At 35.2% G+C, this 60,948-nt stretch overlaps 1 protein-coding gene across 1 annotated transcript; it reads left to right on the forward strand.

Moving 5' to 3' along the window:
• Nucleotides 1-22,897: 22,897 nt before the first annotated feature.
• Nucleotides 22,898-59,537, forward strand: LOC144440440 (heat shock factor 2-binding protein-like). The gene is made up of 10 exons (XM_078129810.1): nt 22,898-22,963; nt 24,123-24,224; nt 26,674-26,836; nt 27,208-27,311; nt 29,572-29,721; nt 36,478-36,610; nt 37,075-37,198; nt 51,899-52,002; nt 52,824-52,924; nt 59,430-59,537. Exons 1-10 carry the CDS (start codon nt 22,898-22,900, stop codon nt 59,535-59,537), a joined length of 1,155 nt encoding a protein of 384 aa, XP_077985936.1.
• Nucleotides 59,538-60,948: the final 1,411 nt, after the last annotated feature.

Here is a 60,948-nt window from a genome sequence, read left to right on the forward strand (position 1 = left end):
CTGACAAAAGACCCTTTAGTTAACTTGTACTTTACATTGGTGAAGGAAAAAAAATTTGGGGCAACAAAACCTAATGACTATTTTCAGTAATTTTACAATTCCAAAACCTTCTTCACTTACTTCTTCCGCTTCTTGATTGGCTGTCTGATCTTCATCTGCCATCTATGTTCGTGCCATCTTCCTTGGCCTTGGAGTTCCATCCTGAAAGGAATGAATCAAACAATACAGTATAAACTTATTGATGCAAAGAAATAAAAGTTTCTATATCCTAAAATTTACACTTAAAGTTGCCACTACTCAAATTAACCTCTTTGAAAAGATATTACTACTGATAATAAAATTATGCTAATCTCCAAAATATTACTTCATTCAGCGACAATCTACTTGTGACACAAGGTTGTCACTACTTGTCATGTGCTTAGTACTGACAAAAGACCCTTTAGTTAACTTGTACTTTCAATTGGTGAAGGAAAAATATTATTGGGCAACAAAACCTAATGACCATTTTCAATAAATTTACAATTCCAAACTATTCACTTACTTCTTCTGCTTCTTGATTGGCTGTCTGATCTTCATCTGCCATCTGTGTTCGTGCCATTTTCCTTGGCCTTGGGGTTCCATCCTGAAAGGAATGAATCAGATAATACAGGATAAACTTATTGATGGAATGAAATAAAAGTCATTTAGATTCTAATATTTTCACTTAAAGTTGCCACTACTCAAATTAACCATTTGAAAAGATATTACCACTGATAATAAAATTATGCTAATCTACAAAATATTACTTTTTTCAGCTACAATCTACTTGTGACATAAGGTTGTCACTACTTGTCATGTGCTTAGTACTGACAAAAGACCCATTACTTAACTTGTACTTTCAATTGGTGAAGGAAAAAAAATTTGGGGCAACAAAACCTAATGACTATTTTCAGTAATTTTACAATTCCAAAACCTTCTTCACTTACTTCTTCTACTTCTTGATTGGCTGTCTGATCATCATCTGCCATCTGTGTTCATGCCATCATCCTTGGCCTTGGAGTTCCATCCTGAAAGGAATGAATCAAATAATACAGTATAAACTTATTGATGGAATGAAATAAAAGTCATTTAGATTCTAATATTTACACTTAAAGTTGCCACTACTCAAATTAACCATTTGAAAAGATATTACCACTGATAATAAAATTTTGCTAATCTACAAAATATTACTTCATTCAGCTACAATCTACTTGTGACATAAGGTTGTCACTACTTGTCATGTGCTTAGTACTGACAAAAGACCCAATAGTTAACTTGTACTTTCCATTGGTGAAGGAAAAAAAATTTGGGGCAACAAAACCTAATGACCATTTTCAGTAATTTTACAATTCCAAAACCTTCTTCACTTACTTCTTCCGCTTCTTGATTGGCTGTCTGATCTTCATCTGCCATCTATGTTCGTGCCATCTTCCTTGGCCTTGGAGTTCCATCCTGAAAGGAATGAATCAAACAATGCAGTATAAACTTATTGATGCAATGTAATAAAAGTCATTTATATTCTAAAATTTACACTTAAAGTTGCCACTACTCAAATTAACCTCTTTGAAAAGATATTACTACTGATAATAAAATTATGCTAATCTCCAAAATATTACTTCATTCAGCTACAATCTACTTGTGACACAAGGTTGTCACTACTTGTCATGTGCTTAGTACTGACAAAAGACCCTTTAGTTAACTTGTACTTTCAATTGGTGAAGGAAAAATATTATTGGGCAACAAAACCTAATGACCATTTTTATTAACTTTACAATTCCAAAATATTCACTTAAGTCTTCTGCTTCTTGATTGGCTGTCTGATCTTCATCTGCCATCTGTGTTCGTGCCATTTTCCTTGGCCTTGGAGTTCCATCCTGAAAGGAATGAATCAAACAATACAGGATAAACTTATTGATGGAATGAAAAAACTCATTTAGATTCTAAAATTTACACTTAAAGTTGCCACTACTCAAAATAACCATTTTGAAAAGATATTACCACTGATAATAAAGTTATTCCAATCACCAAAACATTACTTCATTCAGTTACAATCTACTTGTAACACAAGGTTGTCACTACTTGTCATGTGCTTAGTACTGACAAAAGACCCTTTAGTTAACTTGTACTTTCCATTGGTGAAGGAAAACAATATTAGGCAACAAAACCTAATGACCATTTTAAGTAATTCTACTATTTCAAAATCTTCACTTACTTCTTCCGCTTCTTGATTGACTGTCTGATCTTCATCTGCCATCTGTGTTCATGCCATCTTCCTTGGCCTTGGAGTTCCATTCTGAAAGGAATGAATCTAACAATACAATATAAACATATTGATGGAATGAAATAAAAGCCAGTTAGATTATATTATTTACTCTTAAAGTTGCCACTACTCAATTTATCCTTTTTGAAAAGATATCACTACCGATAATAAAATTATTAATCTCCGAAATATTACTATATTCAGCTACAATCTATTTGTGACATACGGTTGTCACTACTTGTCTTGTGCTTAGTAGTGACAGAAGACCCTTTAGATAACTTTTACTTTCCATTGTTGAAGGAAAAAAATATTGGGGAACAAAACCTGACCGACTGACTGACTGGCTGACAGACTCCTTTTAATGTATATGTACTACTTGATGACTGACTGACTGACTGACTGACTGACTACTTCAGTTGTACTACAACATTTCTGGCTGAATGACTAGTGACTGACAGACTCCTTTTAATGTACATGTACTACTTGATGGCTGACTGACAGGTGACTGGCTGACTGCCTCAGTTGTACTACAACATTACTGACTTACTGACTGACTGACTGACTAGTGACTGACTGACTAGTGACTGACTGACTAGTGTCTGACAGACTCCTTGTAATGTACATGTACTTCTTGATGGCTGACTGACTGCTTCAGTTGTACAACATTTCTGACTGACTGACTAGTGACTGACAGACTCCTTGTAAGGGACCGGACAGAATTTACGGCAGGGGGGGGCCTGGGGAGAAATTGGGGGGGCCATGAAAAAAATGGGAGGCTTGAAGGGGGGGCCATGAAAATTCTTATGGTTTGAAAGGGGGGGGCCGCGAAATATTTTGTCATTGAAAAAAATTAATATGTTAGAAAATTTAGCATTGCATGAGATAGCACTTGATATCGCCTTTAATATTGAATGTCTACACTTTCATTTATGTATTGAAATGGAAGTGTGTACGTTTGTATGTACCTATTTAGTGAAGCATAAAAACACTACTCAAGATTAATTTGATACACCCTGAATTACTCTTATATACTCCAAGTTCACACACACACACACACACACACACACACACACACACACACACACACACACACACACACACACACACACACACATACATTTTAGCACTGTGGAAACAGGTTCAGTGTGTAATTACCATCAAGGATACATATGTATATATATATATATTATATATATACATATATATGGTAATATACTAGCATAGGACCTGTAATTTATGTGATTAAAAAGTGACCTTTTAGTGAAAAATGTAAATACTAAAACGTCTGGCCAGATTAATTTAGATAGGTGTTTTATTTCTTTCCTTGACACTATTCTTGAGTTTCACTCTCAGACTCACTAGAGTCTGAAGATGTGAGGCAAGACTTGTCTTTCTTTCTATCTAAAACCAGTGAAATTAAACTATTTCCCTCCTCAGCATCATCAAATGCATCTATCTGTACTAAATATTGTAAAGCATTTAGATGTCTGCGTGGTGTTAAGTGTTTTTTCATCAGTGACTTTGCACTAAAGCAATGGAGAGGTATATGACTACTCTAGTCAATATACATGGTTGGGACCAGAGATGGTAAGAATTCCACAACCTGTACCAGACCCGAACAGTCCAATGCACTATCTTCCAGTTCATAAGTGTCCAACTATTGACAGTGAAGGAAAGCAGAGAGAGGCAGATGACTGGCAACCCAGGTCAAATATCACAAGGAAATTCAGAAAGGGTGAATTGACAACCAAATAATAGGTGGAAGAATTTTCAAAATTATTTTATGTTGATTGCAAACATGTTGAAGCATATGTTCAACACCTGCAAAACCTAAAGAATGTTCAAGAAATGAGAATGCGTACAAGGTTAAGTCAGAAAAAGGAGAAGAAAATCAAGCCGTACCAGGAATTGGCTTGACTTAGTTGTGCAGGTTGCTGAATTAGACAAGTACTTGAAATATCAGCAACTAATGCATACATGGTATGAAGGATGACAAGTTGAAAGCTGTTACATGTGATGTGTTAAGAAGAACTTCAAGAGAGCAACAGAAGTCAGTGATTGAAAAGAACACAGGTGATGAAAGTGAAGAGGAACTGTGTGACAGTGAAGAAGGAGATATTGTTTTAGAAGAAATTCGTAGTGATAGTGACACCGATACATCAAGTACTAGTGACAGTGACAGTGAGAGTGACAGCGAATAAAATGAGTCTAGCCATCAAAAAGACCAGGATGGTTCCCTTATTGTTCAAACTAGATCAGGTAGACTGGCTGGATCATGGAAACTTGCCTTTATATAAATTCAAGATTATGAATAAAGGGATTGTATTGCAAAGGCTATTCATCATTGACACTGCACTTCAAGCTTAATGTGAATGGTTTAGAAAACTGTGAGTAATACTCTTCTGATCACTGTACAGTGTATTGAATACAATTCTGAATTTGCTGTCCCCATCATGAAGACACAAATGCCTGACACTATAGGTTTAAATATGTATGGTTTTGGAACTGAAAGCATATTGATTACATCTAAGTATTCCACAACATTCTGAATTTCTTTGCACTTTCATGAAGTCACAAATGTCTTACATTTACATGTGTATTGGTAATGCATTTGGTGTAGGAAAGTGAAAGCTATATTTGTCAGACCTCAGTGTGCATAAAATCCTTAGTTTGCTAGCACTTCATGACATCACAAATGTCTGACATTAGATAGTTATTGTGTTATGAGTATAAATAGATATTTGAATACACTATGTAGGTGATTTGATGTCCTTAGATACTCCCCACAAATGTCCCCACTACAGTTTTTCACAAATCACGCATGTGAATGTGTGTTTACTCTGTGTCTGTGTTTCTGTGTATGTATCAGTGAATGACAGTTAAAACCACCACATCAAATGCCTTGGTATTAAGTGATGACTACTTATGGTGTCTAGTTTGGAAATAAACAAGATTATACCACATGTGTATGATTACATGTATAGTCAAAATGTTTTATTTTTTTTGTTTTCTAAAAAACTTCCTCTACAACTACTAAGTTGTTTGGGCTGAAATAGTAACATAATAGTAGTACCAAAAGAAATAGTACAGTTGTGCTACAGTAACAAAAAAAAATTGTACTCTTTTTAGTTATTGTAGGGGGCAGGATATTGTGCACTTTTTTTCTCTCTTTTTTTTTTGGGGGGGGGCATGAAATTTTTATACTTTTGAAAGGGGGGGGCTGTGAAATTTTGGTCACAGTGGATGGGGGGGACCAGGAAAAAAAACAAGTCAGAGATAATTTCTCCCCAGGCCCACCCCATGCCGTAAATTCTGTCCGGTCCCTAATGTACATGTACCACTTTAATGGCTGACTAACAGGTGACTGACTGACTGCTTCAGTTGTACTACAACATTTCTGACTGACTGACTGACTGACTAGTGAATGACAGATTCCTTGTAATGTACATGTACTTCTTGATGGCTGACTGACAAGTGACTGACTGACTACTTCATGATCACGATCAGAAATCCTGTCATTTGTGCGATTTGTTATTCAAATTATACTTGTCAATTAAATGAAAATTCCTACACTCTGAATAGTGTTGCACCTCAACCTACCAAACTTAGTTCGACTACTCTTTGGAAAACCAAAATTTCCGAGGGTATTTACGAGATGTACTTTATGTTTCTTGGACGACGTCATTTTCAATGCCGATCTTCGGGTTTTCGGTAAGTTTCGGAAACAATCGGAAGCCAATGCCTCCGAGCTCCGTTCCATTTCTCACGTTCGGTAATGTTCGATTGACACTTGTGCTCGATTGAGTAGATCTCCCCACCCGAACGTCAACTCGGCAAAGCAAAAACCGATATTCCGAGTCCGATAACATATTGAGTATGATCGATTTAGATCATCTATATTTCGTTACTAACGAAAAGGGAGAGTTCATTTTTTAAGGTTTTTCTTAGAAATTTGAAATTATCAAAGTACAAATCCAATTTTGCATGTAATTTGTAAATTTTTAGCTGCTGAATAGCCGACCCAATTGACTGAAAAGCCGGGCAAACTGGTCGGTGGCCAGCTTAAAATGAACACGCTGAATCACAAGTCTCAAAACATAGCAGTCCAGGTTATTCTTTTAGTTGTATCTCTGCACATTCCAACCATTTCTTTAGTGGGCTTCAAATTCTTGATTTATTTAAATTACACAAACCTCAACTTTGAACTTCCATGTATGACTTATTATAATATTAAACAAGTAGTTACCTCGCTACCTTCCATATTATTGCACTCCACCATTTTTATGATTATAGTACTAGCTAGGTTAAATGTTAGGGGATGACATATCAAACAACAACAAAATGTGTTCCCTGATCCGAAACACATTTTAGAGGGGATCGTTAAATAGGGGGATCTGTAGCGATTGTAACGTAGTAAAACCGCTACAGATTCAGATATGAATCGGTTCTGTCTATTTGCGTTTGCGTTAGAATTATTATAGCTTTTGATTTGGGTTAAACGTCGAAACGAAAAAAAGCACGAAAACAGACGAAAAAGCCCTCAAAATCACACAAAAAATACAGCTATAATGAGAGCGACCTAAGACACCAATACCATTTCAAAATATATATATATATATATATATATATGTTGAGGGTAGAAGAAAATCAAGTCTGGTTTTTCGTCTCTACAAGCCTGTTTCGTGAGTAAATCACTCGTCAGGAGATGTTGATGATATATATATATATATATATATATATATATATATATATATATATATATTATATATAAGACAATTATTGACTCACTTCTGCCTTGAGATTGAAAATCACATCCATCTATCTCGGGATGTTCCATCTGAAAGTGAATTCATCAAACAATAGTTTTTTTTTAAAAAATACTTTTTCAATATACATGTATAGCATTCATTGATATTGTAATATCTTATTCTGTTACATACCACAGACATGAAAGTCTCTAACTTCTAATGTTCCAATAACACTGGTAAAATCACTTTATAAGACAATTATTACTTACGTCTGCCTTGAGATTGATAATCACATCCAACTGTCTCTGGTCTTCTTGTCCAGCTCCATTATTGTGCCCACCTGGTTGGTTTTTAATTTTTCTTTGCGGAATTCTTTTTTTTTTCATCGTGAACATATATAATGAGAGACTGAGATCTATAATGAGAGACTGAGATCTATAATGAGAGACTGACGTCTATGATACAATACCATTTCAAAAATTCAATTTGACATGCATTAATGATGAGAAATTTAAATATTAGTGAATTAATTAAAGTTATTGGTGACTAAATGTGCAAAGTGCAAGATAGAAAGTGCCGGCCATTCAATTTATTTTAGCTTCTTTTTGAACTGGAAGTGACAAAACGTAACTATGAAGTCGTGTTATTTTTGTCCCAAATTTTTCCAACTTCTTTCAACTAATCGAGCCTATAATTTTTGCTTCTCCTAGACAATGGAATTGGCCAAACTGTTGTCCATTGCCCACATAACCCAACCCAACCCAACCCAACACAATCCGTACAAGAGAAAAGAAATAGCATAATGTCAAAAACGAAGCAAATAAAATCTATCCTAGCATGATGTCAGTTATCCCAACCAAACAGGTAGGCACAACTTTGGGCTTCCTCCGTCTTCGAAAGTCGCATCTTCCATCGAGCCTCAGCAATTCACAGACAGACATTACCGATAGATGTGTAGCCATTTTGAACTCTTTGAGCTGTCGTCGTAGTAAAACGGATTTACAAGTATTTGAAAGGGTATTGAGAACCAATCAAAATAAAGAGCAAAAATGAACCCATCACCTGTGATTTTACATTTTGGCGGGAAACTATTGTCTCTATGTGAGGTCAGTATTAACGAGCAAGTATTACACGTTATATTGCGTGACAGCCAATCAACGTCAGAATTTTACTCGGTGGGAATTTACAAGTGGTGTTAACAACATCCTTACATAACACATCCGTGGGTGCACACCATATCTTAATCAATTGTTTCTCGCGAAATGCAAATAGTCGGAAAACGGCGCATGATTTGTGAAAGCGCTCTGACCGCAAAAGTCGGGATGAATCGCCCCCGTTTGAATTACATACCTTAGTAATAAAATGGAATGTCAGAGCCCAACAAATAAAATGAAATAGGACGACTTCACCTACAATGTGGTGTAACGAACGTGTATCTATAGGAAGTTTGCGATTTTCCATCTCTTTATGTTAATATCACAGTTTGTACGACCCAGAAGTAAAAATGTAAAAGGCGGCGTCGTTAGCATAATTTCATCTATAACTTGAAGAACTTTCCCCCTGTTTAAAATCTTAGTATAAATTATAGTCTATGTTTTATGTTACTTCCAAATTGTTCATGTATATCTTCAGATGTCAAGCTTTGTACATTTGTAACAAAATTGTTATGTTAATTAAGATATGAAAACAAAATTTAGGGTGGGTGTCTCATCATTATATTTCCATAAAGTAAGTTTTTCTGCCTTGCACATATCCCAGTTAGAAAAAAATCACCATTGTTTTTTGGGTTTTTTTAATATTATATAATTATTTATGTTAATACGTAACAGTATATTCATTTAAGTATCCCCATTTCCATGGTAATCACTACTTCCATGGTATACTGTGACACCTCTGACGCGTGACGGCGGCAATTTGAACGATACACATGCATTCCCTTGTAAAAAAAATAATAAAAGTTGCACGACGTTGCAGACGTAGACAGAGACACCCAAGCCTAACTCGACCTTCAAAGTTTTCGTAGTGTTCGACAGGTGAGGCCAAACCATTTGAAGAGAATTACCTGTGAATGTCCTTGATGTTTGTTATTTGTAACTTTACATGTAACCTGCAATGGATCAATTCAACCAGAAGAGGGGTACTTTTCTACGTACGTACATATCGATCGTCTATATTGTCTATTTGCTCATTCGAATAACAATTGGGTGATAATACAAAGTACTGGTATATACAGTTCATAATAAATATAATTAAATGAAAATATGTACAATAATATATACTTCAGTAGGCACATAATCCCCCGTGCTTGTTGAAATACCAAGATATGATTCAGTACACTTCAAGGACAACTCATACAAATCAACGCCGGATTCTTGCAGACTGTACTCATTGCTCGTCCCGTCTCAGACAACACTAGACAAGTGCAAGTGTGTCGTACGCGTGTCTGAGGTCCAATAATTTGATCGTGTACATTGCTTGAAATTTACTTTCAGAAGAAAAACGTGTGGGTTTATCGAAATGCTTTGCCTATATTTCCACGTATACATAATGATTCACAACAGCGGCGCGATCGTCATCATGTATGATTTTCTCCCAACTCCTCGTACTTAGCCCCGTACTAGATAGGCTTCCTTTGACCGAGTGACACGTGAAAAAAGCTCACAAAATGTAAGTTTTGTTAAAAAGACGTTTCTTTTTATCGACGGTAATTACTATTTAGGTTTGGCAATTTTATTTCATCGCACTGTATTCGTACGCTCATACCTATGTGTTTACAGCACTTGAACTTTGACATACTTTTGATAATTGTTCCGTGTCGGTCCTTGCCATTGTTAATAAGAATTAAGTAAAGTATATTAAAAAATTATTTGACATTTGTAAATAAAATAAGATTGATAATACGAAAAGAATTATTCGATTTTCGTAAATGTTTTCGGTCAAATCCCATTGAATGTCTGACAAGTTCATACAATGAGCATGATATACTGGAGGAATCCGTGCTGCAAATGGTAACTATATAGCTTCTAGTCACACATCTACTAGACTAGTATTCATGCCAGCCCCGTGCATCGGGTCAAAAATAAAGAAATCTTAATACGATATTAAAACAAATTCTATGTATTCATCGAATGATATTTAATACGTCAAACAAACAAGGAAGGGGTAGGATGTAAATACACCTGACGCACACCTCGTTGATTGCCGTGGATGACAAACTACATGTACTATCAGACATGTCATTATGTACTCACGTGCACTCTCTACTACGTGAAGCACGACTCACCTAATTACTCACCGTTATCGTGGTTACTAGTGTGATGTTCGAAAATACACAGATGAATCTTTATCTAAATCGGATATAAACTCTATGGAAAAATAAATTTTACAATCATCTACCTGGGATATATGGCAAGTTTTTTATTGTTTTATTTTTTCAACTTTTTTTTCAACTTTTTTTCGAACTTTTCTATTTTTTAACTCTCTTTTTCCAACTTTTTTTTCAACTTTTTTTTTTGCCGACTCTGCTGACAGACGCCGGTCCCGAGAACGTCGTGCTCGTGACAGGTGTGACATTTGACATCCATTTCGACGTGTTTCGGCGTCAAATACACATTATTATTACCTTCAAAATTGATCGCTCAAACATTATACCAGTTCTCAAAACTATAAACTTACGTGTGATAGTATCTGTTTTTCCAACAACCGCGACTTCAGCCGCGTACATACATGTGTACACCGTCACGTTATGACCGATGTATGATGTATTACATGATGTAGCATGTATACACGTGGATAGCTGAACACCGACGCACCGACCAAGCGTCACTGCGACCTTGCACCACCGTTGTCCTGGTGAAGTCTGACTCCTACCTTCTACACTAACATAAGACGTTGTTCTCTCTAATTAGTTTATCATTGTCCCAACATTAATATACTCTCTCGACAATCAAAAGATCTAACGTCTCTCGAGTCATTATAATAATAGCGCATCCAGATGGACGTCTACACAGTTGTATGTTAATGAATTCAGAGTACAAAATAAACTACTTCAAATACATCAGTGCCAATACTCAAGCTCTACGTAACATCAGTTATTATGCTGGCACATTTTAGATGCTCTTCACGCCAAACAGGAAGACGACAAAGTGACTGAGTCGATACTTGTGTTCTTTGTGACTCAAATGAATTTGATAATGATTATAACTTCCTATTGAATTTATTTTTGCCAATGCTAGGTTCAAGTATATTATTTTATTATTATTGTCCACCTTCTTGTGAAAAATTCACTGGGCTGATATAATCTGACCAGGTAGTAGTCTGTAAGGTACGCCATGACGGGGCGCCCTCACACATCCGCCAACTCGGGTGAGAGGAGGCCAGTGAGGGTGGAACGTCACGATGTATCTTACAGTCTAACCAGAGTCTAACCAGGTATAGGTAGCTTGATTTACAAACTCTTGCAACCTTTCACAAACACGCTCAATTGGAACTGTATATTTTTTTTATCGTATTGTGTTTTTGTTCAAAGTGACTTGTATTTTGGACCTGTGGCCTTTGAATTAAAATGTAAAAACACCAGTGTAGTACAAGTGGGTCTTCTGTAGATACCGTTTAGAATGTACTATGCCCTTAGCGGAGTTAAGGGTTATTTTAGTCTGTTTACTGTGCTATCGACACACATCGTAATAACAACCTACTCAGGAGCTCATAAAATCTGCAGATAATTCAAAAGATACCCTAAAAACGATGTTGAAAGTCTCACAGGGGCTTGCAACAGATGATGATGACAGCATCTATGTATGCGACGTCGGGAGTAAGAGTAAGAAGTTTGACTCAAAAGGCACATGTTTATGCAGTATTGGAAAGGAAATGCTTTAATGATATCAAAATCCTGCAAAGAGTTGCAGTAAATTTTTACGAACTCAGGCCTAGTTAACTTTGTTTATGAAAACAAACACAAACAAACAAACAAACAAATAAATAAATAAATAAATAAATAAATAAATAAATAAATAAATAAATAAATAAATAAATAAATAAATAAATAAGTCGGTCGGTCGGTCGGTCGGTCGGTCGGTCGGTCGGTCGGTCAGTCAGTCAGTCAGTCAGTCAGTCAGTCAGTCAGTCAGTCAGTCAGTCAGTCAGTCAGTCAGTCAGTCAGTCAGTCAGTCAGTCAGTCAGTCAGTCAGTCAATCAATCAAATAAATCAAATAAATAAATAAATAAATAAATAAATAAATAAATAAATAGATAGATCGGTCAGTCAGTCAGTCAGTCAGTCAGTCAGTCAGTCAGTCAGTCAGTCAATCAATCAATCAATCAATCAATCAATCAATCAAGCAATCGAATAAATAAATAAATAAATAAATAAATAAATAAATAAATAAATAAATAAATAAATAAATAAATAAATAAATACTGACAAACATCAACAATAGAGTAAATTACAAATCTGTATCAACAATAATGAATTTCGCAGTATTAAGAATTAGTGAGTGTATGTTTTCCTTGTATACAAAAAATAGTCACAAATCCCAAAGGTGGCGTTGTTCAGTGCTTATCATTCCGAGGAATCGTGCGTGAGCTTGAAGTGCGTCCCCGGAATGATAGAATGCTCAGAACAAAAAATTAAGACTACAATTTATTGTAATGGATTATTGCAGCTACTTGTACAAGTTCTCGTGGTAGGAGTATTCGTCTGCCATGGCAGACAATCGGTCCCCCTTCGTGCATTGCCGCATAACTCGCGCCCCGGCCTGGGAAGTCGCTCGTCTTGCTGCTAGACGTTCGGGCTTTCTTTCGATACTATAGCGAACGAAGTTCGCAGTCAGGGCTGTCTACACAGGCATTTGTTTCCCGAGTTATGGCTCAGAATATTTCTATCAGAATACAATAAAATGACGATAATATCGTTAATATTGACGTATTAAACCAACACTATATGAAAGGGGTAAAATTACACATGTTTCTGTGACCGCGCAGTTTCACTAAATGCGAAGGAAGACACTTCGCATTTAGTGAAACTGCGCGATCATAAAAAACTTTAACAAAAATATATTTTGACATTCAATTATATGTATTATCTTTTTTTAAAAAATTCTGGTTTGACGAAAAATAAAACAAATATTCTCGAATAAATGAAAACTTATTTCAATTAAAATAATGTGAACATGGAATAAAAGTACATAAACGTTTGAAATAAGTCCTAACGCCAACATTAATTACGGAGCCTTCAAGACCAAAGAAGTGTTCAGCGGTACCCCAATGCCGTCAAAATCGGCAAATGTAGCAAGGCATGCAGCAGTTTGAAACGGGTAGTACGCTGACCCCTCGCTCACGTTTTCAATGTCTATTTGCATTTGCATTAGAGGAATTGTAGCGTTTGATTCGCCGGGGTTAAACGTCGGAACGAAAAAAGGCACAAAACAGACGAAAAAGTCCTCAAAATCACATCAAACGCTACAATTATTGCAGCTAGACCGCATGTATAATGTAGTACGTAGAACACGACCCATGTGCAACGGGTAAAGGTAGTTAATCTACAACAACTGACGTTTGGCGCCTCAATAACATACATTATTGTGAAACTGACCAGAATTGAAATTAGATGGTACACCATACTGTGAGCGTGAACAAAATAGCTTTAGGAACAAAAACGTAATGTGAGGAAAAGTGAACGCGTATTTCCAATGGGTCAGTCAGGTACTACTTCTAGTACGAGCGCACATGTTGACGTCGACCTATGTAGGCGTGTTGTTCTCAACTTTTCATGATACATGTGTGTACTCAGACCACTAAAAATGTATACTACAATGTACGATAAAGTATTTATCAGGATCAAATTATCACATACAACGCAATTATGTTATAAATTATACAGTTCAACATAATCTATCTTGTACTAGTGTTCTTTGGTCTCTACGCTGGTCTTCAACGGCGGATAAACAGATGGTTTATTTTGGAATGACGAAATGACGAGGGAGCGCCCAGATTTTATTTCCAGGGGGCCCGGGGGATTTTTGGGGAGGGGGAGCATCAATTTTTCTCAGGAAAAATTAGGGGGGGGGGGGCTAAACAAAAAAAATTTTCTAGGGGGTAATGGAAAAAAAATCATGATTATTCAATTCAACATAAATCAACTGCAATTCTGGTACATCTCAAAGTACCTTGTCCGTGAGGATGTGCAAGACTTGTTTCATCACAATCACTATCAGTGTTATCATCAGTACATGAATTTTCTGAGCTATCAGTATCACAATTGTCTCCATCACTGCCTAGATCATGCATTACAGAAGTATCACTTTCAGTCTCAGTCACTATCTGTTTCATTCATGTCCATGATATTAATTTTAATTTCATTAATTTTTCCAGCCAGTTTTCTAAATCTAAATTCTGATGTTCCTACTATGTGAGTGGATACTATGTCTAATTTTTCTCTTTTTTAATTTTCACTCTTTTAGTAATTTATGCTCATTATGGGGGGGGGCATGAAAAAAATACACAAGGAAAAGGGGAAATCCTCCTGGGCCCCACTGGAAGTAAGATATGGACACTCCCTTACGAATGTTAAAGTTCGCTATTCTCAAATTGCACTGTTTTTCACACACAAGCATTTATCTTTGATGGCTACACATCCAACATGGAAACTTGTCGTCGCCAGTAGGTATACGTAGTAGTTATCTCACACTTACTTCAAAGGTGGATGTGGACATTTTATACAGGTGAACAACACACACTGAGTTCCGACGAAGAGTATGTATACACGTGGAAAGCTGAACACCGACGCACCATTCCACGTCGACCAAGCGTCACTGCTACCTTGCCTTGCACCACCGTCGTCTGGCGAAGTCTGACTCCCACCTTCTACACTAACATAATACGTTGTTCTCTCTAATTAGTTTATCATTGTCCCAACATTAATATACTCTCTCGACCAATAAAAAAATCTAACGTCTCTCGTGTCATTATAATAATAGCACATCCAGGTGGACGTCTACACAGTTGTATGTTAATGAATTCTGAGTACAAAATAAACTACTTCAAATACATCAGTGCCAATACTCAGCTCTACGTAACATCAGTTATTATCATTATTATTAGTCATAGAAGAATGTTGACACATTTTAGATGCTCTTCACGCCAGTATGGTTTAAAATTAAAACAGGAAGACGACAAAGTGACTGAGTCGATACTTGTGTTCTTTGTGACTCAAATGAATTTGGTAATGATTATAACTTCCTATTGAATTTTTTTTCCAATGCTAGGTTCAAGTATATTATTTTCAACAATATTTTTATGGTCCACCTTCTCATGAAAAATATATATGAAAAGTAAATCATCAGATATCTAGGGTATATCAGATATGTACTGTAAATCCTATATGTGGAGAAAATCCTCTATTTAGGCACAATCTTTTTGATGACATCTTTGTTTTTACCACTCTGTCAAGCAGCCTGGTCGCCTGCCGCATTTCCACCCACTTCTTGTTTTGTCTTACTTTCTTTCGTTGTTCTTTCTTTCTCCTCCTTCTCTCCTTCTCTGCCATGTGTACTTGTTGGTGCATGAATCGTTTAGCAAGCACTTTTGCCGTATGGTTTACTTTATTTTCTATTGCCTCTTTTGTGGCTTTTAATGTAGACAACTTTGTCAGTTTATCATCAATAAACTGACATTCGTTTCCGGACCATTTTAATTATTAAGAGTTTTTTTCAGTGTTATTTAGACCAATTTGATTTCTTTTAGCACACATTTAGGAAACTGAACTGGAACAATACAGTATAAAACTCTCTTTAGATAACATGTGCATCACAATATTTGCAAATACAACTAAAATGACGAATGCTGATGATTTATCTCTAATAGCTTTGGAAAATTCTCTTATTGATAATTATTTTTGTATGCAATAATGTAGTTAGTGTTTAATATATATATACATATATATATATATATATCTAACATTTTTGTTTCCATTGTTTCTGTATGTTGTTTTTTACTTTAGATAATGTATGAGGCAAGTGGAAATCTCTATGGCTGGATAGCAGGGAGATTGATAGATAGAGATATATACACAGTCGATAGAAATTAAAAGCACAATTTTGCTGATGTTACCATCATCATTTCACACACACACACACACACAAAGAAAGAAAGAAAGGACGGAAGGACATATAGACACAGACAGACAGACAGACAGACAGACACATACATACATACATACATACATACATACATACATACATACATACATACATACATAAAACATAAACACGCAATTATGAAACTGGCTGATCATGTGATTTTTAGCTACAAGTATGGCCAAAATTCAGTCAAATTAAATATACTCAGGGATATATATATATATATATATATATATATATATATATAAAACGGCTGCATCAATTCAAACAAAATTTCATAGATATGTTCCGTAGGGTAATGGCCAGAACTGATTAGGTTTTGGTAATAATCCGATGAATATTAATGACCAATTTGAGTAATTAATTGATCGAACGAATATAAAGTTGGCGTCAGATTCAGATTCAGGTAGTGTTATCTTATGAACGTTATATTGAGCGTCAGATGGCCTCAGATCCGAAGACACCCGATGGACTCAAACCTGAAATAATACCGTTGAGACTACAGGGAAGGATTCTGCTTCTTTGCCGTCGAGTGTATTCGGATCCGAGGCTATCTGACACTCAATATAACGCTACCTGAATCTGAATCTGATGCCAACTTTATACTCATGCTCTACACTGAGAAAGACTCTGTTTTCAGGGGTTTCGTGCCAACCTTATTTTGTGTTTCCCTTGGATCTGCACTCTGCATCGGCTGGACGAACACGAGAAAAAATAAGACCGAGGCAGGGCATTTAACCTGATTCAAACTAACCAGAAAACATTTTTTTTTCTTGGCCTTAAAATAGGTTTACAATGAGCATTGAGTTCACAAACAGGTTCAGGTTCAGTTTGTCCCTTTAATATTCATCATAACATTAAAAATATTAAAGTATAGTTTGTTTTAATTATGACGAAATTTGACACCTGTGTATATTATTATATCATATTTTCCACTCTGTAATAGGCAATTTAGATTTTTTTTTTTAAATTTACAGTTGTCATCGTGATTATACATGCCAAAATCTGTCTAGACAAATTTTTGAAATTTTGATCCAAAATGCTTCAAATTAATTGTCAAAAAGGCAATTTTTGTTGTATGTGTACCCCATTTTCAACAAAGCAGTGCCGAGTGCCTGTTTCACTAACATATAAACCCTCTATGCAGTTTCTTGTCCTTCATCTCAATTACCAAATAAAACAAACCCGAATTCCCTAGCATGTATAATAAGCTAGAACGAGTAAAAAAATGAAGAAACGTTCAAAATGGTCAAAAAAGCAAAAAAATCCAATTTTTTGACAATTTCTCAACCAGTTCGCAGTACTTGTAAAGACAATACTTGTGAACGTGTTAAGGCCCGGTTACAAGATGCAACTCGACTAGCAACGCACCATGCAATTTGTCGCATTTGACGAATTGCATCGTGTACTCGCCCCGTCGCAGGGTCTTGCAAGAAAACCGACATGTCGGTTTTCTTGCGACTCGTCGCAAGAAGCTTCTCGAGTTGCTTCATGAGTTGCACCGTGTAACCACTTCGTCGCGTCGCAAGTAATAACCTTTGACATATACCTACATTGTACGTGTCAAGTGACGTTCAATGTTGTGGCCACCATGTTTTTAGTATAAATATTCTATTTCAGCAAGTATTTTTGATATAATTTCAATTTATCACCACGATTACCACTTATCAATAGTATACAATGTCTATGAATGCTTGATCTTCGCTGAATATCATTTTATTTCCAACTTGAATGCAAGTAGCGACATCGGAAAGATCAACATTGCCCTAAACGAACTTCGAATTGAATAGAGTTTTACTATCGATACCTCAACAAGTTTTCAGTCATTTTATTCATAAATATTAGCAATTTCATAGCATTTTTGCCAAATTCCTGCCGCTAGAAGACCTGACCTCGATGACCTGTAACTTGAATGGAGTCACTGTGATTTATACATCCGATGCCTATTGTGAAATTTATCAACAAATATGGCTGCCATTTGGCCATATTTGATCCAGTCATAAAACAAATAGACGTGCATATGTCTCGCATGGTATGTTACCTTTGTGCCAGGTATGGTTGAAATTGTGGGGGTTTTTTTGGTTTGTTTTTTGGTGCATGCCAGAGACATGAGGGTGAATATACACATGCACTCACAGACAGATGGACTGAACCCAATGTAAAATCCCCTACGGACGACTAATAACAAGTAAAATTGCATGTTTTATTGCGATGAGATGCACCTTTAAGTATCATTCTTCAAATTGGGCAGTGATGAGCAAAATACTCACTTCTACAACTTGAATCATTAGAAAATCTGTTGTGAGATATTAGTACTAGGGTATGGCCATGGACTACAAAGAATGTTTCATTAAAGTCCTGCGAAACCGTGACAACTTTCTGCAGGGAACTGGATGACTGAGTTGTGTGTGTGTGCAACTGTAATGACCATGAAAACATTGAACATCCATAGACAGTGGAGAAGCCTATGAAATATATAACAACATAATATACAATAACATGAAGTACATGTATCAGTAAAATAAACCTTGACCTCAAAAAAAAATTAGTCTAAATGAAATAGATACATTTTGGAGTGATTCAATTCAGTATAGTACACTATGATATCACATACCATAGAGTACCATACACTATGATATCACACACCATAGAGTACCATACACTATGATATCACACACCATAGAGTACCATACACAATGATATCACACACCATAGTGTACCATACACTATGATATCACACACCATAGAGTACTTAGATGCAGTGTGTATATTACAGTGTACCATACACTATGATATCACACACCATAGAGTACCATACACTATGATATCACACACCATAGAGTACTTAGATGCAGTGTGTATATTAGTGTACCATACACTATATCACACACCATAGAGTACCATACACTATGATATCACACACCATAGAGTACTTAGATGCAGTGTGTATATTACAGTGTACCATACACTATGATATCACACACCATAGAGTACCATACACTATGATATCACACACCATAGAGTACCATACACTATGATATCACACACTATAGAGTACCATACACTATGATATCACACACTATAGAGTACTTAGATGCAGTGTGTATATTAGTGTACCATACACTATGATATCACACACCATAGAGTACTTAGATGCAGTGTGTATATTACAGTGTACCATACACTATGATATCACACACCATAGAGTACCATACACTATGATATCACACACCATAGAGTACTTAGATGCAGTGTGTATATTAGTGTACCATACACTATGATATCACACACCATAGAGTACCATACACTATGATATCACACACCATAGAGTACTTAGATGCAGTGTGTATATTACAGTGTACCATACACTATGATATCACACACCATAGAGTACCATACACTATGATATCACACACCATAGAGTACCATACACTATGATATCACACACTATAGAGTACCATACACTATGATATCACACACCATAGAGTACCATACACTATGATATCACACACTATAGAGTACTTAGATGCAGTGTGTATACTACAGAGTACCATACTGATGAAATATTCCTTATTGTCACAATCAATTTACTGTGACACTCAATCATGTATCTTCTCATAAATGAAATCTCTGTGGAAACTTAATTGTCCATAATACATCTATTTCTTGCCAACACTGGTAAAACATCTAAATAGTATTGTTATCATTTCCCGGTGAAAATTAAATGATCATAGGTGTCAAAATTCAAGATTGTTTATTTCAGCTAATTCACGTCAGTCTTGAAAAGAAATTTTATTCATGTTCCTGTTGACCTTGACTATCACTGAAGTCCTTCCTTCATCACATCCATGTGGGTTTGTGTCTTCTTTCTCAATATGAGCAGACATGGTATCATCTTTGATTTACATACATACAGAATCTAGATGGATTCTTACTTGTAGTTGCACAATGTTTTTTCCCATCCCTAGCTAAATGGTCTTCTCATTATCTGTATTTAAAGAAGAACAAAAAATCAGGTTTTAGTTATCAGCATACATGCCTTGAATGGACTGTCTGGGTATTACAGTTTTCAGCACAACTGAACTGAGGTTCAGTAGTGCTATAGGGATCGCCCGGCATCTGTCTGTCTGTGAGGTGCATATGTACCACATGATATATGGTCACCTATATGAATGAAGTAGCATATTGCATGTCTGAGAAATGACATATTACGGATGGACAGGCAAACAGATGGACGAACAGATGGCACCCATTCTCCCCATCAATTGCTTTAAGTCAATGTGATTTATCCCAATTAGTAAAGAATTTGTGGCCACTGTCTCCAATGAGGTTGATCAACAATGTGGTGAGATACACTTAGGTGGTGCTGAATTGACCATAAGAGCACAGAAGAGCAAGTACATTCGGTTATCATCCTAATGCTGAATGATTTGAACATGAAAATCAAATGTCATTGAAAACTGGCATGCCTAGAGGGTGTATCTTGTTGTACTGTGGCAACAGATGTATAAACAGGAATCATTACGAGACAAAGCGTCTCTGAAATTTTACAGAGAACTACAATGTAATAACATACCTGCTGATATGAACAAGAACTTTGATGCAGTAAAACAATTCCTGACACTGGTTGTCAAATATTTTGTCATAGAGGGTGTGCTGAAAGTCTTTGAGATGGCATCAACTACCAGCAAACCAAACCATCACATCCCTCATATACACATCAGCAAGACCATCTGTAAGAAAGAGTACATAAACACAGTCATTGGTAAATTTGTTGATGATTTCATAATACCTGACACAACAACATAAAGAGTAACTACTGGTAATGACTCTACTGAGATTCATTCGAGTAGTATCGACCAAGACCACGCATACTGTGTTTCTAGACACAATGATTACCTACATTAAAATGAAAGATGCTCAGTACATAATGATGGTAACTATCTGAAACTATATATTTTCAGAAATGTGACTATGTAGACATTTTTTCATGGTGTTGATTATTTTATACTGACCCAAAGTGAGTGTGTTTTGGGGGTGACAACACAATTTTTCATTAATTCTGTTAATTAGTCAATGAAAATGTGTAACTTGACAACTACAGAGTCATGATGTTTCTGAGTGTTTTAGATTCTTCACATTTCAAACATAAAGTCAACACAATTCTATGCGCCTATCATGTCTTGTTCCTTTTGAAACAAGAAAGTGAAAGAGAGGTACTATAAATCAAAACTCTTAAATCACAGTACTTCACTTTCACTTCATAATATTGTAAAAGACAGGTGATAGGAACATGGAATTTTGTATTGAATTTATGTTCACATTCTGATGAATCTAAAACTTTCACATTATGACTCCACATTCTGATGTCAAATCACATTTTCTCATAGAATCTTTCATGGAATTAACAAAAAACATGTTTGTGATGGTGAATGTAAAAAAATCAACAGCACAACAGTAAAAGTCACATACGGCATAGTGGGTGGGTGGGTCTATGCATATGGTTATAATCATTAGTTATACATTAGTAAAAGACGTTAAGGTATAGAACATCATGCGTCCACTATGTCTTGACTTTCTACTTGGTTTATCCATCCATTGTTTTCGTAAGAAAACCAGATTTTTTATGTGAAACACGTGATGAAAAATAAAAACAAGCAATCAGCCCACAAATCTGATACACTGAGATTGGGGCGAGTTGAAACTGGGGCGGGTTGAAATCTAAACTAATCTTTGAACAACACATAAACAAGATTGTACAAACTGCCTATTGGGAATAGTATGAAGGACTTTCACTTTTCTCGACCAGGACACTTATTTTTCTGTATCGTAGACTAATCGGACCTCAGTCTGTACATCATATAAATCAAGTCAAAGCAACACCATCGAATCAGTACAAAGAAGAGCTACAAAATTGATCCCAGGATTGAAAGATTTATCATACCTGGACAGACTAAACTTTAATGTGTTCGTGGCGACTTGATTGAAGTTTACATATACACACATGGTTTCTACAAAACTCAATCTCCCTTCACTATCGTAGTGAACCCTACAACTCGTGGTCACTCTTTCAAGTTGAAGAAACCTAAAACACCATCACTGCGATATCCATTGGTATTTTTTCACTTATAGAGTCTGTCAACCTTGGAACAATTTGTCTGCTGATGATGTTGTGATACATGTGCACTGATATCACTGACTTTCAAATCAAGACTTGATTTACATGTAATACACACGAAAAAACTTACCGCTACAGATTTGTTTTCTCCACATTGTATTCTCGTCATCCACTGTTGATCGTTTCAACTCCAAATACAGGCTTACCAGTGTTGAAAGGTGAACGCTAGGCCTATCTGAAAACTTCATGGGTGGCGGCTGCCATCTTGCTTTTAGGACTTCTGACTTTCAGCGAATCAGCTTGCTTCCCCAGTTTCGAACACCAATCTCGCAACCTGATTCGCTCGTCGAAATAGATTTAGAGAGAGGTCTTGGCGGCGACAGTAGGGGGCCCTCCACGACGCTCTCAGGAGAGGGAAACACACACACACACATACACTGGGAATTATGGGTATTCTAGCAGAAATGAAAATGGCAGACGACAGACTTATAAACTATACTCGTTGACGACATCAACATTTTGGTGTAGTCTTTTAATTCGATAATTGTCATTTTATTCATCACGTTTACACCACGTAAACAACTCTTACTAATACACCAGCTGTTACATCGACATGATGACGGAGATTTCAGAGATTACTCCAAGAACATCGGATAGTTCACAAACTTTGGCCGAAACCGCGGTAAGACGCAAGTTCTAAACTTGATCATAACGTAAAGTTATGAATTGAGGTTGACAATATGATATTGCTGGAAGCATGCCAGGTTTTAATCATACACTTTTTAAAAACATTTTTTTTCCCTTATATGCGTGTATGACGGGTCTCTCGGAAATAGTCCTTCTTCCCCAGATAACTTTCTATCTTCTAAGTAACTTCTATCTCGGCAACTGTCAGTAACTTTTCCCATGTAATACTAATACTAATAGACACGAATAGTCGATCGTCGTACGAGGCGACCAACAAACTGTACCCGCATTTTTTTCAGTTTTGACAGATTTTTAATAATTAAAATAATTTGCATTTGAAGTAATACAGAAAGTTCATCTATCAAATAACGTCACATGACTAAAATAGCAAATTTCTGTAAAATGATACTTTGTGTTCACAAGCTTAAAAAGTGTACACAACAAACTACCGCAGCCTCATTTGAAATCAATGTGTATACCATTTACCTGTGTATACAGGTATATGATAATTAAATGTCATCCCCCAGAGTTCACACACACCAGAGTTATTATTTCTACCACTACATTGCGAAATAAAACTCTTGGCATCTTACCACTGTCAAAGCCTTAACTTACTTTACATATTCATAAGCAATGACGAGAGGGGGGGGAGGCTCATTAGAACGTTGCCGTAAAACAGGCCGTGGTTTGCGACAATGGTTGTCGGGATGTAGAGTGACAAGTCTGAGGGTATATATTCCATGTTTTTTTTGTTCAACTTGTGCAATAATGCTTTTAGGTATTGCCCTGCAGTTTAAATACCACTGGTATGTGTATGCACCAGTACAAGTAATCTAATATACTATATAGTTTAAATACCACTGGTATGTGTATGCACCAGTACAAGTAATCTAATATACTATATAGTTTAAATACCACTGGTATGTGTATGCACCAGTACAAGTAATCTAATATACTATATAGTTTAAATACCACTGGTATGTGTATGCACCAGTACAAGTAATCTAATGTACTATATGTAATAATTGAATGGGGCAAATAGTTACTTTTTTTTTTAATTTGCCATGGACAAATGTCTCATTGACCCAAGTATAAGTATATAAGTATAAGTATATAGCATTTTTTCAGTATGTGCCCTTTTACTTCCAATTCAGTTTGATCTGGCCAAAGAAGTCAAGGACAATTTCCAAGATTTGTTACAAGAATGGAAGACTCTACAGGATACATTACAAATGGAATCCAATGAAAGACATTCTGTAAGTCTGTTGTCACATTGTAGTATACCACAGCCTATTATCTGTAAGTCTGTTGTCACATTGTAGTATACCACAGCCTATTATCTGTAAGTCTGTTGTCACATTGTAGTATACCACAGCCTATTATCTGTAAGTCTGTTGTCACATTGTAGTATACCACAGCCTATTATCTGTAAGTCTGTTGTCACATTGTAGTATACCACAGACTATTATCTGTAAGTCTGTTGTCACATTGTAGTATACCACAGACTATTATCTGTAAGTCTGTTGTCACATTGTAGTATACCACAGCCTATTATCTGTAAGTCTGTTGTCACATTGTAGTATACCACAGACTATTATCTGTAAGTCTGTTGTCACATTGGAGAGTATACCACAACCTATTATCTGTAAGTCTGTTGTCACATTGTAGTATACCACAGCCTGTTATCTGTAAGTCTGTTGTCACATTGTAGTATATCACAGCCTATTATCTGTAAGTCTGTTTTCACATTGTAGTATACCACAGCCTATTATCTGTAAGTCTGTTGTCACATTGTAGTATACCACAGCCTATTATCTGTAAGTCTTGTCACATTGTAGTATACCACAGCCTATTATCTGTAAGTCTGTTGTCACATTGTAGTATACCACAGCCTATTATCTGTAAGTCTGTTGTCACATTGTAGTATACCACAGCCTATTATCTGTAAGTCTTGTCACATTGTAGTATACCACAGCCTATTATCTGTAAGTCTGTTGTCACATTGTAGTATACCACAGCCTATTATCTGTAAGTCTGTTGTCACATTGTAGTATACCACAGCCTATTATCTGTAAGTCTGTTGTCACATTGTAGTATACCACAGCCTATTATCTGTAAGTCTGTTGTCACATTGTAGTATACCACAGCCTATTATCTGTAAGTCTGTTGTCACATTGTAGTATACCACAGCCTGTTATCAGCTGTAAGTCTGTTGTCACATTGTAGTATACCACAGCCTGTTATCTGTAAGTCTGTTGTCACATTGTAGTATACCACAGCCTGTTATCTGTAAGTCTGTTGTCACATTGTAGTATACCACAACCTGTTATCTGTAAGTCTGTTGTCACATTGTAGTATACCACAGCCTGTTATCTGTAAGTCTGTTGTCACATTGTAGTATACCACAGCCTATTATCTGTAAGTCTGTTGTCACATTGTAGTATACCACAGCCTACTATATCTATTATCTGTAAGTCTGTTGTCACATTGTAGTATACCACAGCCTATTATCTGTAAGTCTGTTGTCACATTGTAGTATACCACAGCCTATTATCTGTAAGTCTGTTGTCACATTGTAGTATACCACAGCCTATTATCTGTAAGTCTGTTGTCACATTGTAGTATACCACAGCCTATTATCTGTAAGTCTGTTGTCACATTGTAGTATACCACAGCCTATTATCTGTAAGTCTGTTGTCACATTGTAGTATACCACAGCCTATTATCTGTAAGTCTGTTGTCACATTGTAGTATACCACAGCCTATTATCTGTAAGTCTGTTGTCACATTGTAGTATACCACAGCCTGTTATACAGCACTGTCCAAGATACACCACATTGTCTTGATATTTCATCTAGTGTCATGTAAGAATGTCAGCTCTGGTTTGCAAAAATGATTGTCACATTAGTTTAAAGCAGTGCTAGTGATAACTTGGATATTATTTTTGGATCAGACAACCAATAACACTACCCAAAGTCTACTCCAGCATCATAGTAAATCACACCCACTGGGGGGGGGGGGTCCAATTTTCAACTACAGAGGGTGCACTCTGGTGGTGAATCACAGCCATGAGATATGGCCGAAACTGCGGTACACCTTTCACATGTACGGCAACGTTTTTGTTCCAAAAGGTATCTTAATTATAATTATTCTCAGTATTGTAATGGAACACAAAGCATTCATAGTATCAACCAATAATATATTCACTGAAATTTGTTTAAATACCAATAATTAGATATTATACATCATGAATAGAGGTAAATTGACTGATTAGAACCCCTGAAATACCATTATAGTTTAATATACAATTTAATTACTTCACTAGTGTAAGTCTACAGAACATATAGGAAAAACTGCATACAAAATATCAAAGGATTCAACATGACTGCGCTGTTGAATTTTCCCATGATGCATTCCTCAACAAATATATCAAATTTATGCAAATGTATGCAATTTTTGAGGGGTGAGATCTCAAAATTTCACTTGGAAGTCAAACATGTTTTTTTGGATTCAGCACCATTTAATTACTCTACAAAAGTTGCCTTCCAGCTTATACCCAAAAATGCCTACAACACTATTTTCCAGTGATTTTTCAGGAATTTGAACTAGACTACTAGTCGCAACGACAGCTATCTATGTAAAACAACAGTGCAGTAAACAGAGTAACTTAACTCAGCTGTTTTTCATTCTTTATTTGTCCATCAGTCAAGGGATGTAAGTAACCTTCAAGACAAAAATAAAGTGTGTGTATCACTTAACCAACTAGAAAGACTGAAGTCAGAAACTAAAATTCTGAAAGACAATCTTCCAAAAGTATTAAATTCAGAGTACATCACTGCATATAGTCGACTTAGCACAGATGAAATAGGTAGGTATAGCTAACAGAGAGTTTTGTCCAAAGTAATATTACCAGAAATATCTAATTTTGCTTGTAGTCCTTAGCCAAGTCTTTCACTGTCATTTGTAATTTAGCCCAAATTACATCATTTTTAATTTTTACTGTCCTATTAAGATCATTCGGTGAACTATTGTTGTTGACTTGTTATTATTAATATCACATGACGGTACATTACAGTCTGTAAGATATGATATTTGTGCCAAACCATCATATATATCACTCACGTCTCTACTACTTTGGGTCTGTGTCTGCTAGATCAAAAGTTTTTAAGCCCCAGTTATAAAGATGTCATGATTTATAGGTGAAGTTGTAAAAGTGTCATGGTTTATTTATTTATTCAGAAATAAAAACTTTAAGAACAGAAGTACAGAATGGGTCAGCTGAAATACAACACTGGAAGTCAAGATATCAAAATACTTTATTACAGTTTGACAAAGAGAAAGAGGTAGGTTAACTGGAAGTCAAGATATCAAAATACTTTATTACAGTTTGACAAAGAGAAAGAGGTAGGTTAGTTGGAAGTCAAGATATCAAAATACTTTATTACAGTTTGACAAAGAGAAAGAGGTAGGTTAATTGGAAGTCAAGATATCAAAATACTTTATTACAGTTTGACAAAGAGAAAGAGGTAGGTTAGTTGGAAGTTAAGATATCAAAATACTTTATTACAGTTTGACAAAGAGAAAGAGGTAGGTTAGTTGGAAGTCAAGATATCAAAATACTTTATTTTACAGTTTGACAAAGAGAAAGAGGTAGGTTAGTTGGAAGTCAAGATATCAAAATACTTTATTTTACAGTTTGACAAAGAGAAAGAGGTAGGTTAACTTAAAGGGACACAAGCTTCAAGTTTATATTTAAATGTAGTTTTTGCTGGATGCTTCAAATGTACTTGACATGACAATGTAGTATTCTACTTTGACTTACTAAAGCACACTTAACCATTACTTGCAATTGACTGAATTCAAACCTGCTATATGACGTATTCCATGACACATATCAAAAAATCAAATCCCTACTATGGAATTAACTAATCTAACAATGCTAGAAGACAATTGTAATGGCATGCACTGACAGTAACATATACTGAAATGTGGTTTTAAACATTTATTTAAGTATTTTCATCTTAGAAGTAAAAAACTTACAAATTCAGCTTGTGTACGTTGGATAGTTTGTGGTGATCATCTATTGTCTTACATCCCTTACCTGTGTCTGATATAGTCTTCGGAACTATTGGCTAAAAGTTAATCAGTGCCATCCTTGGCTTAGTAAAATGCATCTCTGTAATGTATGTGTTATCAAAGTTAATCAAAGCCATCCTTGGCATAGTAATATACATCTCTGTTTTGTAATGTGTCATCAAAGTTAATCAAAGCCATCCTTGGCCTAGTGATATACATCTCTGTTCTGTAATGTGTCGTCAAAGTTAATCAAAGCCATCCTTGGCCTAGTGATATACATCTCTGTTTTGTAATGTGTCGTCAAAGTTAATCAAAGCCATCCCTAGCATACGCGTAGTAATGATACATCTCTGTTCTGTAATGTGTCATCAAAGTTAATCAAAGCCATCCCTAACATACGCGTAGTAATGATACATCTCTGTTCTGTAATGTGTCATCAAAGTTAATCAAAGCCATCCTTGGCCTAGTGATATACATCTCTGTTCTGTAATGTGTCGTCAAAGTTAATCAAAGCCATCCCTAGCATACGCGTAGTAATGATACATCTCTGTTCTGTAATGTGTCATCAAAGTTAATCAAAGCCATCCCTAACATACGCGTAGTAATGATACATCTCTGTTCTGTAATGTGTCATCAAAGTTAATCAAAGCCATCCCTAACGTACTTGTAGTAATGATACATCTCTGTTCTGTAATGTGTCATCAAAGTTAATCAAAGCCATCCCTAGCGTACTTGTAGTAATGATACATCTCTGTTCTGTAATGTGTCATCAAAGTTAATCAAAGCCATCCCTAGCGTACTTGTAGTAATGATACATCTCTGTTCTGTAATGTGTCATCAAAGTTAATCAAAGCCATCCCTAGCGTACTTGTAGTAATGATACATCTCTGTTCTGTAATGTGTCATCAAAGTTAATCAAAGCCATCCCTAGCGTACTTGTAGTAATGATACATCTCTGTTCTGTAATGTGTCATCAAAGTTAATCAAAGCCATCCCTAGCGTACTTGTAGTAATGATACATCTCTGTTCTGTAATGTGTCATCAAAGTTAATCAAAGCCATCCCTAGCGTACTTGTAGTAATGATACATCTCTGTTCTGTAATGTGTCATCAAAGTTAATCAAAGCCATCCCTAGCGTACTTGTAGTAATGATACATCTCTGTTCTGTAATGTGTTGCCAATTTAACATATATTGTTAATGACTCTGAATACAAAATGTGATATAAAATATGGGAGTTGTATATTTTCTATGACTAGATGGCTATCACATCCCAGGGATAGTCTATGACCCTGCCCTGCCTGTCAGTTTGAACTAGATCATGACAAGTCCACAGATATAGTTGGTGAAGGGCATGTACATAAGGTTTCTGTCACAAAATAATCTCAAACAAATATATTGCCATGGGAATTAACTGGGAACTTAAAGCAGAAATTGTTATGTGAAGGATTACCACGCATTATTTTCATCCTAAAAAATTCAACTTTATCACAAAAAAAAAATTATTTTATTTCTTACCCATATTTTAGGAAAAGTTCACAATCCAGTGTGAATTATCTGAGTTAATGAAACAACTAAGTGAACAGTCTGAATACTGTGCTAGTCTTGGAGCTGCCGTGTGTACCTTATTGTGGAGAGTGTCAAGAAGTGAGGACAGTATCAAGTCATTTCTAGTCGGGGTATGTACACATTCATACCAATACTCTTATGGTCTTACGTAGAAAATACTTTTTCAATGTTAGTACACGTTTGACAAACATACATACCGTAGAACACAGAAAACAGTCAGTCATTAAAGGAAACATCACTCCAGGAAATAGACACACTTTCATAAACTGTGGCTTCTGGAGAATTATTCCATGATTTTATATCAACTACAATTACTTAAGATTTCAGAGAAACATCAAGATAATGTTGTGTCTTTATAAGCTATCTTTGCTGTGGACAATTGCATCATGGGAGGCAGCATAAATATCTATAATAATGCATAATGAATATTGATGACTCCTAGTCCTAAGTGCTTATTCCCTTCAGTGTAAAACATCTCATGAATATTGATTGAGAAACCCTGAATATAATATGTAATGAAAAAGAGAACAATTTACGGTTGTTCAATTCTAATGTACATATGATGGGTCCCATGCTTTGAAAACCGAACCAGTAGCAGCTAGTCCCTATGACTCTCTAATAAAACATGGTTTATGAAAGACCACCTCACCCCAAGCCCCCACCATTACCAAAATGAACTCTAATGCCATACAGATAAGTTACATTTAACATGGTGGGATATCAAGATAAAACCCACATTTTGTACCCATTTATTTATTATCCAGTAAATGTGAGATATCAGATAAAACCCACATTTTGTACCCATTTATTGTCCAGTAAATGTGAGATGTCAGATAAAACCCACATTTTGTACCCATTTATTTATTATCCAGTAAATGTGAGATATCAGATAAAACCCACATTTTGTACCCATTTATTGTCCAGTAAATGTGAGATATCAGATAAAACCCACATTTTGTACCCATTTATTGTCCAGTAAATGTGAGATATCAGATAAAACCCACATTTTGTACCCATTTATTGTCCAGTAAATATGAGATATCAGATAAAACCCACATTTTGTACCCATTTATTGTCCAGTAAATGTGAGATATCAGATAAAACCCACATTTTGTACCCATTTATTGTCCAGTAAATGTGAGATATCAGATAAAACCCACATTTTGTACCCATTTATTGTCCAGTAAATATGAGATATCAGATAAAACCTACATTTTGTACCCATTTATTGTCCAGTAAATATGAGATATCAGATAAAACCCACATTTTGTACCCATTTATTGTCCAGTAAATATGAGATATCAGATAAAACCCACATTTTGTACTCATTTAATGTCCAGTAAATGTGAGATATCAGATAAAACCTACATTTTGTACCCATTTATTGTCCAGTAAATGGGAGATATCAGATAAAACCTACATTTTGTACCCATTTATTGTCCAGTAAATATGAGATATCAGATAAAACCCACATTTTGTACCCATTTATTGTCCAGTAAATATGAGATATCAGATAAAACCCACATTTTGTACCCATTTATTGTCCAGTAAATATGAGATATCAGATAAAACCTACATTTTGTACCCATTTATTGTCCAGTAAATGTGAGATATCAGATAAAACCCACATTTTGTACCCATTTATTGTCCAGTAAATGTGAGATATCAGATAAAACCCACATTTTGTACCCATTTATTGTCCAGTAAATATGAGATATCAGATAAAACCTACATTTTGTACCCATTTATTGTCCAGTAAATATGAGATATCAGATAAAACCTACATTTTGTACCCATTTATTGTCCAGTAAATGTGAGATATCAGATAAAACCCACATTTTGTACCCATTTATTTATTGTCCAGTAAATATGAGATATCAGATAAAACCCACATTTTGTACCCATTTATTGTCCAGTAAATATGAGATATCAGATAAAACCTACATTTTGTACCCATTTAATGTCCAGTAAATGTGAGATATCAGATAAAACCCACATTTTGTACCCATTTATTATCCAGTAAATGTGAGATATCAGATAAAACCCACATTTTGTACTCATTTATTGTCCAGTAAATGTGAGATATCAGATAAAACCCACATTTTGTACCCATTTATTGTCCAGTAAATATGAGATATCAGATAAAACCCACATTTTGTACCCATTTATTGTCCAGTAAATGTGAGATATCAGATAAAACCCACATTTTGTACCCATTTATTGTCCAGTAAATGTGAGATATCAGATAAAACCCACATTTTGTACCCATTTATTGTCCAGTAAATATGAGATATCAGATAAAACCTACATTTTGTACCCATTTATTGTCCAGTAAATATGAGATATCAGATAAAACCCACATTTTGTACTCATTTAATGTCCAGTAAATGTGAGATATCAGATAAAACCCACATTTTGTACCCATTTATTATCCAGTAAATATGAGATATCAGATAAAACCCACATTTTGTACCCATTTATTTAGTGTCCAGTAAATGGGAGATATCAGATAAAACCTACATTTTGTACCCATTTATTGTCCAGTAAATGGGAGATATCAGATAAAACCTACATTTTGTACCCATTTATTATCCAGTAAATGTGAGATGTCAGATAAAACCCACATTTTGTACCCATTTATTTAATGTCCAGTAAATGTGAGATATCAGATAAAACCTACATTTTGTACCCATTTAATGTCCAGTAAATGTGAGATATCAGATAAAACCCACATTTTGTACCCATTTATTATCCAGTAAATGTGAGATATCAGATAAAACCCACATTTTGTACCCATTTATTGTCCAGTAAATGTGAGATATCAGATAAAACCCACATTTTGTACCCATTTATTGTCCAGTAAATGTGAGATATCAGATAAAACCTACATTTTGTACCCATTTATTGTCCAGTAAATGTGAGATATCAGATAAAACCCACATTTTGTACCCATTTATTGTCCAGTAAATGTGAGATATCAGATAAAACCCACATTTTGTACCCATTTATTGTCCAGTAAATGTGAGATGTCAGATAAAACCTACATTTTGTACCCATTTATTGTCCAGTAAATGTGAGATATCAGATAAAACCTACATTTTGTACCCATTTATTGTCCAGTAAATGTGAGATATCAGATAAAACCCACATTTTGTACCCATTTATTGTCCAGTAAATGGGAGATATCAGATAAAACCCACATTTTGTACCCATTTATTGTCCAGTAAATGTGAGATATCAGATAAAACCCACATTTTGTACCCATTTATTGTCCAGTAAATGGGAGATATCAGATAAAACCTACATTTTGTACCCATTTAGTGTCCAGGAACCTAAATACTGCTTACAACCTTTAACAGAAAGTTTGTTAAAGGCACCAAAAGAGAGGTAGTTAGTTGCTGTTACAATTAAAAGTGGACTCACCCATAAACAGTCTAGAAACTATATATGTATGGTCTCATATCCTACAATTAAAAGTGGACTCACCCATAAACAGTCTAGAAACTATATATGTATGGTCTCATATCCTACAATTAAAAGTGGACTCACCCATAAACAGTCTAGAAACTATATATGTATGGTCTCATTTCCTACAATTAAAAGTGGACTCACCCATAAACAGTCTAGAAACTATATATGTATGGTCTCATTTCCTACAATTAAAAGTGGACTCACCCATAAACAGTCTAGAAACTATATATGTATGGTCTCATATTCTACAATTAAAAGTGGACTCACCCATAAACAGTCTAGAAACTATATATGTATGGTCTCATTTCCTACAATTAAAAGTGGACTCACCCATAAACAGTCTAGAAACTATATATGTATGGTCTCATATCCTACAATTAAAAGTGGACTCACCCATAAACAGTCTAGAAACTATATATGTATGGTCTCATTTCCTACAATTAAAAGTGGACTCACCCATAAACAGTCTAGAAACTATATATGTATGGTCTCATATCCTCAAATTAAAAGTGGACTCACCCATAAACAGTCTAGAAACTATATATGTATGGTCTCATTTCCTACAATTAAAAGTGGACTCACCCATACACAGTCTAGAAACTATATATGTATGGTCTCATTTCCTACAATTAAAAGTGGACTCACCCATAAACAGTCTAGAAACTATATATGTATGGTCTCATTTCCTACAATTAAAAGTGGACTCACCCATAAACAGTCTAGAAACTATATATGTATGGTCTCATTTCCTACAATTAAAAGTGGACTCACCCATACACAGTCTAGAAACTATATATGTATGGTCTCATATCCTACAATTAAAAGTGGACTCACCCATAAACAGTCTAGAAACTATATATGTATGGTCTCATTTCCTACAATTAAAAGTGGACTCACCCATAAACAGTCTAGAAACTATATATGTATGGTCTCATTTCCTACAATTAAAAGTGGACTCACCCATAAACAGTCTAGAAACTATATATGTATGGTCTCATTTCCTACAATTAAAAGTGGACTCACCCATACACAGTCTAGAAACTATATATGTATGGTCTCATTTCCTACAATTAAAAGTGGACTCACCCATAAACAGTCTAGAAACTATATATGTATGGTCTCATTTCCTACAATTAAAAGTGGACTCACCCATAAACAGTCTAGAAACTATATATGTATGGTCTCATTTCCTACAATTAAAAGTGGACTCACCCATAAACAGTCTAGAAACTATATATGTATGGTCTCATTTCCTACAATTAAAAGTGGACTCACCCATAAACAGTCTAGAAACTATATATGTATGGTCTCATTTCCTACAATTAAAAGTGGACTCACCCATAAACAGTCTAGAAACTATATATGTATGGTCTTATTTCCTACAATTAAAAGTGGACTCACCCATAAACAGTCTAGAAACTATATATGTATGGTCTCATATCCTACAATTAAAAGTGGACTCACCCATAAACAGTCTAGAAACTATATATGTATGGTCTCATTTCCTACAATTAAAAGTGGACTCACCCATAAACAGTCTAGAAACTATATATGTATGGTCTCATTTCCTACAATTAAAAGTGGACTCACCCATAAACAGTCTAGAAACTATATATGTATGGTCTCATTTCCTACAATTAAAAGTGGACTCACCCATAAACAGTCTAGAAACTATATATGTATGATCTCATATCCTACAATTAAAAGTGGATTCACCCATAAACAGTCTAGAAACTATATATGTATGGTCTCATTTCCTACAATTAAAAGTGGATTCACCCATAAACAGTCTAGAAACTATATATGTATGGTCTCATTTCCTACAATTAAAAGTGGACTCACCCATACACAGTCTAGAAACTATATATGTATGGTCTCATTTCCTACAATTAAAAGTGGACTCACCCATAAACAGTCTAGAAACTATATATGTATGGTCTCATTTCCTACAATTAAAAGTGGACTCACCCATAAACAGTCTAGAAACTATATATGTATGGTCTCATTTCCTACAATTAAAAGTGGACTCACCCATAAACAGTCTAGAAACTATATATGTATGATCTCATTTCCTACAATTAAAAGTGAACTCACCCATAAACAGTCTAGAAACTATATATGTATGGTCTCATTTCCTACAATTAAAAGTGGACTCACCCATAAACAGTCTAGAAACTATATATGTATGGTCTCATATCCTACAATTAAAAGTGGACTCACCCATAAACAGTCTAGAAACTATATATGTATGGTCTCATTTCCTACAATTAAAAGTGGACTCACCCATAAACAGTCTAGAAACTATATATGTATGGTCTCATTTCCTACAATTAAAAGTGGACTCACCCATAAACAGTCTAGAAACTATATATGTATGGTCTCATTTCCTACAATTAAAAGTGGACTCACCCATAAACAGTCTAGAAACTATATATGTATGGTCTCATTTCCTACAATTAAAAGTGGACTCACCCATAAACAGTCTAGAAACTATATATGTATGGTCTCATTTCCTACAATTAAAAGTGGACTCACCCATAAACAGTCTAGAAACTATATATGTATGGTCTCATTTCCTACAATTAAAAGTGGACTCACCCATAAACAGTCTAGAAACTATATATGTATGGTCTCATATCCTACAATTAAAAGTGGACTCACCCATAAACAGTCTAGAAACTATATATGTATGGTCTCATTTCCTACAATTAAAAGTGAACTCACCCATAAACAGTCTAGAAACTATATATGTATGGTCTCATTTCCTACAATTAAAAGTGGACTCACCCATAAACAGTCTAGAAACTATATATGTATGGTCTCATTTCCTACAATTAAAAGTGGACTCACCCATAAACAGTCTAGAAACTATATATGTATGGTCTCATATCCTACAATTAAAAGTGGACTCACCCATAAACAGTCTAGAAACTATATATGTATGGTCTCATTTCCTACAATTAAAAGTGGACTCACCCATAAACAGTCTAGAAACTATATATGTATGGTCTCATTTCCTACAATTAAAAGTGGACTCACCCATAAACAGTCTAGAAACTATATATGTATGGTCTCATTTCCTACAATTAAAAGTGGACTCACCCATAAACAGTCTAGAAACTATATATGTATGGTCTCATTTCCTACAATTAAAAGTGGACTCACCCATAAACAGTCTAGAAACTATATATGTATGGTCTCATATCCTCAGATTAAAAATGAGCCCACATGTCACACAGTGTAGACTAACACATAAATAGAATGTGAATTCTTTCCAGAAATAAATTGAATGAAGGGAGTGACTTATTTTTTCAGTAGAGTCATACATTAATGTACAATAAAAGATGTAGGGTTGTAAGTTTAACTTCCATTTTTGTGTCTTTATTGTTTTTTAGTCCAAAGTTGATGACTTCTTTGTGATGGTACATCATACACTAGAAAGTTACATAGCAACATATCAAGATGAAATGCCGGAAGAGCAAACAGATGAAGCCCAGTTTGTTTTAGCTCTGTGTGGAATTATCACAAGTGAGTACACTAGTAAAGTCAAGTTTGTGATGGGATGGGGTTTCAATATTGTAGAACTTAAAATTGCCAAACTTTACATCTGGAATATCCATATTGTTGAACTTTACATCTGGAATATCCATATTGTTGAACTTTACATCTGGAATATCCATATTGTTGAACTTTACATCTGGAATATCCATATTGTTGAACTTTACATCTGGAATATCCATATTGTTCAACTTAGCACCTGGAATATCCATATTGTTGAACTTAGCACCTGGAATATCCATATTGTTGACCTTTGCACCTGGAATATCGACATTGCCAAACTTTGCACCTGGAATATCCATATTGATGAACTTTGCATCTGGAATGTTCCTATTGTTGAATTTATTTTACATCTGGAATATTGATTTTGTCTGATTTTATACAACTTTATTAGAAATCACAAATGGTATTCACATTATATTTTGAAATTTCAGATATAGCTGCCTCAGCTTATGGTCGTGAGTTTTTGATGACAAATACCACTGGACAGACTGTGCTAGTTACTATGGTTACAGTCTTATCACAAACACCAGTTACCCACAGTGCAAAACTCAGAAAGTAAGTTACAATATTAATAAAAAATTATAAAAGTATTATTAGTTTAGTTTAAATGTGTAAAGATAAATGTTTACAGGTAGTGAACATTGTCAAGAAACACCAAAATGAGTAGATTCATTGGTCTTAGCAGATATGAATATGTATTAGATGTACACTGAATAGTCATGAATTCTAAGTGCTTGTTTCCTTCAGATAAATAGTCATGAATATTTGTTGTGAATGTCATGAATATTCATGTATGCTAAGACCCTTGATGCAATGGTGCACCACTGAAAGAATATTAGAGGTGGAAAATAGATTCTATTCGATGTTGCTTGGCAACCATGCAAAATTTATGTAATATGATGTCATGAAATGACTCTCCAGAACCCAATATGTATGAAAATGTCTGTATTTTCTCTAGTGGCATTCCACTTTAACAAAGGACATACATATCGAATGACAATTTCTTCTCACACAGTCAAAATATTTCTTAGAAGGGAAGCGCAAATTTTTGTTGACGTCTTCAGAATCATCAGGTGTATACTACAAAAATTTTAGATTTGAATTGCTTCAAAGAAATTGTTTGACTCTGTTAAAAGAAATTGTTATTTGATACCATACCCCAGAGTCAATGAACATTCATTATTACGTATTATGTACCAAAGATTACTTGCACCGATGTGTGTGCATATTAGTGGTATTATTACATTATGTACCACAGATTATTTGCACTGGTGTGTGTGTATACTAGTGGTATTATTACACATATACCAAAGATTACTTGCACCGGTGTGTGTGTGTGCATTCAAGTGGTATTTGCACTGCAGTGCAAACTGAAAACATTATTGAATTGAATTTATTTCCACCAGAAACAGACAATAACAATACAGAAAGAAAATATCACTAAGACTTCTATGCAAATGAGGACGCAATCGTTCATTCTATCCAAAAGCATGTACCGCAGTGTCAATTTGAAATTTGTTGTTTCTTATAAATATAATGGTAATAATAACAGAATCCCATGCCATGTGAGTGCCAGTGTGGATACTCACCAGGGGTATTACACTCATGTTTTCTGCCAGTGTGGATACTCACCAGGGGTATTACACTCATGTTTTCTGCCAGTGTGGATACTCACCAGGGGTATTACACTCATGTTTTCTGCCAGTGTGGATACTCACCAGGGGTATTACACTCATGTTTTCTGCCAGTGTGGATACTCACCAGGGGTATTACACTCATGTTTTCTGCCAGTGTGGATACTCACCAGGGATATTTACACTCATGTTTTCTGCCAGTGTGGATACTCACCAGGGGTATTTACACTCATGTTTTCTGCTGCACTATCACTTGCTATGCTCAAGAAAGTGCTAATGCAGAGAAGACAGCAAGCACTCTTGAAATTACCTCAAGTATACCACAACATCATAGGGTTCTGTCATATTCTCATCAAGGAATTTCTGAAAATACATTTATTTAAAAGATTAGCTACACATTTTTATTGAAATTCTAATGTCAAAATACATTTGTAGGAAACAAATACTACAAAACCAAAATGATCCTGTAAACTTTGAACAGTAAGGACAATATCCATATAACAGTAGTGATGTAGTCCTGTAAACTTTGAACAGTAAGGACAATATCCATATAACAGTAGTGATGTAGTCCTGTAAACTTTGAACAGTAAGGACAATATCCGTATAACAGTAGTGATGTAGTCCTGTAAACTTTGAACAGTAAGGACAATATCCGTATAACAGTAGTGATGTAGTCCTGTAAACTTTGAACAGTAAGGACAATATCCATATAACAGTAGTGATGTAGTCCTGTAAACTTTGAACAGTAAGGACAATATCCGTATAACAGTAGTGATGTAGTCCTGTAAACTTTGAACAGTAAGGACAATATCCATATAACAGTAGTGATGTAGTCCTGTAAACTTTGAACAGTAAGGACAATATCCATATAACAGTAGTGATGTAGTCCTGTAAACTTTGAACAGTAAGGACAATATCCATATAACAGTAGTGATGTAGTCATGTAAACTTTGAACAGTAAGGACAATATCCATATAACAGTAGTGATGTAGTCCTGTAAACTTTGAACAGTAAGGACAATATCCGTATAACAGTAGTGATGTAGTCCTGTCAACTTTGAACAGTAAGGACAATATCCATATAACAGTAGTGATGTAGTCCTGTAAACTTTGAACAGTAAGGACAATATCCATATAACAGTAGTGATGTAGTCCTGTAAACTTTGAACAGTAAGGACAATATCCGTATAACAGTAGTGATGCAGTCTTGTAAACTTTGAACAGTAAGGACAATATCCATATAACAGTAGTGATGTAGTCCTGTAAACTTTGAACAGTAAGGACAATATCCATATAACAGTAGTGATGTAGTCCTGTAAACTTTGAACAGTAAGGACAATATCCGTATAACAGTAGTGATGTAGTCCTGTAAACTTTGAACAGTAAGGACAATATCCGTATAACAGTAGTGATGTAGTCCTGTAAACTTTGAACAATAAGGACAATATCCATATAACAGTAGTGATATAGTCCTGTAAACTTTGAACAGTAAGGACAGTATCCGTATAACAGTAGTGATGTAGTCATGTAAACTTTGAACAGTAAGGACAATATCCGTATAACAGTAGTGATATAGTCCTGTAAACTTTGAACAGTAAGGACAATATCCATATAACAGTAGTGATGTAGTCCTGTAAACTTTGAACAGTAAGGACAATATCCATATAACAGTAGTGATGTAGTCCTGTAAACTTTGAACAGTAAGGACAATATCCATATAACAGTAGTGATGTAGTCCTGTAAACTTTGAACAGTAAGGACAATATCCGTATAACAGTAGTGATGCAGTCTTGTAAACTTTGAACAGTAAGGACAATATCCATATAACAGTAGTGATGTAGTCCTGTAAACTTTGAACAGTAAGGACAATATCCGTATAACAGTAGTGATGCAGTCTTGTAAACTTTGAACAGTAAGGACAATATCCATATAACAGTAGTGATATAGTCCTGTAAACTTTGAACAGTAAGGACAATATCCATATAACAGTAGTGATGTAGTCCTGTAAACTTTGAACAGTAAGGACAATATCCGTATAACAGTAGTGATGCAGTCTTGTAAACTTTGAACAGTAAGGACAATATCCATATAACAGTAGTGATGTAGTCCTGTAAACTTTGAACAGTAAGGACAATATCCATATAACAGTAGTGATGCAGTCTTGTAAACTTTGAACAGTAAGGACAATATCCGTATAACAGTAGTGATGTAGTCCTGTAAACTTTGAACAGTAAGGACAATATCCATATAACAGTAGTGATGTAGTCATGTAAACTTTGAACAGTAAGGACAATATCCATATAACAGTAGTGATGTAGTCTTGTAAACTTTGAACAGTAAGGACAATATCCATATAACAGTAGTGATGTAGTCATGTAAACTTTGAACAATAAGGACAATATCCGTATAACAGTAGTGATGTAGTCTTGTAAACTTTGAACAGTAAGGACAATATCCATATAACAGTAGTGATATAGTCATGTAAACTTTGAACAGTAAGGACAATATCCATATAACAGTAGTGATATAGTCTTGTAAACTTTGAACAGTAAGGACAATATCCATATAACAGTAGTGATGTAGTCCTGTAAACTTTGAACAGTAAGGACAATATCCATATAACAGTAGTGATATAGTCTTGTAAACTTTGAACAGTAAGGACAATATCCATATAACAGTAGTGATGTAGTCCTGTAAACTTTGAACAGTAAGGACAATATCCATATAACAGTAGTGATGTAGTCCTGTAAACTTTGAACAGTAAGGACAATATCCATATTTGACACACACATCCGGATAAGTTAGAAAACAAATGTTTAATGGAAATAAAATAATACTAAAGCAATAATACAAGACACGCATAACAAAGGCAAAGGTAACTACATGTCAAATAAATCTATCATAAACCAAAACCACTTTGGGCAGAGGGCACTACTGATCTGGTCGATGGCAAGATGGGTGAGTATGAATTGTGGTGCCAGCTGAGGCAAGTTGGGGGCCTGTTGGAGGCCGAGTGATGCCAGTTGGAGGCGAATGGGGGCAGAAGTACGAAGTACGGTCCCCCAAAGTGCCATAGACCAGGTCAGTTGCCAAGAGGAGGTTGAAAGGGGTGGTGGTGGGAATGTGGAGAAGTGTACTACAGCTATGATGGTAGCGAATTCTTGTGAAAGAATGAGGTGATAGGCAATAAATGTGTGACTGGTATGGTCTGTAAACAGAGGTTATGTAATTGCTAGGTGTGTACCTTCCTGTGTTGTCAAACACTTATTTAACAAGTTAAATATTGTATTTGACACACACATCCGGATAAGTTAGAAAACAAATGTTTAATGGAAATAAAATAATACTAAAGCAATAATACAAGACACGCATAACAAAGGCAAAGGTAACTACATGTCAAATAAATCTATCATAAACCAAAACCACTTTGGGCAGAGGGCACTACTGATCTGGTCGATGGCAAGATGGGTGAGTATGAATTGTGGTGCCAGCTGAGGCAAGTTGGGGGCCTGTTGGAGGCCGAGTGATGCCAGTTGGAGGCGAATGGGGGCAGAAGTACGAAGTACGGTCCCCAAGACTGAGGGGTGGAAATGCCATGACCAGACCGAAGTACCCCCATGAGATGAGAGGTAGAATTTGTAATTTGTGCGAATTTGTAGTGTTTTAATGAAGTTTTTTACGGTTTTTGAATGGCCATCGAAATGAGTGGCCGCCAGCATCAGACTGAGGTCTGAGGTACGGCCACATCAACCGAAATGACGAAGTTTCACGGCCCAGGAGGACCGGGCTGGAGCCGGAGTCCGTGACTGGGAGGAAACAACGACTAGCCGAAATGAAGACACTTCCCGCCCTCAGAGGGCATAGGGCCCTACCGCTGAGGTGAAAGTGGCTACGCCGAAATGACACCAATCCACGAACCCAGCAAGGGAGGGGATGGGACCTCCACGGAACCGGAGGGGAAAGGGTGTCGGGGATCGAAATGCGTGAACGGACAACAGCAGGGGGCGAGATGAAGGGATGAACCGCCGGCAAGTGTTGTTCATCACGCAGGACCAAAGGACAGCAGAGCTGCGCCCCTGAGGGGGCGAGTGCTGACTGGGGAAGTATGAGTGCACGGGTGTGCTGGATGGTGGCCAGCCGCAAGTTAGGACCTACCAACTCGTCATGCCCGCACAAAAGAAATCTAAAATTTTGGACCTGGCCTCGCACTAAAAACCAGAGAAAAAACCTTTACCAGGCAAAAACTCTGGAAAAGCGTTAGGCCCCCCCCCCCCAAACCAAGAAGAAAGTAAGTCAAACTAAAAACACAGGAAACTAAACAAACAACCAAAGCTAACAACAGATGAAACACTTAACAATGGCCTTTGTTTTGAAGTCAGCAGCCATTAGCAAGTTTTTGGAAAGCCGTGTGTAATACATGTGAAGGTGTCCGTATGTAAGTGGTATAGCAGTCACTGTTCCAGCGTCCAAGCGTGCGAATGACATGGTCTGGCAGGTGGGCCGCTGCAGCCGCTGTGGCAGCCCCAATGCGGAAGGAGTGTCCGGCGTAGTTGTAAGGGTCCAGTCCCAGGCGTTGCAGTGCCACGCGTAAAAGGATGACGAATTTGGTCGAAGTCAGGGGTGAGCCGTCGGGAAGTACAAAGAGGGGGTCCTCAGCCGCTGCTGCCATAGCCGTGCGTATTTGGACAAACTGTGAAAGCGAAGAGACGGGGCACACTGTATTGGAAGTCCTGTACAGTTGTAGATCAAAACCTTTCCTGAAAGGGTCTGTCTTCGATGCTTTGATATGAACGGTGGCCGTAACTGCAGACCGCTGATGTGGATAAAACGAAACATCCCCGTAGCAGAGATGGGTATGGTGGCTGAATGATGCGGTCAAGGGAGTGAACTCGCCGCAGCGTAGAAACCCAAAGAACGCGAGAAGGAACGCAGATTCCAGAAGTAAGTCCGTGTACGATCCAAACAGTGTGTTATGCAAGAGATGGCACAGGTTTTGAAGCAGAGGAAGTGTGATCGGTAGGCGTGGATGGGGATTGTCTCCTTGTGCACGACGGATGCCGCGGATGATGTGTTGAAGCCGCAGGAGTGGTTGCCCCGATGTAGAGAGCAATGGATTTGGAAGCCCTGCCTGAACGTAGTGGTTACGTACCCCAGCCAAATACACCTTGATGGTTTTGTATGAGAGCCGAAGTGTGTGAGCACAATGGGAGACGAAGTAGATAAGTATCTCCTCGGAGATGTCGGGGTAAGCAGGCGATGGACCGGCGATGTCGAAGAGAGCAGTAAAACGTAGCCATGCTCGTAGGCCGGTGTTGTAGGATGACCTGGTTCTCGATCCCAGTGCCGATAATTGATATGATGAGATAGCCTGGTTTAGGTGAAGAGCACGTTGGAGGGTAGGGGGCACGGCTTGGCAGCTGCTCCAGGTGCTACTTGTCGGAAACGCTGCATCTGAAAACGAGAAAGAGAATCGGCAATTGTGTTAGTATTACTGGGGATGAATGCTGCGGAATACACAAAACTGCAGGTGGCAGCCACTAGAACTAATCGGCGCATAAGCATCATGATCACTTTTGACTTTGATCGGCCCTTGTTAATGATATGCACTGTTGCGAGGTTATCAGAATGAAAACTTTTCCCCCAAAGTACACTTGCTACTACAATCGGATAAAGTTCCTGAAAGGCAATGGAGAGAGAAGGGTTAGAGTCAAGCCTGAGGTCATGTGCCCAGTGTCCCTGGAACCAGTGTCCTTGGTAGTATCCACCGTAGCCCAGACCGCTAGCGTCGATGTACAGATCCATGCTCGGTGATGGGGTCTTTTCCTGCTCGTTTAATTGCGTTGATGGCGTCGTCCAGTTTGACATATGACAGTGAGAACTCTTCTTTGTTGAGTAGGTCATTTATGCTGGTGACCTTGGCACTGTTGCGTGGCGACGAAAGGTCTAAAATCAGTCTCTTCTTGTTTGAGTATTTTTTGTCAACGACGCCGAGGGGGCTGCAGCGAAACTCGGGAAATGGCGGAGAGTTGAAGGGACCGATCGTGTAACCTTTCCGCACCTCTTCCTCAAGCTGAATTGAAACAATGTTTGCCTGGTTGCGTGCCGAAAGCAGGTTTTGGGCGACGTAGGTGTCATGCGGTAGTGTAGTGACCCCCGTATGGAAACCGTTGGTGAGACCCGAAATCAAGTGGGTGACAAAATCACGGTCTGGGTGTGTAGTTAGTTCAAGGTCGAGAGCCGTAATGTCGACAGGAGTGGAGGCGCGGAGTCATTGTTTGTTGGTAATTGGCATATGGGTGCATTGCCCAGTTGACAGCCCATGGTTTTCTGAGTAGCAGCGGATGCAGGCATGTAATCGGTTACAGCTTACCTGGCTGCAGCCATTCTTGGTTTTAAAGTTATTGCAAATTTCCTTTCCGCGGAACTTGATGCGAGGGCGCCCTTGGCAGTCCTGGTCAGCGGAACCGGAAGTTGACGAGAAAGCGGAACCGGAAGTCGATGAGAATGCGTTTCCGGTTGTCGTTGTAGTGGGAGCAGCCAGTTGGTTACAAAAACCCGTTGCGTGACTGAGGCTATTACAGATCCGACAGGCGTTGGCTTTCTGCCCAGAGAAAATTGAACAAAATAAATTGTTGTCGCGTTTGGACCAGTCTACCTTAATGTTATGTAGTTCTAGTAGCACTGCTGCCCGGGCAGAGAATGCACGGTGGTATTCATAGAAGGTGAGGCCCGAGTAACGAGTGGCCATGTCAATAATGTCTCGTTGGTATGCATCTAGTTCTGCCCGACGATTTGGGTAAGCTCCGCACATAATGTTCTTGTATATCGAAAAAGCGAGGATGAATTCCTGCAGGGTCAAAGGTCGAGAGCGGCGAGTGTCTTGGAGTGGACGTAGTGTATAGGCTGCTTCGTCCACGACGATATGGCGGTCATAGTCAGATTGCTTATAGCTGGGTATAAGGAGACAAGCCAAGTTGACATCCTTACCTTGCAGTATGTCCCGACGGGTAGAGGCCGACACCAGCTCGATATGGGGCAGGCTGTCGGAGGAGATGCCCGACGTGGCGAGGAGATCGGGGTCGTTACTGTGTCCATTGTTCGGGTTGTTGGTTTCGTCGCCTTGAGTGGTGCGTGACGTCCCACGGTGGGCGTTACTGGCTGGCGAATTTGTATCCGGAGTACCATTAGCCGTTGAATTGGCGAGAGCTGACGACAGTCGATCGATGGATCGTCTCAACTCAGCAAAGCAATGTGGAGAAGTGTACTACAGCTATGATGGTAGCGAATTCTTGTGAAAGAATGAGGTGATAGGCAATAAATGTGTGACTGGTATGGTCTGTAAACAGAGGTTATGTAATTGCTAGGTGTGTACCTTCCTGTGTTGTCAAACACTTATTTAACAAGTTAAATATTGTATAACAGTAGTGATGTAGTCCTGTAAACTTTGAACAGTAAGGACAATATCCGTATAACAGTAGTGATGTAGTCCTGTAAACTTTGAACAGTAAGGACAATATCCATATAACAGTAGTGATGTAGTCCTGTAAACTTTGAACAGTAAGGACAATATCCATATAACAGTAGTGATGTAGTCCTGTAAACTTTGAACAGTAAGGACAATATCCGTATAACAGTAGTGATGTAGTCCTGTAAACTTTGAACAGTAAGGACAATATCCATATAACAGTAGTGATGTAGTCCTGTAAACTTTGAACAGTAAGGACAATATCCATATAACAGTAGTGATATAGTCCTGTAAACTTTGAACAGTAAGGACAATATCCATATAACAGTAGTGATGTAGTCCTGTAAACTTTGAACAGTAAGGACAATATCCATATAACAGTAGTGATATAGTCCTGTAAACTTTGAACAGTAAGGACAATATCCATATAACAGTAGTGATGTAGTCCTGTAAACTTTGAACAGTAAGGACAATATCCATATAACAATAGTGATGTAGTCCTGTAAACTTTGAACAATAAGGACAATATCCATATAACAGTAGTGATGTAGTCCTGTAAACTTTGAACAGTAAGGACAATATCCATATAACAGTAGTGATGTAGTCCTGTAAACTTTGAACAGTAAGGACAATATCCATATAACAGTAGTGATGTAGTCCTGTAAACTTTGAACAGTAAGGACAATATCCATATAACAGTAGTGATATAGTCCTGTAAACTTTGAACAGTAAGGACAATATCCATATAACAGTAGTGATATAGTCCTGTAAACTTTGAACAGTAAGGACAATATCCATATAACAGTAGTGATGTAGTCCTGTAAACTTTGAACAGTAAGGACAATATCCATATAACAGTAGTGATATAGTCCTGTAAACTTTGAACAGTAAGGACAATATCCATATAACAGTAGTGATATAGTCCTGTAAACTTTGAACAGTAAGGACAATATCCGTATAACAGTAGTGATGTAGTCATGTAAACTTTGAACAGTAAGGACAATATCCATATAACAGTAGTGATGTAGTCCTGTAAACTTTGAACAGTAAGGACAATATCCGTATAACAGTAGTGATGTAGTCCTGTAAACTTTGAACAGTAAGGACAATATCCATATAACAGTAGTGATATAGTCCTGTAAACTTTGAACAGTAAGGACAATATCCGTATAACAGTAGTGATATAGTCCTGTAAACTTTGAACAGTAAGGACAATATCCGTATAACAGTAGTGATGTAGTCCTGTAAACTTTGAACAATAAGGACAATATCCATATAACAGTAGTGATGTAGTCCTGTAAACTTTGAACAGTAAGGACAATATCCGTATAACAGTAGTGATGTAGTCCTGTAAACTTTGAACAGTAAGGACAATATCCATATAACAGTAGTGATGTAGTCCTGTAAACTTTGAACAGTAAGGACAATATCCATATAACAGTAGTGATGTAGTCCTGTAAACTTTGAACAGTAAGGACAATATCCATATAACAATAGTGATGTAGTCATGTAAACTTTGAACAGTAAGGACAATATCCATATAACAGTAGTGATGTAGTCCTGTAAACTTTGAACAGTAAGGACAATATCCATATAACAGTAGTGATGTAGTCCTGTAAACTTTGAACAGTAAGGACAATATCCATATAACAGTAGTGATGTAGTCCTGTAAACTTTGAACAGTAAGGACAATATCCGTATAACAGTAGTGATGTAGTCCTGTAAACTTTGAACAGTAAGGACAGTATCCGTATAACAGTAGTGATGTAGTCCTGTAAACTTTGAACAGTAAGGACAATATCCATATAACAGTAGTGATGTAGTCCTGTAAACTTTGAACAGTAAGGACAGTATCCGTATAACAGTAGTGATGTAGTCCTGTAAACTTTGAACAGTAAGGACAATATCCGTATAACAGTAGTGATGTAGTCCTGTAAACTTTAAACAGTAAGGACAATATCCATATAACAGTAGTGATGTAGTCCTGTAAACTTTGAACAGTAAGGACAATATCCGTATAACAGTAGTGATGTAGTCCTGTAAACTTTGAACAGTAAGGACAATATCCGTATAACAGTAGTGATGTAGTCCTGTAAACTTTGAACAGTAAGGACAATATCCATATAACAGTAGTGATGTAGTCCTGTAAACTTTGAACAGTAAGGACAATATCCGTATAACAGTAGTGATGTAGTCCTGTAAACTTTGAACAGTAAGGACAATATCCGTATAACAGTAGTGATGTAGTCCTGTAAACTTTGAACAGTAAGGACAATATCCATATAACAGTAGTGATGTAGTCCTGTAAACTTTGAACAGTAAGGACAATATCCATATAACAGTAGTGATGTAGTCCTGTAAACTTTGAACAGTAAGGACAATATCCATATAACAGTAGTGATGTAGTCCTGTAAACTTTGAACAGTAAGGACAATATCCATATAACAGTAGTGATGTAGTCCTGTAAACTTTGAACAGTAAGGACAATATCCGTATAACAGTAGTGATGTAGTCCTGTAAACTTTGAACAGTAAGGACAATATCCGTATAACAGTAGTGATGTAGTCCTGTAAACTTTGAACAGTAAGGACAATATCCATATAACAGTAGTGATGTAGTCCTGTAAACTTTGAACAGTAAGGACAATATCCATATAACAGTAGTGATGTAGTCCTGTAAACTTTGAACAGTAAGGACAATATCCATATAACAGTAGTGATGTAGTCCTGTAAACTTTGAACAGTAAGGACAATATCCATATAACAGTAGTGATGTAGTCCTGTAAACTTTGAATAGTAAGGACAATATCCATATAACAGTAGTGATGTAGTCCTGTAAACTTTGAACAGTAAGGACAATATCCATATAACAGTAGTGATATAGTCATGTAAACTTTGAACAGTAAGGACAATATCCATATAACAGTAGTGATGTAGTCTTGTAAACTTTGAACAATAAGGACAATATCCGTATAACAGTAGTGATGTAGTCCTGTAAACTTTGAACAGTAAGGACAATATCCGTATAACAGTAGTGATGTAGTCCTGTAAACTTTGAACAGTAAGGACAATATCCGTATAACAGTAGTGATGTAGTCCTGTAAACTTTGAACAGTAAGGACAATATCCGTATAACAGTAGTGATGTAGTCCTGTAAACTTTGAACAGTAAGGACAATATCCGTATAACAGTAGTGATGTAGTCCTGTAAACTTTGAACAGTAAGGACAATATCCATATAACAGTAGTGATGTAGTCCTGTAAACTTTGAACAGTAAGGACAATATCCGTATAACAGTAGTGATGTAGTCCTGTAAACTTTGAACAGTAAGGACAATATCCATATAACAGTAGTGATGTAGTCATGTAAACTTTGAACAGTAAGGACAATATCCGTATAACAGTAGTGATGTAGTCCTGTAAACTTTGAACAGTAAGGACAGTATCCGTATAACAGTAGTGATGTAGTCATGTAAACTTTGAACAGTAAGGACAATATCCGTATAACAGTAGTGATGTAGTCCTGTAAACTTTGAACAGTAAGGACAGTATCCGTATAACAGTAGTGATGTAGTCTTGTAAACTTTGAACAATAAGGACAATATCCATATAACAGTAGTGATGTAGTCCTGTAAACTTTGAACAGTAAGGACAGTATCCGTATAACAGTAGTGATGTAGTCTTGTAAACTTTGAACAGTAAGGACAATATCCATATAACAGTAGTGATGTAGTCTTGTAAACTTTGAACAATAAGGACAATATCCATATAACAGTAGTGATGTAGTCTTGTAAACTTTGAACAATAAGGACAATATCCATATAACAGTAGTGATGTAGTCTTGTAAACTTTGAACAGTAAGGACAATATCCATATAACAGTAGTGATGTAGTCCTGTAAACTTTGAACAGTAAGGACAATATCCATATAACAGTAGTGATGTAGTCCTGTAAACTTTGAACAGTAAGGACAATATCCATATAACAGTAGTGATATAGTCCTGTAAACTTTGAACAGTAAGGACAATATCCATATAACAGTAGTGATGTAGTCCTGTAAACTTTGAACAGTAAGGACAATATCCATATAACAGTAGTGATGTAGTCATGTAAACTTTGAACAGTAAGGACAATATCCATATAACAGTAGTGATGTAGTCATGTAAACTTTGAACAGTAAGGACAATATCCATATAACAGTAGTGATGTAGTCATGTAAACTTTGAACAGTAAGGACAATATCCATATAACAGTAGTGATGTAGTCATGTAAACTTTGAACAGTAAGGACAATATCCATATAACAGTAGTGATGTAGTCCTGTAAACTTTGAACAGTAAGGACAATATCCATATAACAGTAGTGATGTAGTCCTGTAAACTTTGAACAGTAAGGACAGTATCCGTATAACAGTAGTGATGTAGTCTTGTAAACTTTGAACAGTAAGGACAATATCCATATAACAGTAGTGATGTAGTCCTGTAAACTTTGAACAGTAAGGACAATATCCGTATAACAGTAGTGATGTAGTCCTGTAAACTTTGAACAGTAAGGACAATATCCGTATAACAGTAGTGATGTAGTCCTGTAAACTTTGAACAGTAAGGACAATATCCGTATAACAGTAGTGATGTAGTCCTGTAAACTTTGAACAGTAAGGACAATATCCGTATAACAGTAGTGATGTAGTCCTGTAAACTTTGAACAGTAAGGACAATATCCATATAACAGTAGTGATGTAGTCCTGTAAACTTTGAACAGTAAGGACAATATCCATATAACAGTAGTGATGTAGTCCTGTAAACTTTGAACAGTAAGGACAATATCCGTATAACAGTAGTGATGTAGTCCTGTAAACTTTGAACAGTAAGGACAATATCCATATAACAGTAGTGATGTAGTCCTGTAAACTTTGAACAGTAAGGACAATATCCGTATAACAGTAGTGATGTAGTCCTGTAAACTTTGAACAGTAAGGACAATATCCATATAACAGTAGTGATGTAGTCCTGTAAACTTTGAACAGTAAGGACAATATCCATATAACAGTAGTGATGTAGTCCTGTAAACTTTGAACAGTAAGGACAATATCCATATAACAGTAGTGATGTAGTCCTGTAAACTTTGAACAGTAAGGACAATATCCATATAACAGTAGTGATGTAGTCCTGTAAACTTTGAACAATAAGGACAATATCCATATAACAATAGTGATGTAGTCCTGTAAACTTTGAACAGTAAGGACAATATCCATATAACAGTAGTGATGTAGTCCTGTAAACTTTGAACAGTAAGGACAATATCCATATAACAGTAGTGATGTAGTCCTGTAAACTTTGAACAGTAAGGACAATATCCGTATAACAGTAGTGATGTAGTCTTGTAAACTTTGAACAGTAAGGACAATATCCGTATAACAGTAGTGATGTAGTCCTGTAAACTTTGAACAGTAAGGACAATATCCATATAACAGTAGTGATGTAGTCCTGTAAACTTTGAACAGTAAGGACAATATCCATATAACAGTAGTGATGTAGTCCTGTAAACTTTGAACAGTAAGGACAATATCCGTATAACAGTAGTGATGCAGTCTTGTAAACTTTGAACAGTAAGGACAATATCCGTATAACAGTAGTGATGTAGAAAATAGGCCGAAGCATGGCAGTTTAAACAACCAGTCAGCGATAAATTTCTGGCTGTGAAAATGGATGTATTTATTGAAATTGAAATCTACGAAATCTTTAGAATTTATGGTAAAATATTTGAGTGTTTTCGGTTGCTATCAAATTACTCACTGACAATTGTTCTTACCTCAATAATATTGGGTGACATCAACAATTGTATAATTGTGTCATAATAGTGTCAGGGAGAGGCCTAGTTTAGGGTTTTCAAAGTGAAGAAGTCGAACACGATGGGAGGGAGGAATCCGTGCACCTCCCACACCCCCCTCCCACACCCACCTCCATGGCCACTTCGTGCCCGCCAATAGTTTTCCATTTATAATTACTATTTAATAGGCTATACTAAAAATTTTGTACATTCCTGTAAGATAAAAATAACAAATATTTACATTACATTGTGGCATTTATACCTCTTGTTGATAAAAAATAATCATAAAAGTCAACTACTCGTACATTTCTCTTGTGTTTCTTCTTTGACAGTTTAATCCTGATGTGTCTGTATAACATTAGTATTAATCAGAAGGGTCTCGATTTTATCATAAATATTGAAGGTATTATACCATTACTTGCATGGCTGTTAACAGGTGAGTTACATTGTCAATACTAAAGGTATTATACCATTACTTGCATGGCTGTTAACAGGTGAGTTACATTGTCAATACTAAAGGTATTATACCATTACTTGCATGGCTGTTAACAGGTGAGTTACATTGTCAATACTAAAGGTATTATACCATTACTTGCATGGCTGTTAACAAGTGAATTTCATTTTCAATATAAATCTATAGACAATAGACTATTATCTGATTCCAACAAGAGACAGCTTGTATGTGTAATCTTGTTTTAGTTAAGGCCTCCTAAAAAAATTGTGTGGTTCCGATTAAGCTCAATTTTAGAATAGGTGAGGTAGTTAGATTTTTTACTTTATTTTATTATATTTTTTTTCATGTGTCTAGTTCAGGTAGTTATGTTTTCTGTTGTTTTTTCATATGGTCTCTGTGTTATTGGTTTATTTTCATCAGATGTACAGCCATTACAGATTGAATGAACAGTTTTATATTGTATTTTTAAGTTGATGTCAGTTTCCGCATCCACTATTTCTGGCGAGACTTCACAATTTTCACAATTTTTTTTAGGGTTGGCAATGAAAAACTAGGTGGGGGTCGGGTAACCAGAACCAAACATTTTATTTTTTTAGACTTTAGCAACAACCCCAACAATCTAGGACATGACATACATTTTAAGTATTTTGAAAATTGATAGAGGGTTGCGTGATGTTATTTGATAGATGTACCAGGGAAAAATTCTGATTTAGAATAATTGAATTTAACACTGTCTTGTACTACTCTGATAGCATGTATGATGTAGTTAACAATGTGTATTTTATCCTTAACTATGATAACAGAGGAAAAGGAAACAGACAATCAGATCCACACTCTGAAATTAATGCAGTCTTTAACAATAGCATCAGATAATATAAAGTTGATCCATCAAATAAATGAAGAGGTGAGTAAAGTCTGTTATATTCTATAATTTACTGTAAGTAAAGTCTGTTATATTCTATAAGTTACTGTAAGTAAAGTCTGTTATATTCTATAAGTTACTGTAAGTAAAGTCTGTTATATTCTATAAGTTACTGTGGGTGAAGTCTTATATTCTATAAGTTACTGTAAGTAAAGTCTGTTATATTCTATAAGTTACTGTAAGTAAAGTCTGTTATATTCTATAAGTTACTGTAAGTAAAGTCTGTTATATTCTATAAGTTACTGTAAGTAAAGTCTGTTATATTCTATAAGTTACTGTGGGTGAAGTCTTATATTCTATAAGTTACTGTAAGTAAAGTCTGTTATATTCTATAAGTTACTGTAAGTAAAGTCTGTTATATTCTATAAGTTACTGTAAGTAAAGTCTGTTATATTCTATAAGTTACTGTAAGTAAAGTCTGTTATATTCTATAAGTTACTGTAAGTAAAGTCTGTTATATTCTATAAGTTACTGTAAGTAAAGTCTGTTATATTCTATAAGTTACTGTAAGTAAAGTCTGTTATATTCTATAAGTTACTGTGGGTGAAGTCTGTTATATTCTATAAGTTACTGTGGGTGAAGTCTGTTATATTCTATAAGTTACTGTAAGTGAAGTCTGTTATATTCTATAAGTTACTGTAAGTAAAGTCTGTTATATTCTATAAGTTACTGTAAGTAAAGTCTGTTATATTCTATAATTTACTGTAAGTAAAGTCTGTTATATTCTATAAGTTACTGTGAGTAAAGTCTGTTATATTCTATAAGTTACTGTAAGTAAAGTCTGTTATATTCTATAAGTTACTGTGGGTAAAGTCTGTTATATTCTATAAGTTACTGTAAGTAAAGTCTGTTATATTCTATAAGTTACTGTGGGTGAAGTCTGTTATATTCTATAAGTTACTGTGAGTAAAGTCTGTTATATTCTATAAGTTACTGTAAGTAAAGTCTGTTATATTCTATAAGTTACTGTGGGTGAAGTCTTATATTCTATAAGTTACTGTGGGTAAAGTCTGTTATATTCTATAAGTTACTGTAAGTAAAGTCTGTTATATTCTATAAGTTACTGTGGGTGAAGTCTTATATTCTATAAGTTACTGTGGGTAAAGTCTGTTATATTCTATAAGTTACTGTGGGTGAAGTCTTATATTCTATAAGTTACTGTGGGTAAAGTCTGTTATATTCTATAAGTTACTGTAAGTAAAGTCTGTTATATTCTATAAGTTACTGTAAGTAAAGTCTGTTATATTCTATAAGTTACTGTTAGTAAAGTCTGTTATATTCTATAAGTTACTGTAAGTAAAGTCTGTTATATTCTATAAGTTACTGTAAGTAAAGTCTGTTATATTCTATAAGTTACTGTTAGTAAAGTCTGTTATATTCTATAAGTTACTGTAAGTAAAGTCTGTTATATTCTATAAGTTACTGTAAGTAAAGTCTGTTATATTCTATAAGTTACTGTTAGTAAAGTCTGTTATATTCTATAAGTTACTGTAAGTAAAGTCTGTTATATTCTATAAGTTACTGTAAGTAAAGTCTGTTATATTCTATAAGTTACTGTGGGTAAAGTCTGTTATATTCTATAAGTTACTGTAAGTAAAGTCTGTTATATTCTATAAGTTACTGTAAGTAAAGTCTGTTATATTCTATAAGTTACTGTGAGTGAAGTCTGTTATATTCTATAAGTTACTGTGAGTAAAGTCTGTTATATTCTATAAGTTACTGTTAGTAAAGTCTGTTATATTCTATAAGTTACTGTAAGTAAAGTCTGTTATATTCTATAAGTTACTGTAAGTAAAGTCTGTTATATTCTATAAGTTACTGTAAGTAAAGTCTGTTATATTCTATAAGTTACTGTGGGTGAAGTCTGTTATATTCTATAATTTACTGTAAGTAAAGTCTGTCATATTCTATAAGTTACTGTGGGTAAAGTCTGTCATATTCTATAAGTTACTGTGGGTAAAGTCTGTTATATTCTATAAGTTACTGTGGGTAAAGTCTGTTATATTCTATAAGTTACTGTGGGTGAAGTCTGTTATATTCTATAAGTTACTGTGGGTAAAGTCTGTTATATTCTATAAGTTACTGTAAGTGAAGTCTGTTATATTCTATAAGTTACTGTGGGTGAAGTCTGTTATATTCTATAAGTTACTGTGGGTGAAGTCTGTTATATTCTATAAGTTACTGTGGGTGAAGTCTGTTATATTCTATAAGTTACTGTGGGTAAAGTCTGTTATATTCTATAAGTTACTGTAAGTAAAGTCTGTTATATTCTATAAGTTACTGTGGGTGAAGTCTTATATTCTATAAGTTACTGTGGGTAAAGTCTGTTATATTCTATAAGTTACTGTAAGTAAAGTCTGTTATATTCTATAAGTTACTGTAAGTAAAGTCTGTTATATTCTATAAGTTACTGTAAGTAAAGTCTGTTATATTCTATAAGTTACTGTGGGTAAAGTCTGTTATATTCTATAAGTTACTGTGGGTAAAGTCTGTTATATTCTATAAGTTACTGTAAGTAAAGTCTGTTATATTCTATAATTTACTGTGGGTAAAGTCTGTTATATTCTATAAGTTACTGTAAGTAAAGTCTGTTATATTCTATAATTTACTGTGGGTAAAGTCTGTTATATTCTATAAGTTACTGTGGGTGAAGTCTGTTATATTCTATAAGTTACTGTGGGTGAAGTCTGTTATATTCTATAAGTTACTGTGGGTAAAGTCTGTTATATTCTATAAGTTACTGTGGGTAAAGTCTGTTATATTCTATAAGTTACTGTAAGTAAAGTCTGTTATATTCTATAAGTTACTGTGGGTAAAGTCTGTTATATTCTATAAGTTACTGTGGGTAAAGTCTGTTATATTCTATAAGTTACTGTGGGTAAAGTCTGTTATATTCTATAAGTTACTGTAAGTAAAGTCTGTTATATTCTATAAGTTACTGTGGGTAAAGTCTGTTATATTCTATAAGTTACTGTGGGTAAAGTCTGTTATATTCTATAAGTTACTGTGGGTAAAGTCTGTTATATTCTATAAGTTACTGTAAGTAAAGTCTGTTATATTCTATAAGTTACTGTGGGTAAAGTCTGTTATATTCTATAAGTTACTGTAAGTAAAGTCTGTTATATTCTATAAGTTACTGTGGGTAAAGTCTGTTATATTCTATAAGTTACTGTGGGTAAAGTCTGTTATATTCTATAAGTTACTGTGGGTAAAGTCTGTTATATTCTATAAGTTACTGTAAGTAAAGTCTGTTATATTCTATAATTTACTGTGGGTAAAGTCTGTTATATTCTATAAGTTACTGTGGGTGAAGTCTTATATTCTATAAGTTACTGTGGGTAAAGTCTGTTATATTCTATAAGTTACTGTGGGTAAAGTCTGTTATATTCTATAAGTTACTGTGGGTAAAGTCTGTTATATTCTATAAGTTACTGTGGGTAAAGTCTGTTATATTCTATAAGTTACTGTAAGTAAAGTCTGTTATATTCTATAATTTACTGTGGGTAAAGTCTGTTATATTCTATAAGTTACTGTGGGTAAAGTCTGTTATATTCTATAAGTTACTGTGGGTAAAGTCTGTTATATTCTATAATTTACTGTGGGTAAAGTCTGTTATATTCTATAATTTACTGTAAGTAAAGTCTGTTATATTCTATAAGTTACTGTAAGTAAAGTCTGTTATATTCTATAAGTTACTGTGGGTAAAGTCTGTTATATTCTATAAGTTACTGTGGGTAAAGTCTGTCATATTCTATAAGTTACTGTGGGTAAAGTCTGTTATATTCTATAAGTTACTGTAAGTAAAGTCTGTTATATTCTATAAGTTACTGTGGGTAAAGTCTGTTATATTCTATAAGTTACTGTAAGTAAAGTCTGTTATATTCTATAAGTTACTGTAAGTAAAGTCTGTTATATTCTATAAGTTACTGTAAGTAAAGTCTGTTATATTCTATAAGTTACTGTGGGTAAAGTCTGTTATATTCTATAAGTTACTGTAAGTAAAGTCTGTTATATTCTATAAGTTACTGTAAGTAAAGTCTGTTATATTCTATAAGTTACTGTAAGTAAAGTCTGTTATATTCTATAAGTTACTGTGGGTGAAGTCTTATATTCTATAAGTTACTGTAAGTAAAGTCTGTTATATTCTATAAGTTACTGTAAGTAAAGTCTGTTATATTCTATAAGTTACTGTAAGTAAAGTCTGTTATATTCTATAAGTTACTGTGGGTAAAGTCTGTTATATTCTATAAGTTACTGTAAGTAAAGTCTGTTATATTCTATAAGTTACTGTAAGTAAAGTCTGTTATTCTATAATTTACTGTGGGTGAAGTCTTATATTCTATAAGTTACTGTGGGTGAAGTCTGTTATATTCTATAAGTTACTGTGGGTGAAGTCTGTTATATTCTATAAGTTACTGTAAGTAAAGTCTGTTATATTCTATAAGTTACTGTGGGTAAAGTCTGTTATATTCTATAAGTTACTGTGGGTAAAGTCTGTTATATTCTATAAGTTACTGTAAGTAAAGTCTGTTATATTCTATAAGTTACTGTAAGTAAAGTCTGTTATATTCTATAATTTACTGTGGGTAAAGTCTGTTATATTCTATAAGTTACTGTAAGTAAAGTCTGTTATATTCTATAATTTACTGTGGGTAAAGTCTGTTATATTCTATAAGTTACTGTGGGTAAAGTCTGTTATATTCTATAATTTACTGTGGGTGAAGTCTGTTATATTCTATAATTTACTGTGGGTGAAGTCTTATATTCTATAATTTACTGTGGGTGAAGTCTGTTATATTCTATAAGTTACTGTAAGTAAAGTCTGTTATATTCTATAAGTTACTGTTAGTAAAGTCTGTTATATTCTATAAGTTACTGTAAGTAAAGTCTGTTATATTCTATAAGTTACTGTAAGTAAAGTCTGTTATATTCTATAAGTTACTGTAAGTAAAGTCTGTTATATTCTATAAGTTACTGTGGGTAAAGTCTGTTATATTCTATAAGTTACTGTAAGTAAAGTCTGTTATATTCTATAAGTTACTGTAAGTAAAGTCTGTTATTCTATAATTTACTGTGGGTGAAGTCTTATATTCTATAAGTTACTGTGGGTGAAGTCTGTTATATTCTATAAGTTACTGTGGGTGAAGTCTGTTATATTCTATAAGTTACTGTAAGTAAAGTCTGTTATATTCTATAAGTTACTGTGGGTAAAGTCTGTTATATTCTATAAGTTACTGTGGGTAAAGTCTGTTATATTCTATAAGTTACTGTAAGTAAAGTCTGTTATATTCTATAAGTTACTGTAAGTAAAGTCTGTTATATTCTATAATTTACTGTGGGTAAAGTCTGTTATATTCTATAAGTTACTGTAAGTAAAGTCTGTTATATTCTATAATTTACTGTGGGTAAAGTCTGTTATATTCTATAAGTTACTGTGGGTGAAGTCTGTTATATTCTATAAGTTACTGTAAGTAAAGTCTGTTATATTCTATAAGTTACTGTGGGTGAAGTCTGTTATATTCTATAAGTTACTGTGGGTAAAGTCTGTTATATTCTATAAGTTACTGTGGGTGAAGTCTGTTATATTCTATAAGTTACTGTAAGTAAAGTCTGTTATATTCTATAAGTTACTGTGGGTGAAGTCTGTTATATTCTATAAGTTACTGTGGGTAAAGTCTGTTATATTCTATAAGTTACTGTAAGTAAAGTCTGTTATATTCTATAAGTTACTGTAAGTAAAGTCTGTTATATTCTATAAGTTACTGTAAGTAAAGTCTGTTATATTCTATAAGTTACTGTAAGTAAAGTCTGTTATATTCTATAAGTTACTGTAAGTAAAGTCTGTTATATTCTATAAGTTACTGTGGGTAAAGTCTGTTATATTCTATAAGTTACTGTAAGTAAAGTCTGTTATATTCTATAAGTTACTGTAAGTAAAGTCTTATATTCTATAAGTTACTGTGGGTAAAGTCTGTTATATTCTATAAGTTACTGTGGGTAAAGTCTGTTATATTCTATAAGTTACTGTGGGTAAAGTCTGTTATATTCTATAAGTTACTGTAAGTAAAGTCTGTTATATTCTATAAGTTACTGTGGGTGAAGTCTGTTATATTCTATAAGTTACTGTGGGTAAAGTCTGTTATATTCTATAAGTTACTGTGGGTGAAGTCTGTTATATTCTATAAGTTACTGTGGGTAAAGTCTGTTATATTCTATAATTTACTGTGGGTGAAGTCTGTTATATTCTATAAGTTACTGTAAGTAAAGTCTGTTATATTCTATAAGTTACTGTGGGTGAAGTCTGTTATATTCTATAAGTTACTGTGGGTAAAGTCTGTTATATTCTATAAGTTACTGTAAGTAAAGTCTGTTATATTAAATAAATAAACTAAATTATGTGTATTGTACAGTTATCTACTGAAGTATTTGAATAGTTTTATAGTTGTAAATATTAATAAACTAAATTATGTGTATTGTCTTTATATAGTTACCTATTAAAGTTTTGGAAAGGTTTTGCAGTTGTAAACATCAAGATCTGAGAGAAACTGCTCTGGAGCTGATGATGGATATGAAGGCAGTACAGGCAGAGCCATAGATGTGTGGTTGGAATTGTTTATGAATTGATGTTACCAAGGCATGCAGTACAGGCAGAGCCATATAGATGTGTGGTTGGAATTGTTTATGAATTGATGTTACCAAGGCATGCAGTACAGGCAGAGCCATAGATGTGTGGTTGGAATTGTTTATGAATTGATGTTACCAAGGCATCACAGCTATAGCTATTTGAGACTATGAAAGCTATTAGTACTTGAATTACGACAGAAATCTCAAGACATTATCACCCAAGATGACTTAATTACTCTATAAGGGCTTATTAGGGTAAATATGATGAACACTATCTTAAAACCGATCAGATCATCACAACTGTAGGTGCACAACTTGATGACAAGTTTGAGAGCTTCTTCTGTAACTAATAATAGATGTGGGTGTTCTAGGTCTTTGATATGTGTGTTATACATTTCAACACGGCATTTCCACACACATGATAATGATAGCTTTTAGAGTGTCATCCTTCAAAAACTATTTATAGTAAGTGTCCATGTTTAGTCTTTAAAATGTATTGTACATTACAACTAGCAGTTTCCACTGATAACAACAACTTTGCAGTCTCCTTTTTGAGACTACCAGTAATAAGTATATGTGTATTTGGTCTTTGAAATATACTAACACTATATTTTTCATCATTTTGGTTTCTAAATAAATGGTTACGTATATTTTACCATTCACTATCACTTGATTACCCAGCCACTATTAAAACTCTTACCATATTAACTGCTGTGATACTGTTTCATTCATATAGTATATGAGAATAGTATCACAGCAGTTAATACGGTAGGAATTTTACTTGTGGCTAGTATAATCATTGAACAAGTGAAGGGTACAATATAAGTAACCTTTTATTAGGAAACAAAAAAAGTGACAAGAAATGCCAACCATGTCACTTTTTAACACATTAGTTTCCAAACTTCCTTAATTTGCTACATTGTCCATTTTATCCTGTAAAGATAATGTGATGTGATATGTAAAATGCATTGTAGATATCACTTCACGCAAACCACAGATAAAGATAATGTGATGTGACATATGAAATGTAATGTAGATATCACTTTATGCAAACCACAGATAAAGATAATGTGATGTGATATATGAAATGTAATGTAGATATCACTTTATGCAAACCACAGATAAAGATAATGTGATGTGATATATAAAATGTATTGTAGATATCACTTTATGCAAACCACAGATCAATAATCAAACACTCACCAATATGCCAAATATTCCAGTTATAAAAAAGATCAAACATTCCATAGTTTGCCAGCCACAATGAACACTGTTCAAAAACTACAATACCTGTGAAATAGCTGAACTGGAATATGGTATTTTTTATACCTTGGATTTTGTGAACCACACTTCAGATGATATCCTCTTTACTTATAATTGGT

This window comes from Glandiceps talaboti, chromosome 9 (assembly GCF_964340395.1).
Source record: "Glandiceps talaboti chromosome 9, keGlaTala1.1, whole genome shotgun sequence".
In the NCBI taxonomy this organism is placed as follows: Eukaryota; Metazoa; Hemichordata; class Enteropneusta; family Spengelidae; genus Glandiceps; species Glandiceps talaboti.

Bases quoted from the DNA above. Each gene is read 5' to 3' on its own strand.
- LOC144440440 (XM_078129810.1), top strand. From the start codon at position 22,898: ATGACGGAGATTTCAGAGATTACTCCAAGAACATCGGATAGTTCACAA. The intron at 36,611-37,074 runs GTGAGTACACTA...TTGAAATTTCAG, and splicing joins TCTGTGTGGAATTATCACAA to ATATAGCTGCCTCAGCTTAT. The intron at 52,925-59,429 runs GTGAGTAAAGTC...GTCTTTATATAG, and splicing joins TCCATCAAATAAATGAAGAG to TTACCTATTAAAGTTTTGGA.